The sequence below is a fragment of the Triticum urartu genome, chromosome 6A, assembly GCF_056163025.1.
Source record: "Triticum urartu cultivar PI428250 chromosome 6A, HENAU_Tu73, whole genome shotgun sequence".
In the NCBI taxonomy this organism is placed as follows: domain Eukaryota; kingdom Viridiplantae; phylum Streptophyta; class Magnoliopsida; order Poales; family Poaceae; genus Triticum; species Triticum urartu.
The window spans coordinates 514,729,336-514,801,424 of NC_141878.1; positions in this window are offsets into that span (position 1 = coordinate 514,729,336).

The following is a 72,089-nucleotide window of genomic DNA, read 5'->3' on the forward strand; positions in this document are numbered from 1 at the left end:
TGATGATGGCGATGATTTCCCCCTCCCGGAGGGAGGTTTCCCCGGCAGAACAGCTCCGCCAGAGCCCTAGATTGGTTCCGCCAAGGTTCCACCTCGTGGCGGCGGAGTCTCGTCCGGAAAGATGGATTATGATTTTTTCCTCATCGAAAGACTCCATATAGCACAAGATGGTCATCGGAGGGCCACCAGGGGGCCCACGAGGTAGGGGGCACGCCCCCACCCTCGTGGGCAGGGTGTGGCCCCCCCGGTGAGCTTCTTGCGCTCAGTATTTTTTATATATTCTGAAAATGACATCCGTGAAGTTTCAGGACTTTTGGAGCTGTGCAGAATAGGTCTCTAATATTTGCTCCTTTTCGAGCCCAGAATCCCAGCTGCCGGCATTCTCCCTCTTTATGTAAACCTTGTAAAATAAGAGAGAATAGGCATAAGTATTGTGACATAATGTGTAATAACAGCCCATAATGCAATAAATATCGATATAAAAGCATGATGCAAAATGGACGTATCAACTCCCCCAAGCTTAGACCTCGCTTGTCCTCAAGCGAAAGCCGAAATTGAAAAATATGTCCACATGTTTAGAGATAGAGGTGTCGATAAAAATAAAATACGGACATGAGGGCATCATGATCATTCTTAGAACAACAACTTATATAATTCTTGTCATATGATCTCTTATGCTAAAGTAACAATTGAATCACAATTTCAAGTATGAATCATAAACTTCATTGAAAACTAACAAACTATAATCTCAGTCATTGGAGCAATTGCAATGTATCATAACATAGGGAAGAGTCAATATAAGAGCTTTTCAGCAAGTCCACATACTCAACTATCATATAGTCTTTCACAATTGCTAACACTCGCACAATACTTATGGGTATGGAGTTTTAATCGGACACAGAGAAAGATAGGGGCTTATAGTTTTGCCTCCCAATGTTTTACCTCAAGGGTAATGTCAACAATAATAGTTCATGGAAACTCAGATCCAATTAGCCATATATACCAAGATCTTTCCAACATGTTGTGCTTGCCAAAAGATAAAATGTAAAAAAGAAGGGTGAAGATCACCATGACTCTTATGTAAGGTAGGGGATAAAAGTAAAAGATAGGCCCTTCGCAGAGGGAAGCACAGGTTGGCATGCACTTTTATGGTTGGATGCACAAAATCATAATGCGAAAGAACGTCACTTTATATTTCCACTTGTGATATGGACCTTTATTGTGCAGTCCGTCGCTTTTATTTCTTCCATATCACACGATCGTATAAAGCTTATTTTCTCCCACGCTAATAAGTCATACATATTTAGAGGGCAATTTTTTTATTGCTTGCACCGATGACAACTTGCTTGAGGGATCTTACTCAATCCATAGGTAGGTATGGTGGACTCTCATGGAAAAACTGGTTTAAGGGTGTTTGGAAGCACAAGTAGTATCTCTACTTAGTGTAAAGAATTTGGCTAGCATGAGGGGGAAAGGAAAGCTCAATCATGTTGGATGATCCATGACAATATAATTTATCTCAGATGTAAGAAAACATAACCCATTACGTTGTCTTCCTTGTCCAACGTCAACCCTTTAGCATGTCATATTTTAATGAGTGCTCACAATCACAAATGATGTCCAAGATAGTATATTTATATGTGAAGACCTCTATTTCTTTATTACTTCCTATTAATTGCAAAGATGGCCAAAACTATGTTTGTCAACTGTCAACAACTTTTATTCATCATACTCTTTCTATGTGAGCTCATTACTCTCCATAAGATCCATATGATCTCTTTGTTTCCCTTTTCATTCTTTCTATTTTCTTTTATTCACTTAAGAACATGGCAAAATAATCAAGCCCTCGACTCAACACTAATCTTTATGATATATAGCTCACGGACTCGATTACATAGAAGGATCATAAAGCAAAACTCACAACTAGATCATACTAAAACTTTATTCTACTAGATCAAGATATAATACTGCTACCTCTTGAGCTTGCGTTGGATTTCCCCGAAGACGAAAGGATGATGCAGCAGAGTAGCGTAAGTATTTCCCTCAGTTTTTGAGAACCAAGGTATCAATCCAGTAGGAGGCCACGCTCAAGTCCCTCATACCTGCACAAAACGATAGATACTCGCAACCAACGCGATTAGGGGTTGTCAATCCCTTCACGGTCACTTACGAGAGTGAGATCTGATAGATATAATATTTTTGGTATTTTTGGTATAGAGATGCAAAGTGTAAAGTAAAAGGCAAAGTAAAAAAGCAAAGAAAGATTAAAGTGATGGAGATTGATATGATGAGAATAGACCCGGGGGCCATAGGTTTCACTAGTGGCTTCTCTCAAGAGCATAAGTATTCTACGGTGGGTGAACAAATTACTGTTGAGGAATTGACAGAATTGAGCATAGTTATGAGAATATCTAGGCATGATAATGTATATAGGCATCACGTCCGTGACAAGTAGACTGAAACGATTCTGCATCTACTACTATTACTCCACTCATCGACCGCTATCCAGCATGCATCTAGAGTATTAAATTAAAAACAGAGTAACGCTTTAAGCAAGATGACATGATGTAGAGAGATAAATTCATGCAATATGAAATAAACCCCATCTTGTTATCCTCGATGGCAACAATGCAATACGTGCCTTGCTGCCCCTTCTGTCACTGGGAAAGGACAGCGCAAGATCGAACCCAAAGCTAAGCACTTCTCCCATGGCAAGAAAAACCAATCTAGTAGGCCAAACCAAACTGATAATTCAAAGAGACTTGCAAAGATAACCAATCATACATAAAAGAATTCAGAGAAAATTCAAATATTATTCATAGATAGACTTGATCATAAACCACAATTCATCGGTCTCAACAAACACACCGCAAAAAGGAAGAAGATTACATCGAATGGATCTCCACAAGAGAGGGGGAGAACTTTGTATTGAGATCCAAAAGGAGAGAAGAAGCCATCTAGCTAATAACTATGGACCCGAAGGTCTGAGGTAAACTACTCACACTTCATCGGAGAGGCTATGATGATGTAGAAGCCCTCCGTGATGACGGCCCTCTCCGGCGGAGCTCCGGAACAGGCCCCAAGATGGGATCTCATGGATACAGAAAGTTGCGGTGGTGGAATTAGGTTTTTGGCTCCGTCTCTGTTCGTTTGGGGGTACGCAGGTATATATAGGAGGAAGAAGTACGTCGGTGGAGCTTCGGTGGGCCCACGAGGGTGGGCGCGCCTGGGGGTATAGTGCACGTCCCCTACCTCGTGCCCACCTCGAAGCTTCCTTGGCGTAGGGTCCAAGTCTCCTGGGTCATATTCAGGAAGAAAATCATGTTCCAGAAAGGTTTATTCCGTTTGGACTCCATTTGATATTCCGTTTCTTCGAAATACTGAAATAGGCAAAAAACAGCAATTCTGGGCTGGGCCTCCGGTTAATAGGTTAGTCCCAAAAATAATATAAAAGTGGAAAATAAAGCCCAATAAAGTCCAAAACAGTAGATAATATAGCATCGAGCAATCAAAAATTATAGATATGTTGGAGACGTATCAGGCATCCCCAAGCTTAATTCCTGCTCGTCCTCGAGTAGGTAAATGATAAAAAGAGAATTTTTGATGCGGAGTGCTACTTGGCATAATTTCAATGCAAATCTTCTTAATTGTGGTATGAATATTCAGATTAGGAAGATTCAAGACAAAAGTTCATATTGACATAGAGAATATTAATACTTCAAGCAAACCGACAAAGCAATTATGTTTTCTTAAAGTAACATGGCCAAAGAAAGTTCATCCCTACAAAATCATATAGTTTATTCATGCTCCATTTTCGTCACACAAGAATGCTCTCATCATGCACAACCCCGATGACAAGCCAAGCAATTGTTTCATACCTTAATAATTTCAAACTCATAAACTTTCATGCAATACATGAGCATGAGCCATGGATATAGCACTATGGGTGGAATAGAATATAATGATGGGGGTTATGTGGAGAAGACAAAAAGGAGAAAGTCTCACATCAACGAGGCTAATCAATGGGCTATGGAGATGCCCATCGATTGATGTTAATGCAAGGAGTAGGGATTGCCATGCAACGGATGCACTAGAGCTATAAATGTATGAAAGCTCAACAAAAGAAACTAAGTGGGTGTGCATCCAACTTGCTTGCTCACGAAGACCTAGGGCACTTGAGGAGGCCCATTGTTGGAATATACAAGCCAAGGTCTATAATGAAAATTCCCACTAGTATATGAAAGTGATAACTCAAGAGACTCTCTATATGAAGAACATGGTGCTACTTTGAAGCACAAGTGTGGAAAAAAAAGGATAGTAGCATTGCCCCTTTTTATTTATTTTCTTTTTTTCGGGCCTTCTTTTTTTTTCTTTGGCCTTTCTCTTTTTTGGGGGGACAATGCTCTATTGAATGATGATCATCACACTTCTATTTATTTACAATTCAATGATTACAACTCGATACTAGAACAAAGTATGACTCTATATGGATGCCTCCGGCGGTGTACCGGGATATGCAATGAATCAAGAGTGACGAGTATGAAAAAATTATGAACGGTGGCTTTGCCACAAATACTGATGTCAACTACATGATCATGCTAAGCAATATGACAATGATGAATGTGTCATGATAAACTGGATGGTGGAAAGTTGCATGGCAATATATCTTGGAATGGCTATGGAAATGCCATAATAGGTAGGTATGGTGGCTATTTTGAGAAAGATATAAGGAGGTTTATGTGTGAAAGAGCGTATCATATCATGGGGTTTGGATGCACCGGCGAAGTTTGCACCAACTCTCGATGTGAGAAAGGGCAATGCACGGTACCGTAGAGGCTAGCAATGATGGAAGGGTGAGAGTGCGTATAATCCATGGACTCAACATTAGTCATAAAGAACTCATATACTTATTGCAAAAATCTACAAGCCATCAAAAACCAAAGTATTATGCGCATGCTCCTAGGGGGATAGATTGGTAGGAAAAGACCATCGCTCGTCCCCGACCGCCACTCATAAGGTGGACAATCAAATAACACCTCATGTTTCAAATTTGTTGCATAACGTTTACCATACGTGCATGCTACGGGACTTGCAAACTTTAACTCAAGCACTTCTCAAATTCACAATTACTCTACTAGCATGACTTTGATATTACTACCTCCATATCTCAAAACAATTATCAAGCATCCAACTTTTCTTAGTATTCAACACACTCAAAAGAAAGTTTCACAAATCTTGAATACCAAGCATGTTATTATTAAGCAAATTACCATGCTATTAAGACTCTCAAAATAATTTAAGTGAAGAATGAGAGATCAATAGTTTCTTTAAAACAAATCCACCACCGTGCTCTAAAAGATCTAAGTGAAGCACATAGAGCAGAATTATAACGCTCAAAAGATATAAGTGAAGCACATAGAGCAAAACTACTTAGCTCAAAAGATATAAGTGAAGCACATAGATTATTCTATCAAATTCTAATTCATGTATGGCTCTCTCAAAAGGTTTGTACAGCAAGGATGATTGTGGCACACTAGCAAACAAAGACACAAATAATACAAGACGCTCCAAGCAAAACACATATCATGTTGATGAATAAAAATATAGCTCCAAGTAAATTACCGATGGAAGTGGACGAAAGAGGGGATGCCTTCCGGGGCATCCCCAAGCTTTGACTTTTTGGTGTCCGTGGATTATCTTGGGGGTGCCATGGGTATCCCCAAGCTTAGGCTCTTGCCACTCCTTGTTCCATAATCCATCACAAGAATTCACCCAAAACTTGAAAACTTCACAACACAAAACTCAATAGAAATCTCATGAGCTCTGTTAGAGAAAGAAAACAAAAGACCACTTCAAGGTACTGTAATGAACTCATTCTTTATTTATATTGGTGTTTAACCTACTGTGTTCCAACTTCTCTATGGATTACAAACTATTTTACTAACCATAGATTCATCAAAATAAGCAAACAACACATGAAAAACAGAATCTGTCAAAAACAGAACAGTCTGTAGTAATCTGTAACTAACGCAAACTTCTGGAACTCCAAAAAATCTACCCAAATTGGAAGACCTAGGAAATTTGTTTTTTATCATAAACAATTGGAATCAGTATTTTATCACGTCCTGGTGATTTTGAACAATTCGGCCACTGAACGCAAAGTTTCTGGAAATTATAGCAAGATCAAATAACTATCATCCAAGAAGATCCAATAGGTCTAACTTGGCACAAACACTAATTAAAACACAAAACCACATCCAAACAGAAGGTAGATGGGTTATTTATTCCCTAATAGAAGAAAAACACAAAAAACTAAAAATAAAATTGGGTTGCCTCCCAAGAAGCGCTATCGTTTAACGCCCCTAGCTAGGCATAAAAGCAAGAATAGATCTAGGTATTGCCATCTTTGGTAGGCAATCCATAAGTGGCTCTCATGATAGTTTCATATGGCAATTTTATTTTCTTTCTTGGAAAGTGTTCCATGCCCTTTTTTAATGGAAATTGAAATCTAATATTCCCTTCCTTCATATCAATAATCGCACCAACCGTTCTAAGGAAAGGTCTACCAAGAATAATAGGGCAAGAAGGATTGCAATCTATATCTTGAACAATGAAATCTGCGGGCACATAATTCCTATTTGCAACAATAAGAACATCATTAATCCTTCCCATAGGTTTCTTAATAGTAGAATCCGCAAGATGCAAGTTTAGAGAGCAATCATCAAAATTGCGAAAATCTAGCAAATCAAACAAAGTTTTGGGGATAGTGGAGACACTAGCACCCAAATCACACAAAGCATAAAACTCATGATCTTTAATTTTAATTTTAATAGTTGGTTCCCACTCATCATAGAGTTTTCTAGGGATAGAAACTTTCAACTCAAGTTTTTCTTCATAAGATTGCATCAAGGCATCAACAATATGTTCGGTGAAGGCTTTCTTTTGACTATAAGCATGTGGAGAATTTAGCACGGATTGCAACAAGGAAATACAATAATTTAAATAGAAACTTTTGTTGGGTTTCGTAGTAATTTCAAAAAAAATTCCTACGCTCACGCAAGATCATGGTGATGCATAGCAATGAGAGGGGAGAGTATGATCTACGTACCCTTGTAGATCGACAACAGAAGCGTTTGGTTGATGTAGTCGTACGTCTCCACGGCCCGACCGATCAAGCACCGAAACTATAGCACCTCTGAGTTCTAGCACACGTTCAGCTCGATGACGATCCCCGGACTCCGATCCAGCAAAGTGTCGGGGAAGAGTTCCGTCAGCACGACGGCGTGGTGACGATCTTGATGTACTACCGTCGCAGGGCTTCACCTAAGCACCGCTACAATATTATCGAGGACTATGGTGGAAGGGGGCACCGCACACGGCTAAGAGTATGATCACGTGGATCAACTTGTGTCTCTAGGGGTGCCCCTGCCTTCGTATATAAAGGTTCAAGGTAGGGGGGCCGGCCGGCCAAGGTGTGGCGCGCCAGGAGGAGTCCTACTCCCTCTGGGAGTAGGACTCCCCCCTTTTCCTAGTTGGAATAGGATTCGTGGGGTGGGAAAAGAGAGAGAGAGAAGGAGGGGGGTGCCGGCCCCCTCTCTCCTTGTCCTATTCGGACTAGGGGTGAGGGGTGCGCGGCCCAGCCCTGGCTGCCTCTTCTCTTCTTCCACTAAGGCCCACTAAGGCCCATATACCTCCCGGGGGGTTGCGGTAACCTCCCGGTACTCCGGTAAAATCCCGATTTCACCCGGAACACTTCCGATATCCAAACATAGGCTTCGAATATATCAATCTTTATGTCTCGACCATTTCAAGACTCCTCGTCATGTCCGTGATCACATCCGGGACTCCGAACAACCTTCGGTACATCAAAATGCATAAACTCATAATATAACTGTCATCGTAACCTTAAGCGTGCGGACCCTACGGGTTCGAGAACAATGTATACATGACCGAGACATGTCTCCGGTCAATAACCAATAGCGGAACCTGGATGCTCATATTGGCTCCTACATATTCTACGAAGATCTTTTATCGGTCAGACCGCATAACAACATACGTTGTTCCCTTTGTCATCGGTATGTTACTTGCCCGAGATTCGATCGTCGGTATCCTATACCTAGTTCAATCTCGTTACCGGCAAGTCTCTTTACTCGTTCTGTAATACATCATCCCGCAACTAACTCATTAGTTGCAATGCTTGCAAGGCTTAAGTGATGTGCATTACCGAGAGGGCCCAGAGATACCTCTCCGACAATCGGAGTGACAAATCCTAATCTCGAAATACGCCAACCCAACATGTACCTTTGGAGACACCTGTAGAGCTCCTTTATAATCACCCAGTTACGTTATGACGTTTGGTAGCACACAAAGTGTTCCTCTAGCAAACGGGAGTTGCATAATCTCATAGTCATAGGAACATGTATAAGTCATGAAGAAAGCAATAGCAACATACTAAACGATCGGGTGCTAAGCTAATGGAATGGGTCATGTCAATCAGATCATTCAACTAATGATGTGATCCTGTTAATCAAATGACAACTCTTTGTCCATGGTTAGGAAACATAACCATCTTTGATTAACAAGCTAGTCTAGTAGAGGCATACTAGTGACACTCTGTTTGTCTATGTATTCACACATGTATTATGTTTCCGGTTAATACAATTCTAGCATGAATAATAAACTTTTATCATGATATAAGGAAATAAATAATAACTTTATTATTGCCTCTAGGGCATATTTCCTTCAACTTTCATAATTAAATTCCTTGAAATCCAATATAGTGGGTTTAGCAATATCTAGATTTTTATTTCTTTCAATCCCACTTGCATCAATTTCATCATAAAGATCTAAATACTTCGAATTTTTAGAACGCATTCTAGGTAAAGGAAGATCATATTCAGTTTCATCAAGATTCATATTGCAAAACAAAGATTTGATAGGAGACACATCAATAACTTTTAGATCTTCATCTTGATTTTCATAGGAATTCGGTTTAGCGGCCATCTTATTGACTAAGGTGGCTTGCATATCCGAAATTTCAGCAGTCATCTTTTCTAGACGAGCAATTTGGGATCTTATACCATCAAATTCTTTAGACATATCATCAAGCTCTTTATTCATATAACTCATAAAACTTTTTTGTTCCTTAAGCTCGTTTATAAAGAAATTATTATGCTCAAATTGCAAAACCATAAACTTCCTAACGTTGTTTTCGATCTCCTCTAACCTTTTAAGGTGAAGATCACCAAATCTCGGTTGAGCCATCGCGACAAACAAGCAATCCAACACACGAGCAAACAAAAGGGCAAGCAAGAAAAAGGCAAACGGAGAAAGAGAAGGAGAAGGAGATTGAGAAAGAGAGGGCGAATAAAACGGCAAGGGTGAAGTGGGGGAGAGGAAAACGAGAGGCAAATGGCAACTAATGTAATGCGAGAGATAGGGATTGTGATGGGTACTTGGTATGTTGACTTTTTGTGTAGACTCCCCGTCAACGGCGCCAGAAATTCTTCTTGCTACCTCTTGAGCTTGCGTTGGATTTCCCCGAAGAGGAAAGGATGATGTAGCAGAGTAGCGTAAGTATTTCACTCAGTTTTTGAGAACCAAGGTATCAATCTAGTAGGAGGCCACGCTCAAGTCCCTCGTACCTGCACAAAACGATAGCTACTCGCAACCAACGCGATTAGGGGTTGTCAATCCCTTCATGGTCACTTACGAGAGTGAGATCTGATAGATATAATATTTTTGGTATAGAGATGCAAAGTGTAAAGTAAAAGGGAAAGCAAAAAAGCAAAGCAAGATTAAAGTGATGGAGATTCATATGATGAGAATAGACCCCGGGGCCATAGGTTTCACTAGTGGCTTCTCTCAAGAGCATAAGTATTCTATGGTGGGTGAACAAATTACTGTTGAGAAATTGACAGAATTGAGCATAGTTATGAGAATATCTAGGCATGATCATGTATATAGGCATCATGTCCGTGACAAGTAGCCTGAAACGATTCTGCATCTACTACTATTACTCCACTCATTGGCCGCTATCCAGCATGCATCTAGAGTATTAAGTTAAAAACAGAGTAACGCTTTAAGCAAGATGACATGATGTAGAGAGATAAATTTATGCAATATGAAATAAACCCCATCTTGTTATCCTCGATGGCAACGATGCAATACATGCCTTGCTGCGCCTTTTGTCACTGGGAAAGGACACCGCAAGATTGAACCGAAAGCTAAGCACTTCTCCCATGGCAAGAAAAACCAATCTAGTAGGCCAAACCAAACTAATAATTCAAAGAGACTTGCAAAGATAACCAATCATACATAAAAGAATTCAGAGAAGATTCAAATATTATTCATAGATAGACTTGATCATAAACCCACAATTCATCGGTCTCAACAAACACACCGCAAAAACGAAGAAGATTACATCGAATAGATCTCCACAAGAGAGGGGGAGAACTTTGTATTGAGATCCAAAAAGAGAGAAGAAGCCATCTAGCTAATAACTATGGACCCGAAGGTCTGAGGTAAACTACTCACACTTCATCGGAGAGGCTATGATGATGTAGAAGCCCTCCATGATGATGGCCCTCTCCGGCGGAGCTCCGGAACAGGCCCCAAGATGGGATCTCGTGGATACAGAAAGTTGCGGCGGAGGAATTAGGTTTTTGGCTCCGTCTCTGTTCATTTGGGGCTACATAGGTATATATAGGAGGAAGAAGTACGTCGGTGGAGCTTCGGTGGGCCCATGAGGGTGGGGGCGCGCCTGGGGGTATAGGGCGTGCCCCCCTACCTCGTGCCCACCTCGAAGCTTCCTTGGCATAGGGTCCAAGTCTCCTGGGTCATATTCGGGAAGAAAATCACGTTCTAGAAAGGTTTTTTCCATTTGGACTCTGTTTGATATTCCGTTTCTTCGAAACACTGAAATAGGCAAAAAAACAACAATTCTGGGTTGGGCCTCCGGTTAATAGGTTAGTCCCAAAAATAATATAAAAGTGGAAAATAAAGCCCAATAAAGTCCAAAACAGTAGATAATATAGCATGGAGCAATCAAAAATTATAGATACGTTGGAGACGTATCAAATACCGAGGCACTCCCCCAAGTTGGGCAGTTGCCAAGGGGAGTGCCCATACCCATGTGATTATGTTTCCTTTTTCGGGGATGGTGATGTGATATTCTTGGCGATGATGCCCCTCAGGATACGATTCTCCTCCTCGAGCTTATTGACTTGCTGCTTGAGGTCCATTATTTCCTTTCGAAGTTTTCCTGTAACAGCCAAAGTTCCCTGCACCCAAGGGTGTTGCATAGCTGCGGGAGAACAAGTGACACACTTTTTCATATTCTCATAAGAAAGATATATAACATTGGAAGGGATAACCGAGTTCGGGATAGCCGAACTATGCAGTTCCCCCATTGTGAATCCAGCTCGAAAGCGAGAAGTGACTTCTTGATCCTCCTCCATGGCATCTATCCTCTTCAAATCAGCCTCCATCTCTTCCTCCGTTGCTGGCCCAAAGTGGTCAACATTGTTTTTTGTCATTGATCTCGGTGCCGGATGAGACACCCGGCTCTCCCCGGCTGACTCTTGCAAAGACATCTTGCTCTAGTCTATAGTAGCAGCAGCTCGAAAAACAAAAAGAGGATAATTGTGTGATACGGGAGTCAAAACCTTCGGGAGATTATATAATGAATTTCTACCGACCAAAATACGCGTCGTGTAAGAAAACAGAGTTGGGAGAGCACACGAGGTGCCCACGAGGTTGGGGGCACACCCAGGGGGTAGGAAACGCCCTCCACCCTCGTGGAGGCCTCGTGTCCTTCCCGGACTGCTTCTTATTTTTCTATTTTTATAAATATTCCAAAACAGAGAAATATTGCCATAAAAACTGTTTTGGAGTCGTTTTACTTACCGTACCACATACATATTCCTTTTCGGAGTCTGAAACGTTCCAGAAAGTGTCCCTTATGTATTCCTCCGGGGTTACGGTTTCAATAACATTGGTTTCAACATTTATAGGATTACCTGTGATATAATGTTTAATTCTTTGACCGTTCACCACCTTCGGATTTGTGCCTTCGAAGTTGTTGATTTTTATGGCACCGGAACGATAGACCTCCTCGATAATGTAAGGACCTTCCCATTTAGAGAGAAGTTTTCCTGCAAAAAATCTTAAACGAGAGTTGTATAGTAATACATAATCACCTACATTAAACTCACGCTTTTGTATTCTTTTGTCATGCCATCTTTTAACTTTTTCTTTAAACAACTTGGCATTCTTGTAGGCTTGGGTTCTCCATTCATCAAGTGAGCTAATATCAAATAACCTCTTCTCACCGGCAAGTTTGAAATCATAATTGAGTTCTTTAATAGCCCAATAAGCTTTATGTTCTAGTTCGAGAGGTAAATGACATGCTTTTCCATAAACCATTTTATACGGAGACATACCCATAAGGTTTTTATATGCAGTTCTATAGGCCCATAATGCATCATCAAGTTTCTTGGACCAATTCTTTCTTGATCTATTAACATTCTTTTGCAAAATTAATTTGAGTTCTCTTTTACTCAATTCTACTTGACCACTAGACTGTTGGTGATAAGGAGATGCAATTCTATGATTAACATCATACTTAGCAAGCATTTTACGGAAAGCACCATAAAATGTGAACCACCATCAGTCATTAAATATCTAGGGACTCCAAACCTCGTAAAAAATAACTTCTTTAAGCATTTTAATAGGAGATAAATACACTTGTGGTCACTGAACTTGAGGTCAAAGCACATTACAGTCACTGGACTTCAGAATACGCTCAATACGGTCATTAAATACGAGTGGCGGTGATTATATGGTCACTGGCTCACCGTATAGCAAGGTTGACCGGTCAAATAGTCTACTTGCCACTTAGGACAGCACTTCCCTAAAAAAAACCTTGGGACAGCACTGTCAGCATTGCGTCCCTACTCTAGGGTCCCACGTGTCAGTGAGTATAAAGGCAAAATAAAGGAAAAACTCAAACTTGAGACCTGAGGGTCGTAAACATCGCGCCACTAACCATCTGGGCGTTGCTCGAGTGCCCCGCCAGGCTCGCCACCGCCTACATGGCCACCTTGCACGCGTTGGTGGACCATCTGCCGAGCATCCACACCAGGAGCGATAGGCGGCCATGCTCGCCAATGAGCCGATTCATGTCCTTGCACCACTTGCTGCGCACCAACTGACCATGCTCTGAGCACGTGTGCCAGCCGCAGGAAAACACCGAGTGACATGAGGCATGAGGGTATCGGGCAAGACAACGCCGACCATGTCTTCCAGCACGCGCACCGCCGACTCCTGCGGCGAGGGCGCGTCGAGGTAGAGGAGTAGGCTTCGCACCCTGCCGTCAGATGCGACGGTGCGCCGGAAGCTGTTGCCGCCCCAACGTGAGGTTATGAGGGCAGTCGACGGCGTGCTTGTTGGTGTAAAACCTCATGTATTTGTATTCGTATATCTGTACAGTCGAGCGGCAGAGTGTGCGTGTGCGCAGTTTTGAGAGTCAGAGCACACGATCACCTCCTCTGGGCATGGCCCGGCCACGATCACCATCGTGGTCTCGCGCCCTCTGTCCCCCCTCTGTATAAGTGTAACTTTTCTGATCAATGCAAAAAGTGTGTTCGATCTTCTCTCCCTCAAACAGTTGGAGCCGAGCATGGGTGTCGCAGTCCAGCAGGTTGGCCATGACGCGGACGATCTCGGCCAGCACGTGCCGCGCTTCTGGCTCCGCGGAGAGCTTTGTGAGCATGATGTCTGCCGTGGACTGGGACGCAGAGTCCCTTGTTTGGCAGATCCCGACGAGGGACTGGATGCCGATGTGCGACATGGAAATGTGTTGCAGCGTGAGGATGGCTTTCTCATGTCTGACGGTCGAGGCTACTGCTGAACTCGACGAGCCGATGAATGACACGGCTCAGGAAGTTGTCTGGGCCGTCGGCTTTTGCAATGTGCTGTGAAACATTGGACGGCTCCTACCAATAGATCATGTTGAAACAAATAAAAAATCAACCAAAAAAAATTCGAAACATAGTACCTTGTCTATACTCTTACAACATGAGCCTCGACAAATTTAAACAAAATCACGACGGCCCAGGTGGTTAGCACGCGAGTTCGAAACTCAACTCATGCACTAATTTATTTATTTTCCTTGACTTTTCTCTTATAATCACTGACAGATGGACATATAGAGATAGGGAGACAGTTGACTGGTCAACTAGACAAAATACGGTGCTCTACGATGATCCAGTGACCGTATAATCATCGCAACTCGTATTCAATGATCGTATTGAGCGTATTTTGAAGTCCACTGACCGTAGTGTGCTTCGGCTTCAACTTCAATGACCATTAGTGTATTTATCTCTTTTAATAGAGGTGTTATGATCAGCACTACTAGTTGGAATAGCTTCTACCCACTTAGTAACGTAATCAACAACAACTAAAATATGTGTATATCCATTAGAGGCAGGAAAAGGTCCCATATAATCAAAGCCCCAAACATCAAATGGTTCAATTACAAGTGAATAATTCATAGGCATTTCTTGACGTCTACTAATATTACCAATTCTTTGACATTCATCACAAGACAAGACAAACTTATGGGCATCCTTGAAGAGAGTAGGCCAATAAAAACCGGATTGCAATACCTTATCTGCAGTTCTATCTCCAGCGTGGTGTCCTCCATAACCCTTGGAATGACACTTGCGTAGGATCTGTTCATGTTCATGCTCAGGTACACAACGTCTAATAACACCATCTACTCCTTCTTTATAAAGATGTGGTTCATCCCAAAAGTAATGTCTCAAATCATAGAGGAACTTTTTCTTTCGCTGGTATGTGAAACTAGGTTGTATAAATTTAGCAACAATGTAATTAGCATAATCATCATACCATGGATCAGTATGAGAAGCATTTATAACATTTAATTGTTCATTAGGAAAGCTATCATCAATGGGTAGTGGGTCATCAAGAACATTCTCTAGCCTAGACAAGTTGTCGGCAACGGTGTTCTCAGCTCCCTTTCTATCAATGATATGCAAATCAAATTCTTGTAGCAGGAGAACCCATCTAATAAGTCTAGGTTTAGCATCTTTATTTTCCATAAGGTATTTAATAGCAGCATGATCTGTGTGAATAGTTACTTTAGAATCAACAATATATGGTCTAAATTATCACAAGCAAATACAACTGCTAGGAACTCCTTTTCAGTAGTAGCATAATTTCTCTGAGCATTGTCTAGAGTTTTACTAGAATATTGAATAACATTTAATTTCTTATCAACTCTTTGCCCTAGAACAGCACCTGCAACATAATCACTAGCATCACACATAATTTCAAAAGGTAAATTCCAATCAGGTGGCTGAACAATAGGTGCAGAGATTAATGCTTTCTTAAGTATTTCAAATGCTTCAACACAATCATCATCAAAAACAAATGGTATATCTTTTTGTAATAAATTAGTCAGAGGCCGAGAAATTTTTGAGAAGTCCTTAATGAACCTCCTATAAAATCTGGTATGACCAAGGAAACTTCTTATACCTTTGATGTCCTTGGGACATGGCATCTTCTCAATAGCATCAACCTTGGCTTTATCAACCTCAATACCTCTTTCAGAAACTTTGTGCCCCAAGACAATACCTTCATTAACCATAAAGTGGCACTTTTCCCAATTCAAGACAAGATTAGTTTCTTCACATCTCTGCAAAACTCGATCAAGGTTGCTCAAGCAATCATCAAAATAAGATCCATAGACGGAGAAATCATCCATGAAAACCTCATAAATCTTTTCACAAAAGTCAGAGAATATAGCCATCATGCATCTTTGAAAGGTAGCAGGTGCATTACATAAACCAAAAGGCATACATCTATAAGCAAAAGTAGCAAAAGGGCAAGTAAAAGTAGTCTTTGATTGATCCTTGGCTGACACAGGTATTTGAGAGAAACCGGAATAACCATCTAGAAAGCAAAAATGTGTATGTTTGGATAATCTTTCTAGCATTTGATCGATAAAAGGTAAGGGGTAATGATCTTTTTAGTAGCTTTATTTAATTTGTGGAAATCAATTACCATCCTATAACCTATAATAATTCTTTGCGGGATCAATTCATCTTTATCATTAGGAACGACAGTAATACCTCCCTTCTTAGGGACACAATGGACAAGACTTACCCACTGACTATCAGCAACGGGATAAATTATACATGCCTCAAGAAGATTTAGTATTTCCTTTCTTACCACTTCCTTCATCTTAGGATTCAGCCGTCGTTGATGATCACGAACTGGTTTGGCATCTTCCTCCAAATTTATTTTGTGTTGACACAGAGTGAGACTAATGCCCTTAAGATCATCAAGAGTATATCCAATAGCAGCACAGTGCTTCTTCAGAGTTTTCAATAATCTCTCTTCTTCGTGCTCTGAAAGGTTAGCACTAATAATAATAGGATATATCTTTTTCTCATCAAGATAAGCATATTTAAGAGTATCAGGTAACGGTTTGAGCTCAAACATGGAATCACCCTTGGGTGGAGGAGGATCCCCTAGGATTTCGGTAGGCAAATTGTGTTTCAGGATGGGTTCCTGTTTAAAGAACACTTCATCTATTTCCCTTCTTTCATTCATAAACATATCATTTTCATGGTCTAGCAAATATTGTTCAAAAGGATCACTAGGAGGTACGGCAATAGAAGCAAGACCAATAATTTCATCTTTACTAGGCAATTCCTCTTCACGGTGTTGTCTATGAAATTTAGAGAAATTAAATTCATGAGACATATCACCTAATCCAATAGTAACAGCATCCTTTTTGCAATCTATCTTAGCATTAACTATGTTCAAGAAGGGTTTGCCAGATATAATGGGACAAAAGCTATCTTGTGGGGAATGAAGAACAAGAAAATTAGCAGGATATCTAGTTTTCCCACACAAGACTTCAACATCTCTAACAATTCCAATTGGTGAAATAGTATCTCTATTGGCAAGTTTAATTGTGACATCAATATCTTCTAACTCAGTAGGTGCAATATCATGCATAATTTCTTTGTATAAATCAATAGGTATTGCACTAGCACTAGCACCCATATCACACAAGCCATGATAACAATGATCTCCTATTTTAACAGAAATAACAGGCATGCCTACCATGGGTCTATGCTTATCTTTAGCACAAGGTTTAGCAATTCTAGCAGTCTCATCACAAAAATGAATAACATGCCCATCAATATTATCAGACAAGAGATCTTTAACAATAGCAATATTAGGTTCAACTTTAACTTGCTCAGGAGGTGTATAAGTTCTAACATTGCTTTTACGAACCACAGTTGAAGCTTTAGCATGATCTTTTATCCTAACAGGAAAAGATGGTTTCTCAACATAAGCAGTAGGAACAATAGGATCATTATAAGTGACAGTCTTTTCTTCAACTTTAATAGGTGCAGCTACTTTTACTTCTATGGGAGGATGATATTTAAACCACTTCTCCCTAGGGAGATCAACATGAGTAGCAAAAGATTCACAGAAAGAAGCTACTATCTCAGAGTCATGTCCATATTTAGTGCTAAATTTACGGAAAACATCGGTATCCATAAAAGATTTAACACAATCATACTTAGGTGTCATACCTGACTCCTTACCTTCGTCGAGGTCCCAATCTTCAGAGTTGCGTTTAATTCTTTCCAATAAATCCCATTTGAATTCAGTAGTCTTCATCATAAAAGAGCCAACACAAGAAGTATCGAGCATGGTGCGATTGTTATCAGAAAGCCGAGCACATAAATTTTGAATAATCATTTCTCTTGAGAGCTCATGATTGGGGCATGAATATAACATTGATTTAAGCCTCTCCCAAGCTTGAGCGATGCTTTCTCCTTTTGCGAGGCCAAAAATTATATATATAATTGCGATCACGATGAACAAGATGCATAGGATAAAACTTCTGATGAAATTCCAATTTCGATCATTTGTAGTTCCATGACCCCGTATCATCACGTAGCCTATACCATGTCAATGCATCTCCCTTCAAAGATAAAGGGAAGACCTTCTTCTTAATAACATCTCTGGGTACACCTGCAAGCTTAAATAATCCACAAACTTCATCCACATATATTAGGTGCTCATCAGGATGCATTGTTCCGTCTCCTGCAAAAGGATTAGCTAGTAGTTTTTCTATCATACCCGAAGGAATTTCAAAGCAGACATTTTCATTTTCATTTTCATTTTCAGTAGGTTCAGTAGGTTGAGGAGCAACTCTTTGCTCTACTAGTCGGGGTGAAGATACCCCGAACAAGCTCCTCAGAGGATTACTTTCCATAGTAACAAATGACAGTAAATTTCAGCACACTATATAAATTTTTTCCTTACCAAATTCCACCTACCAAAGGCACTTCACTCCCCAGCAACGGTGCCATAAAAGAGTCTTGATGACCCACAATTATAGGGGATCTATCATAGTCCATTCGATAAGTAAGAGTGTCGAACCCAACGAGGAGCAGAAGGAAATGATAAGCGGTTTTCAGCAAGGTATTCTCTGCAAGAACTGAAATAATAGGTAACAGATAGTTTTGTGATAGGATAATTTGTAACGAGTAACAAGTAACAAAAGTAAATAAAGTGTAGCAAGATGGCCCAATCCTTTTTGTAGCAAAGGACAACCCTGGATGTTCGGGATATTACTACCAGTATGACCGGCCCAGGAGGGGCCAGGTCAACCCTAATGGCGGATTACATAAGAAGCCCAATATACATTCAAGATGATAGTTTATTAAACATATAGAAGGCCCAAAGGCCTGGGGCCGGCTTAAGGCCCGATATTGTAAACCGCCGTATGTAAGGAAAGACTTGTAAAGAAAGGCATGTAAAGGAATTCACCGAGCCGGACATGATTATGAGCCGGCCGGGACTCTGTAGGCTGCCAGGCATCAACCCATGTATATAAGGGGACGACCCGGTGGCGGCTTAGAAAAGAAACAACCAAATCGATAACCAAGCCGACGAGTTGAGCCTCTTAGAGATCGAAGCTTTAGCAATATCAATCCCAACTAGACGTAGGCTTTTACCTTCATCATAAGGGGCTGAACTAGTATAAAAACTCTCTCGTGTGCCCCTTGTCCCGATTAACCCCTTTAAGCTTCCTAGTGCGATGGCCCTACGACTAAGTCCTTGCTCTAGGACATCTGTCGTGTCAACTCCACGACAGTTGGCGCCCACCGTGGGGCCAGCGCACGGTGGATTTGAGTTCTTGAAGGGAAACTTCGAAGGGCTCAAGGGATACGCTGTGGGCCGGATTACAAGAGTCGTCGCGGCAAGCTCTACATCGACGACGAAGGCTGGGGCCCCGAGGCCGGCTCAATCAAGTATGGGTACCGGGTCCCCTTTGGTGGCATTCACGTCTTCATCAGCCGGATCAGCAAGTCGGGCCCTGAGCCGGACGTCCACACCAACCTCATCGAAACGGCTCAGCGCGCCAGGACCACCCATGTTCAATCTATCGTGAAACATGCCTTCGTAGGCTGCATCCACGATGATGAATACTCCGAAGGATCGGTGGAAGGCGGGGAGACAGCCATCTGCCCTGATACTTCTTCATCAACAGGTATCTGGCATGTGGGATTCCAAGGACCCTCTCATGGCGGCTTATCGCCGAGAGGTTGATGCTGTTGCAGGATATTTTAAAGGTTATCAGGTGGAACACATTGACTGTCGAAAGAACGAAGCAGCTGATGCTTTAAGCCGGCTGGGGTCTCAGCGTAAGCCGGTGCCACCTAATACCTTTTTAGATGTTTTGCATAACCCCTCTGTCAAGTTGCCCACCGAAGAAGATTTAGTTGTTCCTGAACCGGAGGCGCAGTTGGTAGCGGCTCTTCATGTCATCCCAGATTGGACGGTGCCATTCTTGGCTTACATGATCCAGGGAGAGTTGCCAGCGGATGAGACCCTGGCTCGACAGATAACCCGGCGATCTAAGTCCATGACGATTTCGGATGGAGAGTTATATCATCGCAGTGTTTCCGAAGCGTTTCAACGGTGTGTTTCCCCCGAAGAAGGTCAAGAAATCCTTTGTGAGATCCACGAAGGCGATTGCGGTCATCACGCTGGGTTAAAATCTTTATTGGCCAAGGCGTTTCATCACAGTTTTTACTGGTTGACGGCTCACGCTGATGCAGAAGATCTGGTCGGCAGATGTGATGGATGTCAAAAATTTGCACGACGAGCCCATGTGCCAGCTCAAGAGCTTCGGATGATTCCAATCACTTGGCCGTTTGCGGTCTGGGGGCTTGACATGGTGGGACCTTTCAAAAGGTCTAAGGATAAAAAGATACATCTCCTGGTGGCAGTTGATAAATTCACCAAGTGGGTTGAGGAGGAGCCTGTGAGTAAATGTGACGCAGCCATGGCGGTCCAGTTCATGAAAAAAGTAATTTTCCGTTTCGGATTTCCACACAGTATTATCACTGACAATGGCACTTATCTGTCCCAAGGAGCTATGGAGGAATTTTGTCAACGAGAACACATCCGGCTTGATGTTTCTTCTGTAGCTCACCCTCAATCCAATGGTCAAGCTGAGAGATCCAATCAAGAAATTTTGAAAGGGCTCAAACGCCGGCTTATGGTTCCATTACAACAAATGCCAGGTTGTTGGGTAGAGGAATTACCCTCGGTATTATGGAGTATCAATACTACGCCCAATAGGTCTACAGGTTACACACCTTTCTTCATGGTTTATGGAGCAGAAGCAGTATTGCCTAGTGACATCCATCATGACTCACCCCGTGTGGCGGCTTATGTTGAAGCTAATAATGAACAAGCCAGACAGGATGCACTTAATTTGTTGGATGAAGAAAGAGACTTAGCAGCAGCCCAATCAGCAATTTATCAACAAGACCTGCGCCGGTACCACAGCCGCCGGGTTAACTTTTCAGGAAGGCAACTTGGTGCTTTGGCTCATCCAGGATCTCTCAGATGCACACAAGTTATCCCCACCTTGGGAAGGACCCTTTGTGGTCAGCAAGAATTTAAACAATGGGTCATATTACCTCATTGACTTTCGAGAGCATGCAGACTCACGTAAGTCGGAGGAGGAGACCTGCCGGCCGTGGAACATTGCTCAACTTCGGCCATACTACACCTGAGCTACCAGGCTCTCGTCATGTACATATTTTAACATTGTATATACCATGTTAAGCAATAAAGTAAGACCATCGGTCTCTTTTCTTTTCAAAGATTATGCATCTTTGTTAAATCTTATTTTTGAAATGACTATTAAGGAGATGATCATATTTGAATCAAGTTTACCCTTTTTGTCCGGCTTATGATCGTATCCGAATCTAAGATGTAGTATCATGGTCACTTGGGAGCTTCCTGTTCAAACATAGGTCGTATTCGAACCAAAGAGAACATAGCTGTCGTAACCCTCTTGATCAGCTCAAGGCCAAACTCACTTGGGGGCTTCTTGATCGTATCCGAATCATAGCTTAACCCCTCTTGAGTCCGACTTGGATCGTATTCGAATCAGGGTCGTTAAAAACCTCTCAAGGTCATTTGGGGGCTTCCTGTTCAAACATAGGTCGTATTCGAACCAAAGAGAACATAGCTGTCGGTACCCTCTTGATCGGCGCAACGCCAAAGCCACTGGGGACTATATGGTCGTATTCGAACCATAGCTTAACCCCTTTGGTCCGGTTTACTGGTCGTATTCGAATCAGAAACCCCCAACCTTTTGAATACAAGATTAAAATTATTCTTGTTATTTATTGCTTGCTTTTTAGTTTGTTGTTGTTTCAATATTGCAAATGAATTAGTCTGGTCTTCTTTGCCGGCTCAATTATTGGACAACACAGCCGCCCGGGTCATTCAATCCAGCGGTTCAAGGATCAAAAGGTATGATCTAATAAGGTATAAGGATCATTAAGTATTCAAGAAGCATTAGCTTTTCATAAATATTGAGTTATCAAATTCAATCACCAGGTTTACGTAAACCGGCGATCTAAGGATCAAAAGGGATCAGGTATGGTCATTACTTATACACGCTTACCTGCTGCGTTAACTAAAAAAGTTCAAATTTATATTTGTCTCTGTTTTTATCGAGGTAAATATATTGGCTCTACATTAGGTGTTTAAACCCGTTTGGTTATAAACCACCATGCCAGTCTTTTCTTTGTATTTACAGGAACAGAGTTCAAACATTGCAGAGATAAGCATTAAGCGATGCATAAGCAAGCATTAAACATTGGCATCTGGAAACACAGATTCACATATAAGTATTTTATGCGCGATGGCACAAGCAAGCATGCGGTGTTTTAACAGCTAAGCTATTACAAGGCTTTATAAGCCCATGAAGATGATCATTGTCTCTCCCTCGCCGGTTCACCATCTTGAGTCTACTGGAAGTTGGGTTTTGACCAGTCAAAGCCATTCATGGCGACAAATTCGGCTTCGTCGTCAATCAGGCCGACCGGGTCAACCTCCGGGGCAAATGTATCTTCTCTCACTGGTGGGATCAAGTCTGTTACTTTATATGAGGGAGGGGCCATCTTCTTATTCTCACTATCAAAACCCGGCTGGAACTTGTCGACATTGGTGTCATCTCCAAGACTAGTTGCCTGAGGTCGGACTTTGCGGACGCAGGCTATAAAGTCATCCTGATCAAAAGGAGACCCATCCTCCTTCACGGTAGGATAGCCCCTTGCCACGTCCGCCGGGTCTAGGTCTGGCACCCAAGCCCTGGAGCGGCTGAGGGCAGTCAAAGCTCCGGCTCGCGCGCAGGAGCGTTTTACTTCTTGGAACCTGGCAGGAAGGATGGACAGCTTCTTCAGGACGTCACTCAGCTGGTTAGGTCCTTGATTAGCAGGAGAGATGGCAGCCAGAGCCCGTTGTGCGCCGATATATAATTGTTCAACTAAAGTGTATACTGCCTTCAGCTTAATCAACGGGTCTTGGCTCAGATTCTTACTTCGCAGACCTGCATATATTTTTAACAGAGTTAGTTGGCGGATTATACTCCGGTTTGGCAAAAAATATACAAAAGGTCAAATCAGGCAGCTTACCAAAGATAGCAGTGACCATCTGAGACACCCGGCCCTTTAAACTGTTCAGCTCTATTGAAATTTCCTTCAGAGCTGTTTCGGCTGTCTCAGATCGTGGGTCAGAAGAGTTTTCTCATTTTCCCAAGTCTTCTGCTTGGCAGCAAAGCTGGTCTTCAAATTTTCCATTGCAGAAAGGCTTATTTGCAGTTTGGAGGTGGAAGATTTGATTTCTGACTCCTGACTCGCTAGCCGGGTCTTTGCGTCAGTCAATTGAGAGTTCAATTCAGATAAGGCATTATGTGAAACGTTCAGATAAGTCAAGACTTGGTTTCAAATTCAAATACCCAAATTCAAGATTCAAGTCTCGAGTACTTTACGAATAAACCACTTGACACTTGGGGGCTAATGTATGCCAAATCAAATTTTTACGACTCTACAAACATATTTAAAGTCCTAAGTCCCTTACAAAGTAACAGCACTTGGCACTTGGGGGCTAATGTACACAGTTCAGCAAGTTTATCAAGGTTAAACCGGAGTGTTAAGTACTTTGAAGACGGTTTTAAATTCTAAAGTACCGATTCATTAATGATCAAAATAAACCAGTCCTTGGGGACTATGGGTGAAGTTTTGTTCTATCAATATCAGGCAAAGATTCAGAGGTAAAAGTCTCGGCCTATATTTTAAGTCTACAGGTTATTTCATTTCTCTCATAATCTGAAGACTTGGGGGCTGAAGGAATATTAGTAAACCAGAAACAACGTACCTCATACTTCAACTGAAGCTGCTTGACCATCTCGATCTCAGACTCACGACTGGAGTGTACATGACTGAGATAGCCAGATAAGATTTCACTGGCATGGAGATGGTCATAGTTGGCAACATCAAAGCGAACCTTCTGCCTCTCCAATGCTTCTTGCTTTGTTGTGCACTGAGCTAGCACCATTGGGTTCCCCGGCTCAACAAAGCGGCTCCCAGTAATTTGAACATCTTGAGCAGGTGGAGACGGCGGGTTGGTTGAGCTTGACGGTCCAGCTATAGAAGGATTCATAATGGCTTCGTCAAAAGTCGGCTCAGGAGGGTTTGCCTCATTATCAATAGGCGGGTGTTCTGGAGAGTTAGCCAATGGAGAAGGCGGCCTAGCCAGTTCATATGCTAGCATTGGCGGGTCTTCCGCCGGTTTAGCCGCCTTCGTCTTCTCGGATTTAGCCTGACCACTAAGGAAAAATATTGTAGGATTGTCAGCATAAAGGTACAATTGAGCAACCCGGAAGAAAGGAGGATTTCTGATTACCCAGGAGCAGTCTTGAAAGCCGGAAATTGTGTTTGTGATGAGTCGCCTGAAGAACGAGACACCTCCTGAAAGGATAAAAGAAAAGAGTTAAAAGAAATACAAGGAGCATGATTCATTAAAACGAGTTAAAGACGGTAATAAGTAAACCTCATTCGGGCGTTTCTGAGGGGTCTGTTGAAGGACAACAGCCGATTCATCTTCAATCCCAACTTCACGGCAGCTTTCATGTTGCTGTTTTTTCAAATGAAAGTTGGGATCCAAGTGAGCTAAGGGGTTAGAAAACCTTACTTTACGGATCACTCGTCGAACTTTGTGTCTTGTAAGGGCTCTGAGTCGGAGGAAATGATAGTTACCTCTGCTTCCCCGGCCTGACTGGCCCCAGTGTCATCCTGGTAAGGATTAGTGTCAATAAGATTGTTTAAAAATTGGCCAAGGGAATCAAGGGCTACCTCCGAGTCAGACGTGTCATCAAGTTTCATTAAATCTTCAGCAGTGGTCTTCTTTTTATTCTTCGATCTCCGAGTCGATTTCTTGGCGTTCATGGCGGCGAGTTTCGCCTTCTTGGCAGCTTCATGGTCATATTTCACTTTACAAAAGTCAGAATTGGCCTACAAAGACAAGAGGAAGGATCGGTGATAAACAATACGGCTAGACAAAATACAAAGGGAAAAAGATCAGAATATCCTTACTTCTGGTACCGGGTTAAGTTTACAGAAGGTATTAAATCAACAACACTGCAATCCTCATACTTCGCATTCACCAGAAGGTTTGACATTGAGACAATGTCCTCCTCGGTTAGTTGAACCGGGGTATGACGCAGAGAGTCGTCCGGGCCTCCACCATATTCATACATCAATTTTGAACAACGACTTAATGGAATAATCTGCCATGAGATCCAGCAGCGGGTTAGATCGACTCCGGTTAAACCGTTCCCCAACAAACGGTTGATTCTTCTAAGAGATGGAAGCAGTTTCTTGCGTTCAGCAACGGTAAGTTTATCTGGCAGTGCAAACTTGGAGTCAAGACGATCGGGGCGGTAACCCGGCAGTGGCTTATCATTGGCGGGTGAGATGTCCGGACAGTAAAACCAAGTTTGGTTCCAGTCCTTTGGGTGACTTGGTAAAACTATGAGAGGGAAGACAGCACCCTGCCAGCGCTGAATTGAGATGCCTCCAAGCTCTAAGCTAAGGCCATTGGTGCACTCGTTCTGCCGGTTCAGATATAAGTATTCTCTAAATAGGTCCACAGTCGGCTCTTGCTGAAGATATACCTCACAGAGCACTTGGAAGTTACAAATATTGGATATGGAATTGGGCCCAATATCCTGAGGATGGAGTTTGAAAAAGTGAAGAACTTCTCTGAAAAACTTTGAACCGGGCGGTGAGAAGCCATGGTTCATGTGGTCAGTAAAGACGATCACTTCGCCGTCTTTTGGGTTGGGTCGTTCTTCTTCCGGGTCAGGAGCACGATAAGACATGATGCTTTTTGAGGGAAGAAACCCAATGAGGAAGAACTCTTTTAAATGATCCTCAGTTATGGTTGAGGGGACCCAATTGCAGATGGTGAGTGTTTTTGACGGCATGATGCGCAAGGGACTGAAAAAGAAAAAACAACATGCTGGTTCAGTTTATGGCAAAATTAACAGTTAAGGGTTGAAGATGTAAGACAAGTAACGACGGCTTAACTAAGGGCTAATGACATATAAGGAAAAGAAAGCCGGAGTGGTAAGCCGCCATGTAAGACAAGTTTCACCAAGCTATCATTATTATTTTGGATCAAATGGCTGTCCCAAAAAGAAAATATTCTAGACCTAAAAATTCAGTACAGATGAGTTCGTCAGCTAGAACGAAGCATCTATACAGGAAGAAGGGATCTACTGCTATAAAAAATGAATGCAAAACAACTACCGCGTGAGTTACATCTCCTTTTTGGATCAAGAGAGGCTGCGGAGGAAGAACTACCAAAAAAGTTCATGAGGAACAGAGAAGAACACCGATGAACCCGCAAGCCCTAATGCAGATCTAAAAAGTTTGAGAAGGCAAGACTTATAGATGCGGATTCGCTGTGGAAGGTCGTCACCGTTTATCTAGACAGTGCAGGGTGATGTAGCAGTCAAGCTCGAGGACGATGATGAGCGTTGCGGCGGCGGTGGAGCTCGAGCAGCAGCGGAGACTGCGAGAGGAAGAAGATGAAGAAGAGGGGAGAATGAGAAAAATCGGACGCGTGACTATTTATAAGGGCAGATGCGAACAGACGGGCGCAAAAATCAAGGGAGAACAAAATAATGGTTATCCAGCTATATAGACGCCTCGATTCTCGGGAAGCATTAAAGATAAAAGATCCGTTGGAAGATGACGTCATGAAAGTTTTTTGTGTTTTCAAAAGATGACGTCACGGTGGGTTATAGAGTTTTTTCAGACAGAAGATGGATTTCATCTTAGTATTGAAGATTGACAAAGAACAAAGTTCAAAGTCAACCTGGGGCCTAATGTTGGGGATATTACTACCAGTATGACCCACTCAGGAGGGGCCGGGTCAACCCTAATGGTGGATTACATAAGAAGCCCAATATACATTCAAGATGATATTTTATTAAACATATAGAAGGCCCAAAGGCCTGGGGCCGGCTTAAGGCCCGATATTATAAACCGCCGTATGTAAGGAAATACTTGTAAAGAAAGGCATGTAAAGGAATTCACCGAGTCGGACACGATTGTGAGCCAGCCGGGACTCTGTAGGACGCCAGGCGTCAACCCATGTATATAAGGGGACGACCCGGTGGCGGCTTAGAAAAGAAACAACCAAATCGATAACCAAGCCGGCGAGTTGAGCCTCTTGGAGATCGAAGCTTTAGCAATACCAATCCCAACTAGATGTAGGCTTTTACCTTCATCGTAAGGGGCCGAACTAGTATAAAAACTCTCTCGTGTGCCCCTTGTCCCGATTAACCCCTTTAAGCTTCCTAGTGCGATGGCCCTACGACTAAGTCCTTGCTCTAGGACATCCGCCGTGTCAACTCCACGACACTGGACAAACTCTTATATGATGTAAAGCGCTCCCGAGGACGCATGGGAATATCGTCAAGCTAGTTTTCATCACGTTCATATGATTCGCGTTCGGTACTTTGATAATCTGATATGTGGGTGGACCAGTGCTTGGGTGCTGCCCTTACTTGGACAAACATCCCACTTATGATTAACCTCTATTGCAAGCATCCGCAACTACAAAAAAAGTATTAAGGTAAATGACCATGAGGAACAGAAGGACGCAATGAAGGGTTGTCCCCTCGAGAAGCAGTCAAAGCGGCGGCGTAAGCGCCGCTCCAAATCCCGCCTCGGCAAAAACAACGATCATACAGACCCAACGTTAGAGCAGGGTGAACCATTGCCGGACCACGGCAACACAGAGAATCAAACCGAACAACCCGATTCTGTCAAAGATAACAGTCCGGATGACATCACACCGGACAGACACCCGAAGCAACAAAATGCCCGTCAAAGGCTCGTTGCCACCGCGAGGATTCTAAAAAAGCACAAGAAAAGGCTCAAGGCTGCGCAAGACACACTTAAAATCAGATGGAGCAAAGTACTCAATACAGAAGCGAAGTACGGCGGTAATTACCCCACCAAGAGCTACCCGAAGCGGAAGTTGCTACCTGATTCGATGAGGAGGCCTTAGATCCGCCACAGCCAAAAATTAAAACGGCCACCTGGCCGGATAGACGACCTCTCAAGCTAGACACTGGGGAACAAAAGAAATTTCCACTAGAAGTCAAAATAGTAAACGCGTTACACGTGATCAAGGGGAGAAATAAAGCGGCACTCCCAGAGAAATATGCCCAAGGGCCTATCACCGCGGAGTCCTGCCATTGGTCGGATCAACCGATCACTTTCGACCATCGGGATTACTCGGCACATCCGGCATGCAGGATGGGCTGCCTTGGTATTAGACCCAATAATTGACGAATACCATTTCACACGAGTCCTGATGGACGGTGGCAGCAGTCTAAACCTGATATATCAGGACACAATCCACAAAATGGGGATAGACCCAACAAAAATTTGCCACAACAATACTACCTTTAAAGGAGTAACGCCAGGCCCATGGGCTCACTGCACGGGCTCCCTGCTACTAGAAGTTATATTCGGCGTCCCCGATAACTTCCGTAGCGAAAATTTAACCTTCCACATTGCTCCGTTCCAAAGTGGCTATCAAGCACTACTTGGACGCGAAGCTTTTGCTCGCTTTAACGCAATACCGCACTACGCTTCCCTCACGCTTAAGATGCCCGGTCCACGTGGCATCATTACAGTAAATGGAAATATGGAGCGATCCCTGTGCGCCGAAGAGAATGCGGCTGCCGTAAAACGGCCTCACCAACTAAAGTATTCGATAAGTCGTCAAGACCACGAACACGGTTAGACGAGTCCGGCGCAGCTGTATGTATTTCATACAGGTTTGATGGCCACACCCCTATCACAAATACAAGGGGCTCAACGCGCGCAGACAAGTGGCAATTTTTACTCATCTTGAATTATACATGGTTTTTTCAAAAACCTACCTTTTTGCACGACAACTTTTCACCTAAGTTCCTCTCTTTTACAGATGACCACCGTGCTACACCCGTCCAGGGTACGGCACAACGGAGATACAGGCACAGACGTGTAGCAGGGATCCGTTCCAAGGATTCTTTTTAGATTAAGACCCTGCGTCAACCTTTTTTACTGTCTCTTGTTGATACACATCCCTCGGATTCTCAGTACAATTGAGAAGGATGCTGGCGTCTTGGCATGTGGCCATGTCAGAATAATGCACGTACCTGAACACCAGGGGCTTCTTACAAAGGGCACTGATTAGGCCCGGTTCATACCATAAAGACCGAATACCTTAGGGAGTGTTCGGCGTCGCGAGTTTGGCCCTATATGCATTAGCTCCGAATCATGTCTTTGGTCAAATGTTGGGTTTGCCCGACTCCTATGTTTTGGTACCTTACATTCCGCTCTATCGGCTAAGGTAGCACTAGGAGAACTACTGCGATTGTTCCCCGGGTCATCCGGATGAGCACCTCAGTAGAGAAAGCCGAAAACTGACTGTCATGATATAGCTAAAGGAAATATGCCCTAGAGGCAATAATAATGTTATTATTTTATTTCCTTATAACATGATAAATGTTTATAATTCATGCTAGAATTGTATTATCCGGAAACATAATACTTGTGTGAATACATAGACAAACTAAACGTCACTAGTATGCCTCTACTTGACTAGCTCGTTAATCAAAGATGGTTATGTTTCCTAACCATAGACATGTGTTGTCATTTGATTAACGGGATCACATTATTAGGAGAATGATGTGATTGACATGACCCATTCCATTAGCTTAGCACCCGATCGTTTAGTATGTTGCTATTCCTTTCTTCATGACTTATACATGTTCCTATGACTATGAGATTATGCAACTCCCGTTTGCCGGAGGAACACTTTGTGTGCTACCAAACGTCACAACGTAACTGGGTGATTATAAAGGAGCTCTACAGGTGTCTCCAAAGGTAAATGTTGGGTTGGCGTATTTCGAGATTAGGATTTGTCACTCCGATTGTCGGAGAGGTATCTCTGGGCCCTCTCGGTAATACACATCACATAAGCCTTGCAAGCATTGTAACTAATGAATTAGTTGCGAGATGATGTATTACGAAACGAGTAAAGAGACTTGCCGGTAACGAGATTGAACTAGGCATTGAGATATCGACGATCGAATCTCGGGCAAGTAACATACCGATGACAAAGGGAACAACGTATGTTGTTATGCGGTCTGACCGATAAAGATCTTCGTAGAATATGTGGGAGCCAATATGAGCATCCAGGTTCGGCTATTGGTTATTGACCGGAGACGTGTCTCGGTCATGTCTACATTGTTCTCGAACCCGTAGGGTCCGCACGCTTAAGGTTTCGATGACAGTTATATTATGAGTTTATGAGTTTTGATGTACCGAAGTTAGTTCGGAGTCAAGGATGTGATCACGGACATGACGAGGAGTCTCGAAATGGTCGAGACATAAAGATTGATATATTGGAAGCCTATGTTTGGACATCGGAAGTATTCCGGGTGAAATCGGCATTTTACCAGAGTACCGGGAGGTTACCGGAACCCCCCGGTAACCTAATGGGCCTTAATGGGCCTAGTGGAGGAACAGGAGAGGAGGCCTTGGGGCTGCCGTGCGCCCCTCCCCCCAAGTCCGAATTGGACAAGGAGGGGGGCCGGCGCCCCCCTTTCCTTTCTTCCATCTCCTCCTTCCCCCCAAGTCCTAATCCAACTAGGGAAAAGGGAGGGGAGTCCTACTCCCGGTAGGAGTAGGACTCCTCCTGTGCGCCTCCTCCTAGGTCCGGCCGCACCCCCCTTGGCTCCTTTATATACGGGGGCAGGGGCACCCCTAGGCACACAAGTTGATCTCTAAGATCGTTCTCTTAGCCGTGTGCGGTGCCCCCTTCCACCATAGTCCTCGATAATATTGTAGTGGTGCTTAGGCGAAGCCCTGCGATAGTAGAACATCAAGATCATCACCACGCCGTCGTGCTGACGGAACTCTTCCCCGACACTTTGCTGGATCGGAGTCCGGGGATCGTCATCGAGCTGAACGTGTGCTAGAACTCGCAGGTGCCGTAGTTTCGGTGCTTGATCGGTCGGGCCGTGAAGACGTACGACTACATCAACCACATTGTCATAACGCTTCCGCTGTCGGTCTACCAGGGTACGTAGATCACACTCTCCCCTCTCGTTGCTATGCATCACCATGATCTTGCGTGTGCGTAGGAAATTTTTTGAAATTACTACGTTCCCCAACAGTGGTATCCGAGCCTAGGTTTTATGCGTTGATGTTATATGCACGAGTAGAACACAAGTGAATTGTGGGCGATATAAGTCATACTGCTTACCAGCATGTCATACTTTGGTTCGGCGGTATTGTTGGACGAAGCGGCCCGGACCGACATTACGCGTACGCTTACACGAGACCGGTTCTCCCGACGTGCTTTTCACAAAGGTGGCTAGCGGGTGTCAGTTTCTCCAACTTTAGTTGAACCAAGTGTGGCTACGCCCGGTCCTTGTGAAGGTTAAAACATCACCAACTTGACAAACTATCGTTGTGGTTTTGATGCGTAGGTAAGAACGGTTCTTGCTAAGCCCGTAGTAGCCACGTAAAACTTGCAACAACAAAGTAGAGGACGTCTAACTTGTTTTTGCAGGGCATGTTGTGATATGGTCAAGACATGATGCTAAATTTTATTGTATGAGATGATCTTGTTTCGTAACTGAGTTATCGGCAACTGGCAGGAGCCATATGGTTGTCGCTTTATTGTATGCAATGCAATTGTGCTGTAATGCTTTACTTTATCACTAAGCGGTAGCGATAGTCGTGGAAGCATAAGATTGGCGAGACGACAACGATGCTACAATGATGATCAAGGTGTCACGCCGGTGATGTTGGTGATCATGACGGTGCTTCGAAGATGGAGATCACAAGCACAAGATGATGATGGCCATATCATATCACTTATATTGATTGCATGTGATGTTTACCTTTTATGCATCTTATCTTGCTTTGATTGACGGTAGCATTTTAAGATGATCTCTCACTAATTATCAAGAAGTGTTCTCCCTGAGTATGCACCGTTGCGAAAGTTCTTCGTGCTGAGACACCATGTGATGATCGGGTGTGATAGGCTCTACGTTCAAATACAATGGGTGCAAAATAGTTGCACACGCGGAATACTCAGGTTATACTTGACGAGCCAAGCATATGCAGATATGGCCTCAGAACACGGAGACCGAAAGGTCGAGCGTGAATCATATAGTAGATATGATCAACATAGTGATGTTCACCAATGAAACTACTCCATCTCACGTGATGATCGGACATGGTTTAGTTGATTTGGATCACGTGATCACGTAGAGGATTAGAGGGATGTCTATCTAAGTGGGAGTTCTTTAGTAATATGATTAACTGAACTTAAATCTATCATGAACTTAGTACCTGATAGTATCTTGCTTGTTTATGTTTGATTGTAGATAGATGGCCCGTGCTGTTGTTCCGTTGAATTTTAACATGTTCCTTGAGAAAGCAAAGTTGAAAGATGATGGTAGCAATTATACGGACTGGGTCTGTAACTTGAGGATTATCCTCATTGCTGCACAGAAGAATTACGTCCTGGAAGCACCGCTGGGTGCCAGGCCTGCTGCTGGAGCAACACCAGATGTTATGAACGTCTGGCAGAGCAAAGCTGATGACTACTCGATAGTTTAGTGTGCCATGCTTTACGGCTTAGAATCGGGAATTCAACGACGTTTTGAACGTCATGGAGCATATGAGATGTTCCAGGAGTTGAAGTTAATATTTCAAGCAAATGCCCAGATTGAGAGATATGAAGTCTCCAATAAATTCTATAGCTGCAAGATGGAGGAGAACAGTTCTGTCAGTGAGCATATACTCAAAATGTCTGGGTATAATAATCACTTGATTCAATTGGGAGTTAATCTTCCAGATGATTGCGTCATTGACAGAATTCTCCAATCACTTCCACCTAGCTACAAGAGCTTCGTGATGAACTATAATATGCAAGGGATGAATAAGACTATTCCCGAGCTCTTCGCAATGCTGAAAGCTGCAGAGGTAGAAATCAAGAAGGAGCATTAAGTGTTGATGGTCAACAAGACCAATAGTTTCAAGAAAAATGGCAAAGGGAAGAAGAAGGGGAACTTCAAAAAGAACAGCAAGCAAGTTGCTGCTCAAGAGAAGAAACCCAAAGCTGGACCTAAGCCTGAAACTGAGTGCTTCTACTGCAAGCAGACTGGTCACTGGAAGCGGAACTGCCCCAAGTATTTGGCGGATAAGATGGATGGCAAGGTGAACAAAGGTATATGTGATATACATATTATTGATGTGCACCTTACTAATGCTCGCAGTAGCACCTGGGTATTTGATACTGGTTCTGTTGCTAACATTTGCAACTCGAAACAGGGACTACGGATTAAGCGAAGATTGGCTAAGGACGAGGTGACGATGCGCGTGGGAAATGGTTCCAAAGTTGATGTGATCACGGTCGGCACGCTACCTCTACATCTACCTTCGGGATTAGTATTAGACCTAAATAATTGTTATTTGGTGCCAGCGTTGAGCATGAACATTATATCTGGATATTGTTTGATGCGAGACGGTTATTCATTTAAATCAGAGAATAATGGTTGTTCTATTTATATGAGTAAAATCTTTTATGGTCATGCACCCATGAAGAATGGTCTATTCTTATTAAATCTCGATAGTAGTGACACACACATTCATAATGTTGAAGCCAAAATATGCAGAGTTGATAATGATAGTGCAACTTATTTGTGGCACTGCCGTTTAGGTCATATCGGTGTAAAGCACATGAAGAAACTCCATACTGATGGACTTTTGGAACCACTTGATTATGGATCACTTGGTACTTGCGAACCGTGCCTTATGGGTAAGATGACAAAAACACCGTTCTTCGGTACTATGGAGAGAGCAACAGATTTGTTGGAAATCATACATACAGATGTATGTGGTCCGATGAATGTGAGGCTTGTGGCGGATATCGTTATATTCTCACCTTCACAGATGACTTAAGCAGATATGGGTATATCTACTTAATGAAACATAAGTCTAAAACATTTGAAAAGTTCAAAGAATTTCAGAGTGAAGTTGAAAATCATCATAACAAGAAAATAAAATTCCTACGATCTGATCATGTAGGAGAATAATTGAGTTACGTGTTTGGTGTACATTTGAAACAATGCGGAATAGTGCAACTCACGCCACCCGGAACACCACAGCGTAATGGTGTGTCCGAACGTTGTAATCGTACTTTACTAGATATGGTGCGATCTATGATGTCTCTTACTGATTTACCGCTATCGTTTTGGGGTTATGCTTTAGAGATGGCCACATTCACGTTAAATAGGGCACCATCAAAATCCGTTGAGACGACGCCTTATGAACTGTGGTTTGGCAAGAAACCAAAGTTGTCGTTTCTGAAAGTTTGGGTCTGTGATGCTTATGTGAAAAAGCTTCAACCTGATAAGCTCGAACCCAAATCGGAGAAATGTGTCTTCATAGGATATCCAAAGGAAACTATTGGATACACCTTCTATCACAGATCCAAAGGCAAGACTTTTGTTGCTAAGTTCGGAAACTTTCTAGAGAAGGAGTTTCTCTCGAAAGAAGTGAGTGGGAGGAAAGTAGAACTTGATGAGGTAACTGTACCTGCTCCCTTATTGGAAAGTAGTACATCACAGAAACTAGTTTCTGTGACACCTACACCAATTAGTGAGGAAGCTAATGATGATGATCATGAAACTTCAGAACAAGATACTACTGAACCTCGTAGATCAACCAGAGTAAGATCCGCACCAGAGTGGTACGGTAATCCTGTTCTGGAAATCATGCTACTAGATCATGATGAACCTACGAACTATGAAGAAGCGATGGTGAGCCCAAATTCCGCAAAATGGCTTGAAGCCATGAAATCTGAGATGGGATCCATGTATGAGAACAAAGTATGGACTTTGGTTGACTTGCCCAATGATTGACAAGCAATTGAAAATAAATGGATCTTCAAGAAGAAGATTGACGCTGATGGTAATGTTCCTGTCTACAAAGCTTGACTTGTCGCAAAAGGTTTTCGACAAGTTCAAGGGATTGACTACGATGAGACCTTCTCACCCGTAGCGATGCTTAAGTCTGTTCGAATCATGTTAGCAATTGCCGCATTTTATGATTATGAAATTTGGCAGATGGATGTCAAAACTGCATTCCTGAATGGATTTCTGGAAGAAGAGTTGTATATGATGCAGCCGGAAGGTTTTGTCGATCCAAAGGGAGCTAACAAAGTGTGCAAGCTCCAGCGATCCATTTATGGACTGGTGCAAGCCTCTCAGAGTTGGAATAAATACTTTGATAGTGTGATCAAAGCATTTGGTTTTGTACAGACTTTTGGAGAAGCCTGTATTTACAAGAAAGTGAGTGGGAGCTCTGTAGCATTTCTGATATTATATGTAGATGACATATTACTAATCGGAAATGATATAGAATTTCTGGATAGCATAAATGGATACTTGAATAAGAGTTTTTCAATGAAAGACCTCGGTGAAGCTGCTTACATATTGGGCATTAAGATCTATAGAGATAGATCAAGACACTTAATTGGACTTTCATAGAGCACATACCTTGACAAAGTTTTGAAGGAGTTCAAAATGGATCAAGCAAAGAAAAGGATTCTTGCCTGTGTTACAAGGTGTGAAATTGAGTAAGACTCAATGCCGACCAATGCAGAAGATAGAGAGAAAATGAAAGATGTTCCCTATGCTTCAGCCATAGGCTCTATCATGTATGCAATGCTGTGTACCAGACTTGATGTGTGTCTTGCTATAAGTCTAGCAGGGAGGTACCAAAGTAATCCAGGAGTGGATCACTGGACAGCGGTCAAGAACATCCTGAAATACCTGAAAAGGACTAAGGATATGTTTCTCATATATGGAGGTGACAAAGAGCTCATCGTAAATGGTTACGTTGATGCCAGCTTTGACACTGATCCGGATGATTCTAAATCGCAAACCGGATACGTCTTAACATTAAACGGTGGAGCTGTCCGTTGGTGCAGTTCTAAACAAAGCGGTGTGGCGGGATCTACATGTGAAGCGGAGTACATAGCTGCTTCAGAAGCAGCAAACGAAGGAGTCTAGATGAAGGAGTTCATATCCGATCTAGGTGTCATACCTAGTGCATCGGGTCCAATGAAAATCTTTTGTGACAATACTGGTGCAATTGCCTTGGCAAAGGAATCCAGATTTCACAAGAGAACCAAGCACATCAAGAGATGCTTCAATTCCATCCGGGATCTAGTCCAGGTGGGAGACATAAAGATTTGCAAGATACATACGGATCTGAATGTAGCAGACCCGTTGACTAAGCCTCTTCCACGAGCAAAACATGATCAACACCAAAGCTCCATGGGTGTTAGAATCATTACTGCGTAATCTAGATTATTGACTCTAGTGCAAGTGGGAGACTGAAGGAAATATGCCCTAGAGGCAATAATAATGTTATTATTTTATTTCCTTATATCATGATAATTGTTTATTATTCATGCTAGAATTGTATTATCCGGAAACATAAGACTTGTGTGAATACATACACAAACTAAACGTCACTAGTATGCCTCTACTTGACTAGCTCATTAATCAAAGATGGTTATGTTTCCTAACCATAGACATGTGTTGTCATTTGATTAACGGGATCACATTATTAGGAGAATGATGTGATTGACATGACCCATTCCATTAGCTTAGCACCCGATCGTTTAGTATGTTGATATTGCTTTCTTCATGACTTATACATGTTCCTATGACTATGAGATTATGCAACTCCCGTTTTCCGGAGGAACACTTTGTGTGCTACCAAACGTCACAACGTAACTGGGTGATTATAAAGGAGCTCTACACGTGTCTCCAAAGGTAAATGTTGGGTTGGCATATTTCGAGATTAGGATTTGTCACTCCGATTGTCGGAGAGGTATCTCTGGGCCCTCTCGGTAATACACATCACATAAGCCTTGCAAGCATTGTAACTAATGAGTTAGTTGCGAGATGATGTATTACGAAACGAGTAAAGAGACTTGCCGGTAACGAGATTGAACTAGGTATTGAGATATCGACGATCGAATCTCGGGCAAGTAACATACCAATGACAAAGGGAACAACGTATGTTGTTATGCGGTCTGACCGATAAAGATCTTCGTAGAATATGTGGGAGACAATATGAACATCCAGGTTCCGCTATTGGTTATAGACCAGAGACGTGTCTCGGTCATGTCTACATTGTTCTCAAACCCGTAGGGTCCGCACGCTTAAGGTTTCGATGACAGTTATATTATGAGTTTATGAGTTTTGATGTACCGAAGTTAGTTCGAAGTCCCGGATGTGATCACGGACATGACGAGGAGTCTCAAAATGGTCGAGACATAAAGATTGATATATTGGAAGCCTATGTTTGGACATCGGAAGTATTCCGGGTGAAATCGGCATTTTACCGGAGTACCGGGAGGTTACCGGAACCCCCGGGTAACCTAATGGGCCTTAATGGGCCTAGTGGAGGAAGAGGAGAGGAGGCCTAGGGGCTGCCGCGCGCCCCTCCCCCCCCCCCCCCCCCCGCCCAAGTCCGAATTGGACAAGGAGGGGGCCGGTGCCCCCCCTTTCCTTTCTTCCCTCTCCTCCTTCCCCCCAAGTCCTAATCCAACTAGGGAAAGGGAGGGGAGTCCTACTCCCGGTAGGAGTAGGACTCCTCTTGCGTGCCTCCTCCTAGGGCCGGCCGCACCCCCCTTGGCTCCTTTATATACGGGGGCACGGGGCACCCCTAGGCACACAAGTTGATCTCTAAGATCGTTCTCTTAGCCGTGTGCGGTGCCCCCTTCCACCATAGTCCTCGATAATATTATAGTGGTGCTTAGGCGAAGCCCTGCGACAGTAGAACATCAAGATCATCACCACGCCGTCGTGCTGACGGAACTCTTCCCCGACACTTTGCTGGATCGGAGTCCGGGGATCGTCATCGAGCTGAATGTGTGCTAGAACTCGGAGGTGTCGTAGTTTCGGTGCTTGATCGGTCGGGCCGTGAAGACGTACGACTACATCAACTGCGTTGTCATAACGCTTCCGCTGTCGGTCTACAAGGGTACGTAGATCACACTCTCCCCTCTCGTTGCTATGCATCACCATGATCTTGCGTGTGCGTAGGAAATTTTTTGAAATTACTACGTTCCCCAACAATAGCGTGAGACTGGTCAACCACTCGATGACCTATCAGAATGTTAGAATTCCTCCGCCTTAACGAAGGGCCGTTTCCCGGCCAGGCATGTACGCACCCCGAATTCGGGAGAGTGCGGAGCCACCAGGGGCTATATAGTAGCCGCACCGTCAAACTCCTATGGCTAAGTGAAAGTGTTAAAGCATTATAGTCCGGTTGCCTTGTTTGCTGCGCTATCACCTCCTTAATAGGACCAAGACGTTGGGTTAAGTGTGAACACGCGTCTTTTGCGAACACCTCCGCATTATATGCGTGGGGGCTGAAGCCGGCGACTGCAATCTTTCAGGTTATACTCATGTATGCATAAACGACCGCACAGGAGGCATCATACTACTTTCAGGCAAACGTATAAACACAGCCTTAATAAATTTCATAAAAATATTATGTTTACAATGGGAATGTATGTCACTCAAACATAATATTCTTCGAGCACTGGGCCTCTATCAAACGAGCACCCTCGAGAACCTCTTCGAAATAGTGCTCGGCAGCCACTCGGCCTATGGCCGAACCCTGTGCCGCAACAGTGGTAGCATCCATCTCCGCCCAGTATGCTTTAACACAGGCAAGGGCCATCCGCGGGCCTTCTATGCACACCGACATCTTCATCGCATTGATGCGCGGCACCGCACCAAGGAACTGCTGCACTAAGCTGAAATAGCTATTCGGCTTCGGCTTTTTCGGCCACAGCTGATCCACGACAGACCTCATGGTGAGTCCGGACAACCTATTGAGTTCGGCCCATTCGGCTAGCTGATCAGTCAACAGAAGCGAACGCTCTGGAACGTTGAATTGCGACCAGAACAGCTTGTCCACTTCATGATCTGTTTGATCTCGGAAGTATTTGGCCGCATCGACAGTGCTCGCCACCAAGTCCATATATGCGTCTGCCAAACTCCACAGCCGATCCAGAAGGGCATACCGCGGATCTCCGAACTTCCTCCGCAGCATATAGGGCTTCCCAAACGCAATATCCCCAGCTTCACGCAGCTCCTCCTTCTTCGCTCTCATAGCAGAGCGGGTCTCTTTGTTCTCCATCGTGGCCTTTTCAAGGTCCGTTGCCTTCACTCGGTTCTCTTTTTCAAGGAACTGGCAACGGTCGGTAGTGTCTTTCAACTTTACGGCCATCTTGGCCATCTTCTCTTTGCTTTCGCAATGCGTGGCCTTCTCGGCTTTCAACTCTTCGGCCACCTTCAAAGCAGCCGCATTACTTATCCTTGCTTGCTCTTTGGCTTGGGCAAGTTCCGCCCGCAGGGTTTCCACGGTGGCAGCTCCATCTGCAGTCACAACATATTAAACATACTGGCATCATGCCGCTCTTACTATGTGGCATTCACCAGAAAATACCACTTACCCTGTGCCTCGTCAATCCTCTTGTTAACAAGCTCGATGTCAACATCCGCCGCATCCAGTTGCCGCTTTAGTTCGGCAAACTCATGAGTCCGGCTAGCCACCGGAGCTCCCACTACCTGCACATTAACGCGGTATGGTTATTGCCGGGGACTACGATCCTCCGTTTGCCGCCGTTCTCGGCGACAACCAGAGTCTCAGGGGCTACTATCTACACAGGGCACACCTAAAAATGTGCGGTACCATCACAAATGCATATCATTTTACGTACCTCAAAGCCCGTCAGTAGACTCATAAAGGCATCATGCAACCCGCTTTCGGCGGATGAAATCCTTTCCATCACCGTACCCATCAATGTATGGTGTTCTTCTGAGATGGCCGCTCGCTCCAACAGCTCTCTCAGTACGTCCGACTGCATACCAGACGGTGCCGGACTCTTCTGTTTGCTCTCTTCGAGAGCCGGATGCTGGGGACTTCGGGTGACTATAGGATTATCTTCTGGCCTCACCGGATCCGGAGAGGCCCTCCGTGACGACACTTCAAGGTCGCCCGCTTCTTGAGCGGAGGAGTCCCGGGAGGCATTTCGCTCCCCATCATCTCCAGAAGAAGATCCCCCGAACACGAGCTCTGCTGAGAAGGGCTAAGATCCGAACTGCAAGATAAATACTTCGGTTATTTTCCTCAGAGGTAAGGTAATATATCTTCACTATTAAAAGTACTTTTTAGTTACTTGCAGCTCGTTAGAGGGCTGATCCCCGCGCGGACTTTGTGTAGCAAGAGCACCCTCTAAGGCAGGACCCTCTGGTGGAGATGTCTTCTCCCGCTTGGAAACCTTCGTTTCCGGATCTTCAGAGGTAGTCCTCTTCCTTCCCCGGGGTGAGAGAATGTCAGATTCCTCCCCTCGGTTATCCTCCCTCACGGAGGTGCTCGTTCCCTCGGTCGGAATAGGTAGCGGTGGAGGCCCGCTTTCGCCCTCATTATTCCCCCTTTGTCTTCCTTTGAGGGCTCCGGGCAAGGTGCTAGCTCAAGCATCTTCTCCAGTACCGGATTTTCCAAACCCTCAGGAAGGGGGGCCGAACACCGAATCATCTTCGCCTTTCTTATCCAGTCCTGGTCAAAGAGCAATTTCTGAGAATAACGTCATGATAAATGAAAGACGATGTATTCGGCTAGAGGATAACTTACTTGGTCAGCGGTGCGGTTGCTGCTCAGGCCCACGTCCTCGGTAGTATTTGGACACTCTATCTGGGGTCCGAAGAATGATCTATACATCTCCTCGTGCGTCAGGCCGAGGAAATTCTGAATAGCATGCGGTCCTTCTGGGTTGAACTCCCACATGCGAAGGGTCCGGCGTTTGCATGGCCGGATTCGTCAAACCAGCATGACTTGCATTACCATAATCAAACTGAAATCTCCTTCGAAGAGATTTTGAATGCGGCTTTGCAGTACAGGCATGTCCTTGGCGGGACCCCAGCTCAGCCCTCGGCTAATCCATGACATCAGTTGTGGTGGAGGGCCTGAGCGGAAAGCAGGGGCAGCCACCCACTTGGCACTTCTGGGAGCTGTGATGTAAAACCACTCCCGTTGCCATAGTCCGGACACCTCTGGAATAGAACCCTTTGGCCATGGAGCTCCGGCGATCCTGCTTATTAATGCGCCTCTGCACGCTGCATGCTGCCCCTTGACCATCTTCGGCTTCACGTCAAAGGTCTTGAGCCATAGGCCGAAGTGAGGGGTAATGCGGAGGAAAGCCTCACATACAACGAAAAATGATGAGATGTGGAGAAAGGAGTCCGGGGCTAGATCGTGGGAATCTAGCCCGTAATAGAACATTAGCCCCCTAACAAAGGGATCCAGAGTGAGGCCTAGACCTCGGAGGAAGTGGGAGATGAACACGACGTCTTCGTTGGGTTCAGGAGTAGGGACGACCGGCCCTCGGGCAGGCAGCCGATGCAAAACCTCGGCGGTCAGGTATCTGGCCTCCCTCAACTTCTTGATATCTTCTTCTGTAGCGGAGGAGGGCATCCACCAGCCTTGAAGGCTAGATCCGGACATGATTGAAGGTCCGGAGCACCTGACTTGGGCTTTGGGTGTTAGAACTCGAGGAGGGGGAAGGATTCGATTGAGCACGGGAGGGAAAGAGTAAAAGCCTTGTCCCTTTATAAAGAGGGTGAATATCAAGCGTCCTCTCCGTAGCCGTTTGGGACTTGCCTATAATCTAGGAGACCTAGATACGGTTGGGTTACCCACGACCGTATTGATGAGAATACTGTAACGAGGGGAACATGATCTCTGCTTTGACAAGACGTGTCAAAAACTGCCTCGCGTTATGTGTGGAGCTGGTTGAAGAAAAACGGTTCGAATAAATACCGGGCCATGGCATAATGTTGTGTTGCCAAAACGTGTCAGCAGATTAGATTTGTGGAAATGTTATTCTCTCTATGGTGGTATGTGGAAACTTATTTTGCGGGGTCGGACACTATCCTTGTATTCAAATTCTTCCGTGATGTATTCGGAGGAGGAACCCGCCTTGCAATGCCGAAGACAATACTGCGCGCCGGACTCATCGTCATTGAAGCCTGGTTCAGGGGCTACTGAGGGAGTCCTAGATTAGGGGGTCTCCGAACAGCCGGACTATATCCTTTGGCCGGACTGTTAGACTATGAAGATACAAGATTGAAGACTTCGTCTCGTGTCCGGATGGGAGTTTACTTGGCATGGAAGGCAAGCTAGGCAATATGGATATGTATATCTCCTCCTTTGTAACCGACCTTGTGTAACCCTAGCCCTCTTCGGTGTCTATATAAACCGGAGGATTTTAGTCCGTAGGACACAACAATAACATACAATCATACCATAGGCTAGCTTCTAGGGTTTAGCCTCTCTGATCTCATGGTAGATCCACTCTTGTACTACCTGATGAAGCTATGAATCTAGGGTAGGGTCATGGACCTGCCCTAACTGCCCTACCCAAGGACATCTCTAGAAGAAATCGCCTTTCAATCGACTTGAAGGTGTCCCACTCGACAGACTCGAAGACACTCGACCAAGAAGCAATCACTCGACCAAGACCCAACCACTCGACGGCCAGGAGACCTAAAGGCGCCCCACACGCTAACGGTCGGTCATTAAGTAGCTTTTATGGTCATCATTGCACTTTATTACCAGCGTTACCAGTAACGCCCCGCCTTAATGTACATTGAACCCTTCGTAACTTGGGCTGGCCGGGGTCCTGGCGCACTCTATATAAGCCACCCCCTCCTCCGAGACAAGGGTTCGCACCTCTGTAACTCATACACACATAATCCAGTCGACCGCCTCCAGGCTCCGAGACGTAGGGCTTTTACTTCCTCCGAGAAGGGCCTGAACTCATAAACCCTGCGTCCTTGCAACCTCTCCATAGCTAAGACCTCGCCTCTCCATACTTACCCCCTACATTACTGTCAGACTTAGAACCACGACAATTGGCGCCCACCGTGGGGCCGGTGTTTTAGCGTTTTGTTGGAGGAGTTGCGATCTTTTCCGACCCGAATCATCATGGTTTCCGACGGAGTTTTGGTGGAGGGCCGCGAGATCCGTCTCGGCGCGCTCACGTTCATCGCCGACGACTCCGCCTGGCTTCAGGAGGCTCCGCTCAACATGGACGCACTCCCTGTCCGCAGGGCAACACACTTTCGTGCGTGCGTCCGCAGCGTTCTCCTGCGGCAACCGTCGACCCCCTACCGGTCGGCTTCTGTGCTGTCCTCCCTCCCCGTTTCCCGCCGGCGCAGGCGCTCTGGTCGGTCGAGACTTCAGCGGTGGGTGAGACGCGGTGGCCCGTCAGTCGTCCATCCCTCAAGTCGCGGCGATCGAGCCCGACGAATCCCTCTACGGCCTGTTCGCCTGGATCCGAAGAGACCGCATCCGAGTGCGACAGCAGCGATCCGGCGGCGGAGGTTCTGATGGTCGATGGACCGCCCAGTCCCCCTGGTTTTACCCACACCGACGGAGGCGCAGGAGGAGGCGACCCGTCGCATCCCCATGAGGAGTATCTTCCCGAGCCTCTCACGTCGCTGCAGAGAGAAGAACTTCGCCGCCGGAACATGGATGCGCTGCACACTCCTATCGTTGGAGAAACCCCCGAGGCTCGCGCCTTTGAGGACGCACGCCTGGCAAACTTGGTCGAGCGCACTCGACTGGAGAACCTCCAGCGGGCACTTGACGAGCGGGCGCGACAACGGGTTCCCGAATCCAGTCGACGTCAGCTCTTCCCGCCCCCGCAGGTATATCGGACTCCGATTCAGAATTTAGCAGTTGCGGCCCGTATAGCGGAGTCGATTCAGCCTTCCCAGTCGGAGGCTGGCAGAGGCTTGCTGCAGATCAGAGCGTTACTCCGGGCAGCAGGAGATCAGAATTCCGCTGTTTCTCAGTCGCGGAACAGAATTCACAGCAGATCCATTGCTGCGGACACGGTCCAGTCAGCTCACAGCCAGAGATCGCCCCCGAAGCGTGAGGGACGTGGAGACCGGCGTGACCAGTATGGGAACCATGAGCACTATGATCACTGAGTCGATCGTGACGGTCGACGTCGAGTGCCCACGCCTCCCCCGAGGAGCGGGTCGTATGTGCCTCGCCAGCAGGATGACAGGCGCCCTCATAGTGGTGGGCGAAGGATTCCAGTCGACCCCAGAGGGCCAGGCTTTGACGCGAGATCCATCCTCGTCCAAGGTCTGGTCGACAGGAACAGGGCTCACCGAGAAGGCCACGACAGAGATGCGTCTGCCAGCAGCAGAGTACATGTTTCGGGGCCAGAGTGCTTTAGTAGAGCCATCAGGGCTGCTGTGATTCCTCCCAATTTCAGGTTGGCGACTGGAGTCAGTAAGTTCACTGGCGAGTCCAAGCCTGATACTTGGCTTGAGGACTACCGAGTGGCCGTCCAGATTGGCGGCGGCAATGATGAAGTGGCCATGAAGCACCTGCCTCTCATGTTAGAGGGCTCGGCCAGAGCATGGCTAAACCAGTTAGCACCTAGCAGCATTTACACTTGGGAAGATCTCTCCCGAGTGTTCGTCACCACATTCGAAGGCACATGCAAGCGACCGGCGGGACTGACGGAACTGCGGTCCTGTGTGCAAAAGCCAAATGAAACTTTGAGGGATTACATCCAGAGATGGATCACGTTACATCACTCGGTGGAGAACGTGCCTGACCACCAAGCAGTTTGTGCTTTCAAGGAAGGCGTCAAATACAGAGAACTGGATTTGAAATTCGGCCGAACCGGAGATATGTCCCTGAATCGGATGATGGAGATTGCCACCAAGTACGCTAACGGCAAAGATGAGGATCGACTCAGGAGTGGCAAGCTGAAGTAAGTCGCCCAAGAAACCGGAGGTAATTCCAGTCGGAAACAGAAGCGGAAAGCCGAACCAGCGGCTCCCGGGGAAGCCTTAGCTTTGGCCCAAGGAAAGTCTAAAGGGAAACCTAAAGGACCTTGGAACCCCAAAAAGGTTAAAGACCAGGAGGGAAATGATGTGTTGGACTTACCGTGTCTCGTGCACACGAAGAAAGATGAAGAGGGTAATTTTATTTACCCAAAACATACCACTCGGCAGTGTCGACTCTTGATCCAGCAGTTCCAGGGCAAGCAGCCCAAGGGAAAGGAAAAGGAGTCAGACAAGGTCGAGGACAAAGAGGACAGTGATGATGGATACCCTCAAGTCAATTCCACCCTAATGATTTTTGCTGATGTTGAGAGCAAAAGTCGACTAAAAGTTATTAACCGAGAGGTGAATATGGTCGCTCCGGCGACACCTAGTTACCTGAAATGGTCTCAGACTGCCATAACATTCGACCAGTCCGACCACCCAACACACATCGCCACCCCTGGGAGGCAAGCTTTGGTGGTTGACCCAGTTGTTGAAGGCACTCGACTGACCAAAGTCCTAATGGATGGTGGCAGTGGTTTGAACATATTATAAGATGAGACGTTGAAGGGGATGGGCATTCCGATGTCCAGACTCAGTGCCAGCAACATGAGCTTCCATGGAGTCATTCCTGGGAAGAAGGCTGAATCACTCGGCCAGATTGCTCTTGATGTGGTTTTCGGTGATTCCAAGAATTACCGCAAAGAAAAATTGATATTTGAAGTTGTAGACTTCCAGAGTGCCTATCACGCTATTTTGGGCAGGCCGGCTTATGCACGCTTCATGGCCCGACCATGTTACGTGCATCTCAAATTGAAGATGCCTGGTCCCAAAGGTGTGATCACCATTACGGGCAATCGGAAGAAAGCAGAAGAACGTTTTTAGAAGGGTTCAGCCGACGCACAGATGGCAGTAGTGGAGTTACAGGAATTCCTAAACACTGCAGACCCGAGTGATCTGTTGCGAGCCAAGAAGCCCGCTACAGAGTCAGCTTTCCAGTCGACTGGCGACACGAAGACAGCTCACATCCACACACCATCTGTCCAGGAGGATCCCTTCACGGAAGAGGCCCCGCAACCAAAGAGCGCCACGGATCCGACTAAATTTGAAGTTCCAGCCGTGGTCGATCTGATAATGGAAGTGTTGGTTACCACTCCCGTCTGGACAAAACCGTACATCGCGTACATCCTAAGGAAAGAACTCCCAGAAGACGAGGAAGAGGCTCGACAGATCGTCCGTCGGTCCAAGGCCTTTACAGTCATAAAGGGACAGTTATATAGGGAAAGCGCGACTGGGGTCGGCCAGAAGTGTATCACACCAGAAGAAGGTCAGATGATCCTCAACGATATCCACTCGGGGACCTATGGTCATCATGCGTCCTCTTGGACCATTGTGGCTAAAGCATACCGAGCGGGGTTCTACTGGCCAAGGGCCAATGAGATGGCTAAAGAGATAGTCGACGAATGTGAAGGGTGTTAGTATTACTCCAATATGCCGCACAAGCCCGCGTCAGCCTTGAAAACCATTCCACTCGTCTGGCCCTTCGCTGTTTGGGGGCTGGACATGGTTGGGCAACTGAGAACAGGCAGGAGCGGCTTCACTCATGTGCTAGTAGCAGTCGACAAGTTCACCAAATGGATTGAAGCCAAGCCTATCAGGAATCTCGATGCTTGCACCTCTATCAGTTTCATCAGAGAGTTGATATTCAGATATGGAGTTCCGCACATTATCATCACGGACAATGGGTCAAACTTCGATTCCGACGAGTTCAGGGCCTTTTGCACCTCTCAGGGCACTCGGGTCGACTATGCTTCGGTCGCTCACCCCCAGTCGAATGGACAAGCAGAAAGGGCAAATGGCCTAATTCTCAAAGGACTGAAACCCCGATTGATGCGCGATCTCAAGCACGCAGCAGGTGCATGGGTCGACGAGCTCCCATCAGTCCTTTGGGGATTGAGGACAACCCCGAATCGATCGACCGGAAGAACCCCATTCTTTCTGGTCTACGGAGCCGAGGTTGTCTTACCGAGTGACCTGCTTCACAACGCTCCCAGAGTCGAGCTCTACTCAGAAGATGAAGCAGAACAAGCCCGGCAGGACGCAGTCGACCTCCTAGAAGAAGAAAGAGAAATGGCCCTGATCCGATCAACCATCTATCAGCAAGACTTGCGTTGATTCCATGCCAGAAACGTGAAGAGCCGAGCCTTCCAAAAAGGAGACTTAGTCCTTCGAGTGGATCAGCAGAAACCACACAAGCTTGCTCCTACTTTGGAAGGCCCCTTCATAGTCACCAGAGTCCTCCACAATGGAGCATACCACCTCTACAATGTCGATCGCCAGATTGATGAGCCACGAGCCTGGAGGGCGGAGCTACTCCGCCCCTTTTATACTTGAATTCTCACTCGGATGAGATGTAATAAGAAAAACTCCTGTAGTTTATTTATCAAAGACAAGAGCGTTATAATTTTCCCAGTGATTATTATTGTTTTTGTTTGCGTAAGAAATCCCCCAGCGGGTGGCTTAGCTAAGAATCCGTTTCGCCTAAGTTTGGAAAATCCTACCGAGTGGAGAGCAACCCTCCCACTCGGGGGCTTAGCTGCGAAACCGTTTTGCCTAAGTTTGGAAAATCCTACCGAGTGGAGAGCAACCCTCCCACTCAGGGGCTTAGCTGTAGTCCAGTACTCGCCTAAGTTCTCCCACTCAGAGACTTAGCTGCAGTCAGGCACTCGCCTAAGTTTGAAAAATCCTACCGAGTGGAGAGCAACCCTCCCACTCGGGGGCTTAGCTGCAGTCCAGTACTCGCCTAAGTTCTCCCACTCAGAGACTTAGCTGCAGTCAGGCACTCGCCTAAGTTTGAAAAATCCTACCGAGTGGAGAGAAACCCTCCCACTCGGGGGCTTAGCTGCAGTCCAGTACTCGCATAAGTTCTCCCACCTAGAGAATTAGCTGCAGTCAGGCACTCGCCTAAGTTTGAAAAATCCTACCGAGTGGAGAGCAACCCTCCCACTCGGGGGCTTAGCTGCAATCCAGTACTCGCCTAAGTTCTCCCACCTAGAGACTTAGCTGCAGTCAGGCACTCGCCTAAGTTTGAAAAAATCCTACCGAGTGGAGCAACCCTCCCACCCGGGGGCTTAGCTGCAGTCCAGTACTCGCCTAAGTTCTCCCACCTAGAGACTTAGCTGCAGTCAGGCACTCGCCTAAGTTTGAAAAAACCCTACCGAGTGGAGAGAAATCCTCCCATCGGGGGCTTAGCTGCAGTCCAGTACTCGCCTAAGTTCTCCCAAACACATCTCAATCCTCAAGGACGACGAGGGGCAGGTCGACTGCCACCTTCTCCTAGAGAGCTTCACCACAAATACAATGCGCGATTCATCCCGCTCTATAGTAACGAAGTACGGGTCGACTGCCCCCCCTTCTCCTGGAGAGCTTCGCCACAAATACAATGTACGCTCCGTCCCACTCTGCAGTAACAGGGTGTGGGTCGACCGCCGCCCGCCCCTTGGGAGCTTTGCCACAAATACAAGGCATGGGTCGATTACTTCCCCCTCCTTCAGAGCTGTGCTACGAATACAGAAAGTTGTCTCGAATAAAGATTGGGTTCACTCGGCAGGAGATTCATAAAGATATTCAACGGTAAACCAAGTTCGGATAAAATCCTAAAGGTTCTGGATCACGGATCGAGGTACTCGGGCATGCAGCCCGAAAAAGTTTAACGGTTACAAAAACCACTCGGCATTCCGAGGAAAATTTAAGGTGGGACATAAGAGTTTGTTCACTCCGCGGGAGGAGGGCTGGCAGGCTCGACGAACTCATCCAGGTCGACGCCGTCGGCTATCCGAGTGGCTGCAGCGATGGAAGTCTCCATAAAGGTTTGGAAGTCATGCGTCTGGGTGTTGGTGACCTTGATTGCTGCCAGCTTGTCTTGTCGCACCTCCTTGCAGTGGACGCGAACCAAGGACAGAGCCACATCAGCGCCACACCGAGCAGAAGACTTCTTCCACTCCTGCACTCGGTCAGGGATTCCATTAAGTCGAGTCATCAGAGACTCGAGATCGTTTTGGAGCGTAGCCTCTGGCCAAAGTGCCGGGTCGATCCGTGACATGGCGACCTTCAGTCGAGCCAAGAAGTCCACGGCACCATCAATGCGAGATTCCAGTCGGAGCAAATTCATGGCAGCTTCATCTTTCACGGGAGAGTTGATTGGATCCAAACCTGGTTCGATCCGCCCAGTCTCCTCCTCAAAGTTCTGGCAAAACTCTACATTCACGATCCAAGGATAAGTCAATTTTCATACACTGAGTCGACACAAAAAAATCAGTCAGAACTAAATGTGCACCTTCAAGCTTGATATACAATTTCTGGGCAAGGCTCCTCAGGTAACTCTCCAGATCATCCCTCCCACGAGCGACACCTTCCATCTTTTCGGTCAGGTTGAGGTTCTCCTTCTTCCAACTTGTGCACTCCCTGTTGGCTTCATTCAGAGCAGTCTTCAGCCTAGTATTCTCTTCTTCCAACTGGCCGACTGAAGCCAGCTTCTGTTCGGCCAGAGCGGTCCTATCGCCAGCCTCCTTCTGGGCAGCAGACAAATCCTGATCCTTTTTCGCCAAAGCCTCTCTCAGTTTTTCTGCAAAGAAATGATGATTGATTCAGAAATAGCAGAAGGGTGCTCGGGCCTAAAACTGACCAGTCGACAGACTTGTCTTACCGGCGGCGCCGTCTCTGACCGTCTATAGTTCTGTCCTGGCTAGCTCCAAGTCAAGTTTCTGTTGAATCTGTTGACTTTCCAAATCAGCGAAGCGAGCTCCAAGACCACAAGATTCCTGAAATCAAAGGGGAGAAATTATTCCACAGCAAAAAAGACAAATACTAAGACTATAGTCGACTGCCCGCAGTCCACCATAGTCTCGGGGACAACACCCAGTGGGTGCACTTTGCGTGCCCCCACCGGTTCTGATTCCACTCGACCGGCTCGCCAGAGTCGAGTTCAAAAAAAAGAAAGAGAGACAAAGTAGAACTCAGACCACAGTCGACTGCCCGCAGTCGACCGCGGTCTCGGGGACTACACCCAGTGGGTGCACTTTGTGTGCCCCCACCGGTTCTGATTCCACTCGACCGGATCGAGCGGAAGAAACAAACTACCAGTTTGGTTTTACTCGACAAAATACAAAGACTACGGTCGACTGCCAGCAGTCCGCCGTAGCCTCGGGGACTACACCCAGTGGGTGCACTCAGCGTGCCCCCACTAGTCCAAAAAATTCAATCGAACACCCAGTGGGTGTACAGATGAAAAGATTTTCGAAAAGAATCTTTAGATAGTATATCCTAACAGAACAAGCGGCGACCAACTAACCTGAACATTGCTCTGGAGAGCCGAGATGGCATCATGGGCGGCTTGGCTGGCGTCCCGCACCGTCTTCATCTTCTCCATCATAATGCCCGCCTGGCGTATGGCTTCCCTAGCAGCATTCACCTCGTCCTCCGGGACATGATGGGTTGCAAAAAGTGAAGGCGGGTCGACAGGGGCCTGAGCGGTCGAAGAAGAAGGCAAGGCACTCGACAAGGGCTCCGCGAAGGTAACAGAACCTCGATTGACATCACCAGTGTCCTGAACGACTGGTTCCGCCCTCGACGTCGACTGTAGCACCTCACTTACAGGAGCTCGCCTACTCTTCCTCGTCAAAGACCTCTCGGGCTCTTCATCATCGTCAGGGAGGTCAATAATGTTGGGAGCTGTACAAAGTTCAAATTGCCAAAATCACGTCACCCAGTGGTGCACGATGCAGTTGAATCGACCAAAGAAAGATAGTATGGTAGAAATCATACCCGGATTAGAAGTGACCGCGTCCTCCATCACCTCATCATCATCCCTGTAAGCTGAGGTCCCGGAAGTGGCAGCGCTAACAATTCCAAAGTTCGTCCAGATAAACAAGAAAAACAAACAGCGCGGGGCGTCGAGTGAATACAAGGAGAGACACTCACGCGGAGGCGACAGGGATATCGATCTTGATCTTCGGCAGCGCCTTCCGAGTCTTCGGTTCTGCAACTTTGGGATGCTTTGGCGCCTTCTCAATCGTGGTTGGTGAAGAGATCTGAGGACGCTTCGAAGACTGACCAGCCTGAGCAGTAGCCTTGTTGCGGGCACTCGGCCGATCCTGGTCAAGCTTGGATCGTCTCTCTATGCGAGGAGGCGGCTCGACTTCTTCCTCATCACTCGAGTCGTCGCTTCCTCCATCCCCTTCACCATCGGAAGTCCACTCGCCACTTTCGCCACCACTCGCCTCGCCTTCCAGAGCTTGCTCTTGCTCCCCGTTGGGCATCGAATACATTTCAATAATGGCCTGAAAGAAAGCAGGGAGAACAAAGTCAATCGACGCAATACAGACAGCTGCGCGAGTGAATTAAAATTACAAGCAAAAACTCAGAATCAGACCTGCTCTGGTGCACGCGACTAGTCGAATGGGGGAACTCTCCTGGCTCCTCTGGGGTTGTCCTTGTTCCCGGTAATGCTCGACAGCCACTTCTCCAGCGTGTCGTCATCGACCTCCTCCGGGTGGATCCGAGTGGAGTCTTCTAGACCTGAATACATCCACATCGGGTGGTCTCGGGCTTGGAGAGGCTGGATGCGCCGCCGAAGGAAGACCTCCAAGAGATCCATACCAGTGACCCTGTCACGAATGAGCTGGACCACTCGGTTGACCAACACCTTCACGTGCGCCTTCTCCTCCGGGAGCACCTTCAAAGGGGAAGGTTTTTCCACTCGGTCCATGGTGAAGGGAGGGAGGCCAGTCGATTGCCCTGGCGTCGACTGATCTTTGCAGTAGAACCAGGTCGACTGCCACCCGCGAACTGAATCGGGAAGAATCATGGCCGGAAAGGAGCTTTTTCCCTCGTCTGGATGCCAAGACCCCCACACATCTGGATCACTTGGGTCCTCTCGTCACCCGGGTTAGCCTTTTTCACTGTCTAGGAGCAACAAGTGAAAATATGCTTGAAAAGACCCAGTGAGGTCGACAACCCAAGAAGTTCTCGCACAAGGAAATGAACGTGGCAAGATAAATGATTGAGTTGGGGTTAAAGTGGTGGAGTTGAGCCCCGAAGAAGTTCAGAAACCCTCGGAAGAAAGGATGAAGAGGCAAGGAAAACCCACGGTCGACGTGGGTGGCAAGAAGAACGCGCTCACCCTCCCGGGGCTGCGGCTCGGATTCCTTCCCCGGAAGCCGCGCCGAGTCGTAAGGGATCAGCCCTCCCTCGGCTAGGTCGTCGAGGTCTTCTTGGGAGATCCTCGAGTGGATCCAGTCGCCCTGGATCCAACCCCTTGGCAGGCCAGTCCGCGAGGAAGATCCGCCCCGGCTCGTCGCCTTCCCCTTCGATTTCGCCGTCGCCTTCTTCGCCCGCTCCAGAGCCGATGTCCTCTCCTTCACCATTGTCGCCGATGAGACGCGTGTGGTGCGGTGGCGCTGGGGCGAGAGCGAGCGCAGCAGAGAGGCGTGAGGAGGAGAAGAAGTAATGGGGCACACTGTTCGAGGGACTCCGGTCCAACGCCTTATATGAGGCCGCTTCCGAGTGGTTGACAGGTAGGCCCAGATGGCTCCGTCAAATCCCGTAACGACCGCGCGAGCGATACGTGGTGAAAAAGGTGGCGCGGGGATCGAGGCGGCTCCGCTCCATCCCATCCGATTACTGCGGCCTCCCCTGTCCTGCATGCTTCCCGAAATTCGTATCCCACTAAATCCGCGGGCAGCAAACAAACTTGTCAAACTAAAAGATCTCCTCCGCACCGTCACTCGGAACCTTACAGGTAAAGAAACTCACTCGACGAAGAATTAAGAATGGATCAAGGCGACTGAAAAGGAAGTTGCTGTCGTCACTCGGGTCCATTGACCCGAAGCAAGATATGCTCACGGCATGAAAAACGAGTCGGAGAGGTCCTCAACTCCTTCCCCACTCAAACCTCGATCCATTCGGGGGCTAATGATGAAGCTATGAACCTAGGGTAGGGTCATGGACCTGCCCTAACTGCCCTACCCAAGGACATCTCTAGAAGAAATCGCCTTTCAATCGACTTGAAGGTGTCCCACTCGACAAACTCGAAGACACTCGACCAAGAAGCAATCACTCGACCAAGACCCAACCACTCAACGGCCAGGAGACCTAAAGGCGCCCTGCACGCTAACGGTCGGTCATTAAGTAGCTTTTATGGTCATCATAGCACTTTATTACCAGCGTTACCAGTAACGCCCCGCCTTAATGTACATTGAACCCTTCGTAACGTGGGTTGGCCGGGGTCCTGGCGCACTCTATATAAGCCACCCCCCTCCTCCGAGACAAGGGTTCGCACCTCTGTAACTCATACACACATAATCCAGTCGACCGCCTCCGGGCTACAAGACGTAGGGCTTTTACTTCCTCCGAGAAGGGCCTGAACTCGTAAACCCTACATCCTTACAACCTCTCCATAGCTAAGACCTCGCCTCTCCATACTTACCCCCTACATTACTGTCAGACTTAGAACCACGACACTACCCATATCATCAATATTAATCAAGTAGGACGTAGGGTTTTACCTCAATCAAGAGGGCCTGAACCTGGGTAAAACTTCGTGTCCCCTGCCTCCTGTTACCATCCGCCTAGACGCACAGTTCGGGACCCCCTACCCGAGATCCGCTTGTTTTGACACCGACACTAACCATAGCATGAAACATATGGATCCAAATCAGCCCCTTACGAAGCAATGCATAAACTAGGGTTTAAGCTTCTGTCACTCTAGCAACCCATCATCTACTTATTACTTCCCGATGCCTTCCTCTAGGCCCAAATAATGGTGAAGTTTTATGTAGTCGATGTTCACATAACACCACTAGAGGAGAGACAACATACATCTCATCAAAATATCAAACAAATACCAAATTCACATGACTACTAATAGCAAGATTTCTCCCATGTCCTCAGGAACAAACATAACTACTCACAAAGCATATTAATGTTCATAATTAGAGGGGTATTAATATGCATATAGGATCTGAACATATGATCTTCCACCAAGTAAACCAACTAGCATCAACTACAAGGAGTAATCAACACTGCTAGCAACCCACAGGTACCAATCCCAGACTTAGAGACAAGAATTGGGTACAAGAGATGAACTAGGGTTTTGAGAGGAGATGGTGCTGGTGAAGATGTTGATGGAGATTGCCCTCTCCCGATGAGAGGAGCGTTGGTGATGACGATGGCGAAGATTTCCCCCTCCCGGAGGGAAGTTTCCCCGGCAGAACAGCTCCGCCGGAGCCCTAGATTGGTTCCGCCTCGTGGCGGCGGAGTCTCGTCCGGAAAGATGGCTTATGATTTTTTTCCTCATCGAAAGACTCCATATAGCAGAAGATGGTCATCGGAGGGCCACCAGGGGGCCCACGAGGTAGGGGGCGCGCCCCCCACCCTCGTGGACAGGGTGTGCCCCCCCAGTGAGCTTCTTGCGCTCAGTATTTTTTATATATTCTGAAAATGACTTCCGTGAAGTTTCAGGACTTCCGTAAAATAAGAGAGAATAGGCATAAGTATTGTGACATAATGTGTAATAACAACCCATAATGCAATAAATATCGATATAAAAGCATGATGCAAAATGGACGTATCAGGTACCAAAGTAATCCAGGAGTGGATCACTGGACAGCGGTCAAGAACATCCTGAAATACCTGAAAAGGACTAAGGATATGTTTATCGTTTATGGAGGTGACAAAGGGCTCGTCATAAATGGTTACGTCGATGCAAGCTTTGACACTAATCCGGATGACTCTAAGTCACAAACCGGATATGTATTTTTATTGAATGGTAGAGCTATCAGTTGGTGCAGTTCTAAACAGAGCGTCGTGGCGTGATCTACGTGTGAAGCGGAATACATAGCTGCTTTGGAAGCAGCAAATGAAGGAATCTGGATGAGGAGTTCATATCTGATCTAGGTGTAATACCTAGTGCATTGGGTCAAATGAAAATCTTTTGTGGCAATACTGGTGCAATTGCCTTGGCAAAGGAATCCAGATTTCACAAGAGAACCAAGCACATCAAGAGACGCTTCAATTCCATCCGCGATCAAGTCAAGGAGGGACACATAGAGATCTGCAAGATACATGCAGATCTGAATGTTGCAGACCCGTTGACTAAGCCTCTCTCACGAGCAAAACAGAATCAGCACCAAGACTCCATGGGTGTTAGAATCATTACTGTGTAATCTAGATTATTGACTATAGTGCAAGTGGGAGACTGAAGTAAATATGCCCTAGAGGCAATAATAAAGTTGTTATTTACATTTCCTTGTATCATGATAAATGTTTATTATTCATGCTAGAACTGTATTAACCGGAAACTTACTACATGTGTGAATACATAGACAAACAGAGCGTCCCTAGTTTGCCTCTACTTGACTAGCTCGTTAATCAAAGATTGTTAAGTTTCCTAGCCATGGACATGTGCTGTCATTTGATGAACGAGATCACATCATTAGAGAATGATGTGATGGACAAGACCCATCTATTAGCTTAGCACTATGATCGTTAGTTTATTGCTATTGCTTTCTTCATGACTTATACATGTTCCGATGACTATGAGATTATGCAACTCTCGAATACCGGAGGAACACCTTGTGTGCTTTCAAACGTCACAACGTAACTGGGTGATTATAAAGATGCTCTACAGGTGTCTCCGATGGTGTTTTTTGAGTTGGCATAGATCGATATTAGGATTTGTCACTCCATGTTTCGGAGAGGTATCTCTGGGCCCTCTCGGTAATGCTCATCACTATAAGCCTTGCAAGCAAAGTGACTAATGAGTTAGTTGTAGTATGATGCATTATGGAACGAGTAAAGAGACTTGCCGGTAACGATATTGAACTAGGTATGATGATACCGACGATCGAATCTCGGGCAAGTAACATACCGATGACAAAGGGAACAACGTATGTTGTTGTGCGGTTTGACCGATAAAGATCTTCGTATAATATGTAGGAACCAATATGAGCATCCAATTTATGCTATTGGTTATTGACCGGAGAAGTGTCTCGGTCATGTCTACATAGTTCTCGAACCCGTAGGGTCCGCACGCTTCACGTTTGATGACGATTGGTATTATGAGTTTATGTGATTTGATGTACTGAAGGTTGTTAGGAGTCCTGGATGAGATCATGGACATGACGAGGAGTCTCGAAATGGTCGAGACATAAAGATTGATATTGGGCCATGTTGTTCGGACACCAGAAGTGGTCCAGAGAGTTTCGAATAAAACTGGAGTCCCAGAGGGTTACCGGACCCCCCGGGAAGTTAGTGGGCCACCATGGGCCTTAGAGGAGAGAGGGTCGGCCAAGAGGTGGCGCGCGCCCCCTAGTCCGAATTGGACAAGGGGTGGGGGCGGCACCCCCCTCCTTCCTTCTCTCCCCTTCCTCCTTCCTTCCCCTCCTAGTCGGACTAGGAAAGGGGGGAACCTACTCCTAGTAGGAGTAGGATTCCCCCCTTGGGGCGCGCCCCTTGAGGCCGGCCGGCCCCCTCCTCCCCTCCTTTATATACAAGGGAGGGGGCACCCCATAGACACACAAGTTGATTTCTTAGCCGTGTGTGGTGCCCCCATCCATAGTTTTCCACCTCGATCATATTGTCTTAGTTCTTAGGCGAAGCCTTACGTCGGTAACTTCATTATCATCGTCACCGCACCATCGTGCTGACGAAACTCTCCCTTGGCCTCAGCTGGATCTAGAGTTCGAGGGACGTCACCGATCTGAATGGGTGCAGATTGCGGAGGTGCCGTCCGTTCGATTCTTGATCGGTTGGATAGCGAAGACGTTTGACTACATCAACTGCGTTACTAAACGCTTCTGCTTTCGGTCTACGAGGGTACGTAGACACACTCTCCCCTCTCGTTGCTATGCATCTCCTAGATAGAACTTGCGTGATCGTAGGAAATTTTTTGAAATACTGCGTTCCCCAAGATGAAGGTCTACAAAGAACTACTCACACATCATCGGAGAGGCACGAATGGAGGTGGTGAACCCCATCCGAGATGGTGTCTAGATTGGATCTAGTGGTTCTGGACTCTTTGGCAGTTGGATGAATATTTCGTCGACTCCCCTAGGGTTTTGGGAATATTTCGGTATTCATAGAGCAAAGAGGCGGTCCGGGGGGCACCCGAGGTGGGCACAACCCACCAGGGTGCGCCTGGACCTCCTGGCGCGCCCTGGTGGGTTGTGCCCCCCTCGGGGCAACCCCAGGCTCAGCCAGGGCCCATTGTGTTCCTTTTGGCCCATAAAAATTCTCTGAAATGTTTCGTGGCATTTGGACTCCCTTTGATATTGATTTTTTTGTGATGTAAAAAACATGGAAAAAACTACAACTGGCACTTGGCACTATGTCAATAGGTTAGTACCAAAAAATGATATAAAATGATTATAAAACATCCAAGATTGATAATATAATAGCATGAAACAATCAAAAATTATAGATACGTTGGAGACGTATCAAACAGCAAGAAAGAAGGACAGGGGATTTCTCCGTGATACGGTGGTTAACAGGTTCGGGAAGTATATATAGATTTTTTATCTTGGGGGACAAGCAAACGAAAGAAAAACGGATTCCGTAAGGTGTCCTAGGTGGGCGCAACCCACCTGGGGGCGCCAGGCAAGCCTGGATCTTTTGCCCATCAGGGTACGCTTCCCGGTAGTTTCTTATTTTCCTATTTCTCTAAATATTCCAAAACTGACAAAAAATATATTTTTGCGGGTTTTTCGGAGTCCGTTTACTTACCGTATCACGTACATCCTTATTTCACGATTCTAGACTGTTCCGGAAGGACTCTTTTATGTGTTATTCCAATGTCATAGTTTGGATAATATTACTTTCAACATTAATGGCCGTACCTGAGATATAATGTTTTATTCGTTGCCCATTGACAACCTTCGGGTTAGTACCTTCGGCACTATTTATTTTGATGGCTCCAGACCGATAAACCTCCTCGATAACGTAGGGGCCTTCCCATTTTGAGAGGAGTTTCCTGCAAAGAATCTGAAACAAGATTTGTACAAAAGAACATATTCTCCGACTTTACACTCACGCTTTTGGATTCTTTTGTCATGCCATCTTTTAAGTTTTTCTTTGAATAATTTTGCATTTTCATAAGCTTGGGTTCTCCATTCATCTAATGAGCTAATATCAAATAACCTCTTTTCACCAGCAAGTATGAAATCATAGTTGAGCTCTTTGATAGCCCAATATGATTTATGTTCTAACACAAGAGGCAAATGACAAGCTTTTCCATAAACTATTTTATAAGGAGACATACCCATAGGATTTTTATATGCTGTTCTATAAGCCCAAAGTGCATCATCTAATTTCTTAGACCAATTCTTCCTGTACATATTGACTGTCTTTTGCAAAATTAATTTTATTTCTCTATTGCTAAGTTCAACTTCACCACTAGACTGAGGATGGAAAGCACCATGAATAAAGTGTGAACCACCATCAGTCATTAAATATCTAGGGACTCCAAACCTTGGGAAAATAACTTCCTTAAGCATTTTAATAGAGGTGTTGTGATCAGCACTACTGGTTGGAATAGCTTCTACCCATTTAGTAACATAATCAACAGCAACCAAAATATGTGTATACCCATTAGAGGAAGGAAAAGGTCCCATGTAATCAAATCCCCAAACATCAAATGGTTCAACAGCAAGTGAATAATTCATAGGCATTTCTTGACGCTTACCGATATTACCTATTCTTTGACATTCATCACAAGATAAGACGAACTTACAAGCATCCTTGAAGAGAGTAGGCCAATAAAATTCAGATTGCAATACCTTGTGAGCAGTTCTATCTCCGGCATGATGTCATCCATAAGCTTCGGAGTGACATTTCCGTAGGATTTGTCCCTGTTCATGTTCAGGTACACAACGTTTAATAATACCATCTACTCCTTCTTTATAAAGATGTGGGTCATCCCAAAAGTAATGTCTTAAATAATAGAAGAATTTTTTGGTTGATAAGTAAAGCTAGGTGGTAAATATTTAGCAACAATGTAATTAGCATAGTCAGCATACCAAGGAGTATTATGAGCAACATTTATTGCAGCTAATTGCTCATCAGGAAAACTATCATCAATAGGTAGTGGGTCATCAGGCACATTTTCAAGCCTAGATAAATTATCAGCTACGAGGTTCTCAGCTCCTTTTCTATCAATGATATGTAAATCAAATTATTGTAACAAGAGAACCCATCGAATAAGTCCAGGTTTAGCATATTTCTTTTCCATAAGATATTTATAGCAGCATGATCGGTGTGAACAATTACTTTGGAATCAACAATATAAGGTCTAAATTTATCACAAGCAAACACCACTGCTAAGAATTCTTTTTCAGTAGTAGCATGGTTTCGTTGAGCACTGTCTAGAGTTTTACTAGCATAATGAATAACATTCAATTTCTTATCAACTCTTTGTCCAAGAACAGCACCAACAGCATAATCACTAGCACCACACATAATTTCAAAAGGCAAGTTCCAATCTGGTGGTTAAACAATAGGTGCAGAAATTGCACTAACCTTTGCTTTGTCCACTTCAATACCTCTTTGAGAAATTTTATGACCCAAGACAATGCCTTCATTAACCATAAAGTGACACTTCTCCCAATTCAAGACAAGATTTGTTTGTTCACATCTCTACAAAACTCGATCAAGATTTCTTAAATAATCATCAAAAGACTTCCCATAAACGGAGAAGTCATCCATAAAAACCTCAACAATCTATGAAAAGTAGCAGGTGAAGGAAGTATGCCCTGGAGGCAATAATAAAGTTGTTATTTGTATTTCCTTATATCATGATAAATGTTTATTATTCATGCTATAATTGTATTAACGGTAAACTTAGTACATGTGTGAATACATAGACAAAATAGAGTGTCCCTAGTATGCCTCTACTTGACTAGCTCATTAATCAAAGATGGTTAAGTTTCCTGACAATAGACATGTGTTATCATTTGATGAACGGGATCACATCATTAGGAGAATGATGTAATGGACAAGACCCATCCGTTAGCTTAGCATGTTGATCGTTCAGTTTTATTGATATTGCTTTGTTCATGACTTATACATATTCCTTTGATTATGAGATTATGAAACTTCCGAATACCGGAGGAACACCTTGTGTGCTATAGAACATCACAACGTAACTAGGTGATTATAAAGATGCTCTACAGGTGTCTCCGAAGGTGTTTGTTGGGTTGGCATAGATCGAGATTAGGATTTGTCACACCGAGTATCGGAGAGGTATCTCTGGGCCCTCTCGGTAATGCACATCACTATAAGCCTTGCAAGCAATGTGATTAATGAGTTAGTTGCGGGATGATGCATTACGGAACAATTAAAGAGACTTGCCGGTAACGAGATTGAACTAGATATGATGATAACGACGATCCAATCTCGGGCAAGTAACATACCGATGACAAAGGGAATAACGTATGTTGCTATGCGGTTTGACCGATAAAGATCTTCGTAGAATATGTAGGAGCCAATATGAGCATCCAGGTTCTGCTATTGGTTATTGACCGAAGATGTGTCTCGGTCATGTCTACATAGTTCTCAAACCCGTAGGGTCCGCACGCTTAATGTTCGATGACGATTTATATTATGAGTTATGTGATTTGATGACCGAAGTTTGTTTGGAGTCTCGAAATGGTCGAGAGGTAAAGATCGATATATTGGAAGGCTATATTCGGACATCAGAATGGTTCCGAGTGATTCGGGTATTTTTCGGAGTACCGGAGAGTTACGAGAATTCGTCGGGGAAGTTAATGGGCCTTATTGGGATTTAGTGGAGAGAGGGAAGAAGGGCCACAAGGTGGCGCATGACTCCCACCTACCCAAACCGAATTAGACAAGGGGTGGGGGCGCCCCCCTTTCCTTCTCCCTCTCCCTTCTTTCCTTCTTTCCCACTCTGAAAAGGAAAGGGAATCCTACTAGGACTTGGGAGTCCTAGTAGGACTCCCTACACTTGGCGCGCCCCTAGGAGGGCCGGCCTCTCTCCCTCCCTCCTTTATATATGTGGGAATGGGGCACCCCAAAGGCACTCCAAGATTTGTCTTACCCGTGTGCGGTGCCCCCCTCCACAGTTACACACCTCGGTCATATTGTCTTAGTGCTTAGGCGAAGCCCTGCACCGGTAACTTCATCATCACCGTCAATACGCCGTCGTGCTGAGGGAACTCTCTCTCTCCCTCAACTGGATCAAGAGCTCGAGGGACGTCATCGTGCTGAACATGTGCTGAACCCGGAGGTGCCGTACGTTCGGTGCTAGGATTGGTTGGATTGCGAAGATGTTCGACTACATCAACCGCGTTACTGAACGCTTCCGCTTTCGGTCTACGAGGGTACGTAGACACACTCTTCCCTCTCGTTCCTATGCATCTCCTAGATAGATCTTGCGTGTAGGAATTTTTTTGAAATACTGCATTCCCCAGCAGCAGGTGCATTACATAAACCGAAAGGCATACGTCTATAAGCATAGGTTCCAAAGGGACAAGTAAAAGTGGTCTTTTCTTGATCAGGTTGAGAAACGGGTATTTGTGAAAAACCAGAGTATCCATCAAGGAAGCAAAAATGTGTGTGCTTAGACAATCTTTCAAGAATTTGATCATAAAAGGCAGAGGGTAATGATCTTTTCTAGTTGCTTTGTTTAATTTTCTAAAATCAATTACCATTCTATAGCCTGTAACAATTCTTTGTGGAATAAGCTCATTCTTATCATTAGGAACAACAGTTATACCTCCTTTCTTAGGGACATAATGAACATGACTTACCCATCTACTATCAGCTGTAAGATAGATTATACCTGCTTCTAGAAGTTTTAAGATTTCCGTTCTTACCACTTCCTTCATTTTTGGATTTAACCGACGATGGTTATCAACAACGGGTTTAGCATCAGGTTCCATATTAATTTTGTGCTATCATAGAGTGGACTAATGCCCTTTAAATCATCAAGTTTATATCCAATAGCAGCTTGGTGCTTCCTTAGAACTTTCAACAATCTTTCTTCTTCATGTTCTGAAAGGTAAGCACTGATAATAACAGGATATATCTTCTTTTCAACAAGATAAGTATATTTCGAAGTGTCTGGCAATTATTTTAATTCAAACATAGGATCACCTTTAGGTGCAGGAGGACCTCCTAGAGTTTCAATAGGCAAATTGTGTTTAAGTAGAGGACGTTGTTCAAAGAAAATCTTATCTATTTCATTTCTTTCATGCATGTGTAAATCATTTTCATGGTCTAGAAAATATTGTTCTAGTGGATCAGTAGGAGGCACATCAATAGAAGCAAGACCAATTAATTCATCTTTACTAGGCAATTCTTTTTCATGAAGCTTTCTGTTAAACTTGGAAAAATTAAACTCATGAGACTCATCACCAAAACTAATACTAACAGTTTGTTTCTTACAATCTATTCTAGCATTAACAGTGTTCAAGAAAGGTCTAGCAAAGACAATGGGACAAAAGTCATCTTGTGGGGAACCAAGAACAAGAAAATCAGTAGGGTATTTTATTTTCCCACACAAGACTTCAACATCTCTAACAATCCCAATTGGTGATATAGTGTCTCTATTAGCAAGTTTAATAGTAACATCTATGTCTTCTATCTCTGCGTGTGCTATGTCATTCATAATTTCTTCATATAAGGTGTAAGGAATAGCACTCACACTAGCACCGATGTCACATAAACCATTATAACAATGATCTCATATTTTAACTGAGACAACGCGCATGCCAGCAACAGGTCTATGTTTATCCTTTTTATCAGGTTTGGCAATTCTAGCAGCTTCTTCACAAAAGTAAATAACATGCCCATCTACATCTTCTTGAAGGAAATATGCCCTAGAAGCGATAATAAAGTTGTTATTTATATTTCCTTATATCATGATAAATGTTTATTATTCATGCTAGAATTGTATTAACCGGAAACTTAGTACATGTGTGAATACATAGACAAACAGAGTGTCCCTAGTATGCCTCTACTAGACTAGCTCGTTAATCGAAGATGGTTAAGTTTCCTAGCCATAGACATGTGTTGTCATTTGACGAACGGGATCACATCATTAGAGAATGATGTGATGGACAAGACCCATCTATTAGCTTAGCACTATGATCGTTTAGTTTATTGCTATTGCTTTCTTCATAACTTATACATGTTCCTATGACTATGAGATTATGCAACTCCCGAATAGCGGAGGAACACTTAGTGTGATATCAAACATCACAACGTAACTGGATGATTATAAATATGCTCTACAGGTGTCTCCGATGGTGTTTATTGAGCTGGCATAGATAGAGATTAGGATTTGTCACTCCGATTGTCGAAGAGGTATCTATGGGCCCTCTCGGTAATGCACATCACTATAAGCCTTGCAAGCAATGTGACTAATGAGTTAGTTGTGGGAGGATGCATTACGGAACGAGTAAAGAGACTTGCCGGTAACAAGATTGAACTAGGTATGATGATACCGACGATCGAATCTCAGGCAAGTAACATACGATGACAAAGGGAACAACGTATGTTGTTGCGCAGTTTGACCGATAAAGATCTTCGTAGAATATGTAGGAACCAATATGAGAATCCATGTTCCGCTATTGGTTATTGACCGGAGATGTGTCTCGGTCATGTCTACATAGTTCTCGAACCCGTAGGGTCCGCACGCTTAACGTTCGATGACGATTCGTATTATGAGTTTATGTGATTTGATGTACCGAAGGTTGTTCAAAGTCCCGGATGAGATCACGGACATGACGAGGAGTATCGAAATGGTCGAGACATAAAGATTCATATTTTGGAAGGCTACATTCAGACACCGGAAGTTATTGGGCCTCATGGGCCTAATGGTGGAAGAGAGGAGGCATGTCAAGGTGTGGTGTGCGCCCCCTAGCCCAAACTGAATTGGACTAGGGATAGGCGGCAGCCCCCCTTTCCTTCTCTTCTTCCTCTCCTTCCTTTTTCTCCTACTTGGACTAGGAAAGGGGGGAACCTACTCCTACTAAGAGTAGGATTCCCCCCTTAGGCGTGCCCCTTGTGGCCGGCCCTCCTCCTCCTCCCCTCCTTTATATACGGTGGAGGGGGGCACCCCATAGACACACAAGTTGATCTTTAGCCGTGTGCGGTGCCCCCCTCCACAGTTTTCCACCTCGGTCATATTGTGGTAGTGCTTAGGTGAAGCCCTGCGTTGGTAACTTCACCATCACCGTGATAACCCACAAGTATAGGGGATCAATTGTAGCCTCTTTCGATAAGTAAGAGTGTCGAACCCAACGAGGAGCTAAAGGTAGAACAAATATTCCCTAAAGTTCTATCGACCACCGATTCAACTCTACGCACGCTTGACGTTCGCTTTACCTAGAACAAGTATGAAACTAGAAGTACTTTGTAGGTGTAACGGGATACGTTTGCAAGAATATAAAGAGCATGTAAATAAAAACTAGGGGCTGTTTTAGGTAAAGAAGAAATAAAGTTAGTATAGAGAGTGTGGAAAAGTGGTGGTAGGAGTTGCGAAATTGTCCCTAAGCAATTGACTACTTTACTAGACCGATAGCAAGTTTTATGTGGGAGAGGCCACTGCTAGCATGTCAACCCTAACTTGGAATTCTATGCACTTATGATTGGTACTATTAGAAAGCATCCGCAACTACTAACGTTCATTAAGGTAAAACCCAACCATAGCATTAAGATATATTGGTCCCCTTCAATCCCGTATGCATCAATTTCTATGCTAGGTTGAAGCTTCTGTCACTCTTGCCCTCCAATACATAGTCCTATCAACATACAACTAACCTTATGGTGTGATCCACGCGCGCGCTCATATGATGGGCACCAAAGGATAGTAACATAACCACAAGCAAATTAAACAAATCATAGCAATTCACCAATTACCGATAGGACAACGAAAATCTACTCAGACATCATAGGATGGCAACACATCATTGGACAATAATATGAAGCATAAAGCACCATGTTCAAGTAGAGGGTACAGCGGGTTGCGGGAGAGTGGAACGCTGTAGATAGATGGGGGAAGGTGATGAAGATGTTGGTGAAGATGACGGAGGTGTTGGTGTAGATCGCCGTCACACGATGATGGCCCCGGCGGCGTCCAGCGCCACCGGGAGAGAGGGGGGAGAGCCCCCCTTCTTCTTCTTCTTCTTCCTTGACCTTCTACCTAGATGGGAGAAGGGTTTCCCCTCTGGTCCATGGCCTCCATGACGGCGGAGGGGTGAGAGACCCTCCGAGATTGGATCTGTCTCTGTGTCTCTCTCTGTTTCCGCGTTCCCTAATTTTGCCCTTTCACCGTTTCTTAAATTCCCGGAGATCCGTAACTCCGATTGGGCTGAAATTTTAACATGATTTCTATCCGGATATTGGCTTTCTTGCGGCGAAAGAAGGCCACCAACCTCCTTACGGGGTGGCCACGAGGGCCCAGGGCGCGCCTGACCCCCTAGGGCGTGCCCCCAGCCTCGTGGCCCCCTCGGGCATCGTATCGCGTTGATTCTTCTTCCCAAAAATCAAATATATTCCAAAAAAATCTCCGTCAGTTTTTATCCTGTTTGGACTCCGTTTGATATGGATTTTCTGCGAAACAAAAACATGCAACAAACAGGACCTGGCACTAGGCACTGGATCAATATGTTAGTCCCAAAAATAGTATAAAAAGTTGCCAAAAGTATATAAAAGTTGTATAATATTGGCATGGAACAATAAAAAATTATAGATACGACGGAGACGTATCAGCATCCCCAAGCTTAATTCCTGCTCATCCTCGAGTAGGTAAATGAGAAAAGGAAAAAAATTATGTGGAATGCTACCTAGCATAATCTTGATCATGTAATCTAATCATGGCATGAATATTAAGACATGAGTGATTCAAAGCAATAGTCTATCATTTTACATTAAGAAAATAATACTTCAAGCATACTAATAAAGCAATCGTGTCTTTTCAAAATAACATGGCCAAAGAAAGTTATCCCTACAAAATTATATGGTCTGGCTATGCTCCATCTTCACCACACAAAGTATTCAAATCGTGCACAACCCCGATGACAAGCCAAGCAATTGTTTCATACTTTTGATGTTCTCAAACCTTTCAACTTTCACGCAATACATGAGCATGAGCCATGGATATAGCACTATAGGTGGAATGGAATATGATGGTGGAGGTTGTATGGAGAAGACAAAAAGGAAGAAAGTCTCACATGGACGCGGCTAATCAACGGGCTATGGAGATGCCCATCAATTGATGTGAATGTGAGGAGTAGGGATTGCCATGCAACGGATGCACTAGAGCTATAAGTGTATGAAAGCTCAAACTGAAACTAAGTGGGTGTGCATCCAACTTGCTTGCTCATGAAGACCTAGGGCATTTGAGGAAGCCCATCATTGGAATATACAAGCCAAGCTCTATAATGAAAATCCCCACTAGTATATGAAAGTGATAACTCAAGAGACTCTCTATATGAAGAACATGGTGCTACTCTGAAGCACAAGTGTGGTAAAAGGATAGTAACATTGTCCCTTATCTCTTTTCTCTCAATTTTTTATTTTTTTTCTCTTTTTTCTTTTTTTCTTTTTTTGTAGGCTTCTTTGGCCTCTCTCTTGTTTGGGGGGGGGGCTTCTTTGGCCACTTCTATTTTGATAACCTCACATGGAACAATGTTCTAATAATGATGATCATCACACTTTTATTTACTTACAACTCAATATTACAACTCGATACTAGAACAAAATATGACTCTATATGAATGCATCCGGCGGTGTACTGGGACGTGGAATGATCTAGCGTAGCAATGACATCAAAAAACGGACAAGCCATGAAAACATCATGCTAGCTATGTTACGATCATGCAAAGCAATATGACAATGGTGCTCAAGTCATGTATATGAAGATGATGGAAGTTGCATGGCAATATATCTCGAATGGCTATGGAAATGCCATGATAGGTAGGTATGGTGGCTGTTTTGAGGAAGATATAAGGAGGCTTATGTGTGATAGAACGTATCATATCACGGGGTTTGGATGCACCACCAAAGTTTGCACCGACTCTCAAGGTGAGAAAGGGCAATGCACGGTACCGAAGAGACTAGCAATGATGGAAGGGTGAGAGTGCATATAATCCATGGACTCAACATTAGTCATAAAGAAATCACATACTTATTGCAAAAATCTATTAGTCATCGAAACAAAGTACTACGCGCATGCTCCTAGGGGGATAGATCGGTAGGAAAATACCATCGCTCGTCCCCGACCGCCACTCATAAGGAAGACAATCAATAAATACCTCATGCTCCAACTTCGTTACATAACGGTTCACCATACGTGCATGCTACGGGAATCACAAACTTCAACACAAGTATTTCTACAATCCACAACTACCCACTAGCATGACTCTAATATCACCATATTTATATCGCAAAACTATTACAAGGAATCAAACATATCATATTCGGTGATCTACAAGTTTTATGTAGGATTTTATGACTAACCATGTGAATGACCAATTCCTGTCATCTCTCTAAATAGATATAAGTGAAGCAAGAGAGTTTAATTCTTTCTACAAAAGATATGCCCACGCTCTAACAAATATACGTGAATCAAAAGAGCAGTCTACAAATGGCGGTTTTCTATGTGAAGAGAAACAGGCAACCCAAACTTCAAATGATATAAGTGAAGCACATGAAGCATTCTATAAAGCCATACCCAAAATATATAAGTGAAGTGAAAAGAGCATTCTATAAATCAACCATGGACTATCTCATACCAGCATGGTGCATCAAAGAAAAGTGAAAACTAAATGCAAAAGATGCTCCAAGATTTGCACATATCACATGAACGAAACAAATCCGAAAACATACCGATACTTGTTGAAGAAAGATGGGATGCCTTCCGGGGCATCCCCAAGCTTACAAGCTTGAGCCTCCTTGAATATTTACTTGGGGTGCCTTGGGCATCCCCAATCTTGAGCTCTTGCCTCTCCTCCTTCTCCTCATATCGAGACCTCCTCGATCTTTGATCACTTCATCCACACAAAACTCAACAAAAAGCTTGATAAGATCCGTTAGTATAATAAAGCAAATCACTACTCTAAGTACTGTTGCAAACCAATTCATATTTTGTTTTTGCATTGTAGCTACTGTAATGTAACTTTTCCATGGCTTAATCCACTGATATAAATTGATAGTTTCATCAAAACAAGCAAACTATGCATCAAAACAGAATATATCTTAAACAGGACAGTCTGTAGTAATCTGAACATTCACCATACTTCTGTTACTCCAAAAATTCAGAAAAATAAACAATTTGTATAGAAATACAGTGCAAAATGTTTCAGAACCGTTTGACGTTCGAGTAAAAAAATGTAAAATTGCGCACTATAGCCAAAGTTTCTGTCTTGCACCGCACAAACCAACAAGCAATGTAAACATCCTAAAGGCAAATCTTGGCACATTATTTTTATGATACAATGGATTTGTACAAGGGGATAATTATTTTTGTTGAAAAGTTTTGTAATCAAGGGTCACAAAGTTTCTATGGGCATGAACAAAGTTTAAGGCTAGCTCCCACTTTAACAATACTCGTCTTTCTCACTTTCGCTTTCTTTTTGAAAAAGTTTTAGGTTCCCCTATTTATTTGTTTTTGTTTTTAAACTTTATAAAAGCACACAACAGAAATAAATGACTCTCTAAAACTTCCGAGTTGTCTCCCTGGCAGCACTTTCTTTAAAGCCATTAAGCTAGGCATAAGGTGCTCAAGTAATGAATCCACCTAGATCCCAAGGTATATCAAAGCCAATTTGAATTAGCAATGATTTGGCATTTAGTAGTGAGCACAAAGCAACATATATCATGTAATGACAAAGTCTAACTATCTTCCTATGCATCGGCATGTCATAAAAAACAATTCATGCACACAAAGTAAAGGCCAATGCATAGCATAAGAAGTTTCTTGCAATTTTATCATATTGGAAACATAGAGAGGCGGGGATTTGTTCCTCTCTCATAATAATTGCAAGTAGGATCAGCAAGCACATGCATATTATATCTATCAAAATCATCATGTGTAGTAGTGAAACACACCCCATCAATATAATCCTTAATAAGGGCAAACTTCTCCGATATAGTGTAGTCGGGAGAATTCAAAAAGATAATAGGACTATCATGCGTGGGTGCAATAGCAACAATTTCATTTTAACATAAGGAACTATAGCAAGTTCATCTCCATAGGAATCATTCATATTGGCATCTTGGCCACAAGCATAGCAAGCATCAAGTTCATCAAAAGGGGATATTTTAAATGAATCAACGGGATCATAGCAATTATCATGGCATTCATCCTTCGTTAAGAACGAAGGAAATTAAACAATGTATGAGTTGAAGAGTTACTCTCATTAGAAGGTGGGCATGGGTAGCTAATCCACTCTTCCTCCTTTTGTTCTTCGCTCTCCTCATCATCTTTTTCATCCAATAAGCCCACAGTTTCATCAATTTCTTCTTCCATAGACTCCTGCAAAATATTAGTCTCCTCTCGGACAGCGGAGACTTTCACAATAAATTCATCAATATCATAATTGTATTTATAATTCTCATAGCAATATTTAAGGATAGCTAAATTTTTAGGTCTATAAACTGAATCATCAAAATGTTCAAACTCATTAAACAAAGATTCAATTTCACAAGCACCCTTAAAAGCAACAAATTCTTCTATTCGTTCCACATCATAGTAATCATATATACCATTAGGATAAGAAGCTAAGGTTTCATTATCATTAAATTCACATGAAAAGGGAAGGTGTGGAGCCTTCATCCTAGAGCAACAAGTATAATCATATCTCAAGCATAGTTGCCGAGCATACCAATGCAACATATAAATTTGATCCCATAATAGTTTCAATTTTTGAGTCAAGCGATAATCCCTAAAGTATTCACGTTGATCCAACGTGTCTCCCATTATATAATTGAATGTGGTTTTCTCAGGATTATTAAAGTAGTGCATAATATCTTTCACATAATGAGCATCGAGGGTTTTAGGAGGTTCCCCATCTCCATGAGTAGCAAGTAAACCTATTTTTTTGGTATTTTGCATTTCCTACCAATAACTAAAGATGGAAAACAAGAGCAAAAAATAAAAACTACTTAGTGATAAAGCAAACAAGCACACACGAGAATATTCGCCCCACGCTATAACTCCCCGGCAACGGCGCCAGAAAAAGGTCTTGATAACCCACATGTATAGGGGATCAATTGTAGCCTCTTTCGATAAGTAAGAGTGTCGAACCCAACGAGGAGCTAAAGGTAGAACAAATATTCCCTAAAGTTCTATCGACCACCGATACAACTCTACGCACGCTTGACGTTCACTTTACCTAGAACAAGTATGAAACTAGAAGTACTTTGTAGGTGTAACGGGATAGGTTTGCAAGAATATAAAGAGCACGTAAATAAAAACTAGGGGCTGTTTTAGGTAAAGCAATAAAGTTAGTATAGCGAGTGTGGAAAAGTGGTGGTAGGAGTTGCGAAATTGTCCCTAAGCAATTGACTACTTTACTAGACCGATGGCAAGTTTTATGTGGGAGAGGCCACTGCTAGCATGTCATCCCTGACTTGGAATTTTATGCACTTATGATTGGAACTATTAGCAAGCATCCGCAACTACTAACGTTTATTAAGGTAAAACCCAACCATAGCATTAAGATATATTGTTCCCCCTTCAATCACGTATGCATCAATTTCTATGCTAGGTTGAAGCTTCTGTCACTCTTGCCCTCCAATACAGAGTCCTATCAACATACAACTAACCCTATGGTGTGATCCACGCGCGCGCTCATATGATGGGCACCAAAGGACAGCAACATAACCACAAGCAAATTAAACCAATCATAGAAATTCACAAATTACCGATAGGATAATGAAAATCTACTCAGACATCATAGGATGGCAACACATCATTGGATAATAATATGAAGCATAAAACACCATGTTCAAGTAGAGGGTACAACGGGTTGCGGGAGAGTGGACCGCTGTAGATAGATGGGGGAAGGTGATGAAGATGTTGGTGAATATGACGGAGGTGTTGGTGTAGATCACCGTCACACGATGATGGCCCCGGCGGCGTTCCGGCGCCACCGGGAGAGAGGGGGAGAGAGCCCACCTTCTTCTTCTTCTTCCTTGACCTTCTCCCTAGATGGGATAAAGGTTTCCCCTCTGGTCCATGGCCTCCATGGCGGCGGAGGGGCGAGAGCCCCTCCGAGATTGGATTTGTCTCTCTGTCTCTCTCTCTGTTTCTGCGTTCCCTGATTCTGCTCTTTCATCGTTTCTTAAATTCCCGGAGATCCGTAACTCCGATTGGGCTGAAATTTTGACACGATTTCTATCCGGATATTGGCATTCTTGTGGAGAAACAAGGGCACCAACCGCCTTACGGGGTGGCCACGAGGGCCCAAGGCGCGCCTGACCCCCTGGGGCGCGCCCCCCTGCCTCGTGGCCCCCTCGGGCATCGTCTCGCGTTGATTCTTCTTCCCAAAAATCACATATATTCCAAAAAAATCTCTATCAGTTTTTATCCCGTTTGGACTCCGTTTGATATGGATTTTCTTTAAAACAAAAAACATGCAACAAACAGGAACTGACACTTGGCACTGGATCAATATGTTAGTCCCAGAAATAGTATAAAAAGTTGCCAAAAGTATATAAAAGTTGTATAATATTGGCATGGAACAATCAAAAAATTATAGATATGACAGAGACGTATCACACCGTCAACACACCGTCGTGCTGACGAAACTCACCCCCGGACTCAGCTGGATCAAGAGTACGAGGGATGTCACCGAGCTGAAAGTGTGTAGATCGCGGAGGTGCCGTGCGCTCGGTACTTGATTGGTTGGATCGCGAAGACGTTCGACTACATCAACCGTGTTACTAAACGCTTCCGCTTTTAGTCTAAGAGGGTACGTAGACACACTCTCCCCTCTCGTTGCTATACATCACCTAGATATATCTTGCGTGATCGTAGGAAATTTTTTGAAATACTGCATTCCCCAACACTTCTTCCAAGAGATCTTTAACCATAGCAATACTAGGTTCT